The sequence below is a fragment of the Coptis chinensis genome, chromosome 5 (genome assembly GCF_015680905.1).
Source record: "Coptis chinensis isolate HL-2020 chromosome 5, ASM1568090v1, whole genome shotgun sequence".
NCBI lineage: Eukaryota > Viridiplantae > Streptophyta > Magnoliopsida > Ranunculales > Ranunculaceae > Coptis > Coptis chinensis.
Genome location: NC_141460.1, coordinates 49205857 through 49277945, shown reverse-complemented (window position 1 = coordinate 49277945; position 72089 = coordinate 49205857). Strand labels below are relative to the sequence as shown.

At 37.7% G+C, this 72089-nt stretch overlaps 4 protein-coding genes across 5 annotated transcripts; 1 reads left to right on the top strand and 3 right to left on the bottom strand.

Moving 5' to 3' along the window:
- Positions 1-1251: 1251 nt before the first annotated feature.
- Positions 1252-1965, bottom strand: LOC147497767 (uncharacterized). The gene has a single exon (XM_086563006.1). It carries the CDS (start codon positions 1963-1965, stop codon positions 1252-1254), a length of 714 nt encoding a protein of 237 aa, XP_086419132.1.
- Positions 1966-23343: 21378 nt separating this feature from the next.
- LOC147497766 (S-norcoclaurine synthase 2-like) lies at positions 23344-25088 on the bottom strand. The gene is made up of 3 exons (XM_086563005.1): positions 25045-25088; positions 23961-24139; positions 23344-23634 (listed from the first exon to the last, which is right to left on the bottom strand). Exons 1-3 carry the CDS (start codon positions 25086-25088, stop codon positions 23420-23422), a joined length of 438 nt encoding a protein of 145 aa, XP_086419131.1. The 3' UTR covers positions 23344-23419.
- A 32206-nt stretch (positions 25089-57294) lies between these two features.
- LOC147497765 (transcription factor MYB35-like) lies at positions 57295-60898 on the top strand. Its single transcript, XM_086560086.1, has 3 exons — positions 57295-58524; positions 58624-58750; positions 60445-60898. The coding sequence occupies exons 1-3, from the start codon at positions 58392-58394 to the stop codon at positions 60593-60595; spliced, it is 411 nt and encodes a 136-aa protein (XP_086416212.1). The 5' UTR covers positions 57295-58391; the 3' UTR covers positions 60596-60898.
- APPR6 (Tetratricopeptide repeat (TPR)-like superfamily protein) lies at positions 58931-64561 on the bottom strand. 2 transcript variants are annotated; one of them, XM_086560085.1, is made up of 2 exons: positions 62913-64561; positions 58931-59161 (listed from the first exon to the last, which is right to left on the bottom strand). In XM_086560085.1, exon 1 carries the CDS (start codon positions 64465-64467, stop codon positions 63034-63036), a length of 1434 nt encoding a protein of 477 aa, XP_086416211.1. In that variant the 5' UTR covers positions 64468-64561; the 3' UTR covers positions 58931-59161; positions 62913-63033. The 2 variants fall into 2 exon arrangements, with proteins under 2 accessions (XP_086416211.1, XP_086416210.1); XM_086560084.1 differs by lacking the exon at positions 58931-59161 and adding an exon at positions 60895-61454.
- Between the last annotated feature and the right edge of the window lie 7528 nt (positions 64562-72089).

Here is a 72089-nt window from a genome sequence, read left to right as displayed (position 1 = left end):
ATCCTTAAGGTTGCCTCTGGTGAACAAAATCAAATCATCTGCATAGAAGAGATGGGTGATAGGAGGAGAAGCTCTCCTGATCTTAATCCCATGGACTTTCTCATCTATCTCAGCTTTTGCAATCATCCTGGACAGAGCCTCAGACATGATGATAAAAAGATATGGGGAAAGAGGATCCCCTTGTCTAAGGCCTCTTTCAGGGATAATCTTGTTGAGAGGACAAACATTTAGTAAGACTTGGAAGGACACAGAAGATAAGAATTGTTGAATAAGATTTCTCCATCTTTGATTAAAGCCCAGTCTATCAAAAATATTGTCTAAAAATGACTACTCAACCCTATCATAGGCTTTGGCCATATCCATCTTTAAGGCCACCCACCCATGATTCTTAGACTTCATGTTCTTCATGTGGTGAAACAGTTCACAAGCCAAGCCAGTATTATCTCCTGTGTTTCTTCCTTTTATAAAAGCCCCTTGGAAGGGAGAGACAATTTTATTCATGTGACACTTAAGCCTATTGGCTAAAATTTTGGAAATCACCTTATAACAGAAATTGCAAAGGCTAATAGGCCTAAAATTTTCCACAGCCTCAGGATTACTTACTTTGGGGATAAGAGCAATAAAAGTTTCATTAATAGTAGGATTAAGCACCCCCTTAATGAAGAAATCCTTCACAAAGGCAGAGATATTTGTTCCCACTATATCCCAAGTAGTTTTATAGAAACAGCCTTGGAAACCATCTAGCCCAGGGGCCTTCAGGCTGCCCATCTTCCTGACCACTCTCCAAATATCCTCATTTGTAGGAACATCAGTAAGAATATTATTCTCCCTTTCAGTAATACAGGGATGAAACAAGTTGAGAATACTCTCATTATCCTGAGGTTGGTCAGAGCTGAAGAGATTTCTAAAGTATGTATTAATGTTTTCCCCCACTTCAGCTCTCCCCATGCTCCAACCCCCATCCTTCTTTTTAAGTTTATCAATCTTGTTTTTTCTTCTTCTATAAATGGTGGAAAGGTGTAAGAATCTAGTATTTCTCCCTCCATCTTTCAACCAGTGAGTAGTGGATTTTTATTTCCAAAAACTCTTCTCCTTAGCCAACCAATCAAACAGCTCAAATTTAAGCACCTTAGCTCTTTCATAGTTGGTTGAAGAGAAAGGTTTTATCAAAACATCCTCCAACTCCTTTTGCACTTTCTTTATGTTAGTGAAAATATTACCAAAAACTTTCTTATTCCAAATAGTAAGATGTTATTGAGTAACATTTTGCTTAAGAATCACATTCACATCAGGCATATTATGCATAATAGATTTCCAATCAGTATCTATAACAGGCATGCATGTATTATCAGAAAACCACATATTATAGAATCTAAAAGGTTTCTCATGCTCAGTTCTATTATCATCCTTATTATTTAGATTAATCATAATTGACAGATGGTCAGAGGTCGCATTAACAACATTATTAACATGCATGTGAAGAAAAGTTAGGAGCCAGACATCATTTGCCATTGCTCTATCTAACCTTTCAATGATATGATCCTGTGGGGCTCTGTTATTGCTCCAAGTATATTTTGGGCCTTTAAACCCCAGATCAATAAGACCAAGATCATTAATCAGCTCATTAAACTCTAGCATGCTTTTATCAAAAATACTTCTTCCCCCTATTTTTTCATCTAGGGATGTTATAGCATTAAAATCTCTAAACATGCACCAAGGCCCAGGGATCATGAGGGCTACATCCCTAAGCTCCTTCCAAACTTTGTGTCTATTACATGCTAAAGTCACACCATACACAAAAGAGAAGTACCAAGAATCAGTGCAATGGTAATTATTAAGCTTACCTGTCACTTGGTTTCGAGTTGCTGCCAAGATTTCCAGGTCCACTCCCTCCTTCCAGAGAACAGCAAACCCACCACTAAGACCCACAGCTGGGACACTGAAGCAACCACTATACTTAACCATTCTACTAACCCTACTAATCCGATCACTAGCTACCAACCTTAGTTTCTGAGAGACACACTATATCAGGATCATACCTACCTAACATGTCCTTTAGATTTTGAATTGCCGTGGAGAAACTTATTCCCCGGCAATTCCAGACGTGTATCATGGGCTTGGAGGTAGCTATTTGGGGACAGCCATCGTGAACCCTGGGGGAGAAACCAACAGACCCCCACTATTTCCAGAACCACCTTCCAACACATCATTCCCAACCTCCTTAACTTCATCAAGGTTACCTAGTGTATCTGTAGCTAACGTACCTATAGTTCCTTGCAAATCTTGGAAGTGAAGACAACTTACCACTGATGAAGAGTCCAGAGCAAGAGGCTCAGGTTGGCCCATCAACCCTTCAAAATTAGTTTCATATCTAACAAGATCTGTTTGATTCTGCTCTACCACTGGGACCAAAACTAGCTCATATGGGTTTTCCACAGCTAGTGGTACCACCTGTTCATAAGGATCTTCCTCTTCCAAAGGCAAGACATGATCCATCAAGTCTAGAACCACTGATTCACCTGAGTCAGTGGAAAAGTCCTCCATTTCTGCTGAGTCATTTGCAGAAACATCACTAGACATAGCCGGACCAGAAGACCCCCAAGGAAGCTACCGATTCCGCTGATTCACTAGAAACAGGAATGGCATCTACCTCTTCTGGAATTAACAGATGTCCTTCCCCTCTGGCTCTCAAGTCGTCAGCTAGCTATTTTACCCTCTTGGATCTATGTTCAGCCACTATTAGACTCCTTCTCACCCAACCATCTTCATCATTGTTATCCATATCTGTATCTAAAGTCTTCAGCTCACACTATTTCCGCTTTCTATCCAAAATATCCCTAACAACACTATAAGCTCTGCTTAAACCAAGCCCAGATTTAACCAATCTCCTTTTACGGCCTCGAGAAGCCAAAGATTTAAACCCCCTACCTTGTGTAGGTAAACTATGAAATCTATAGACCAGGATAGGTTCATAGAGTGGTGGGATTGAGTTATTTGAGGTAAAGGGGGGCTTAGCGATTGATATGTTATCACTATTACCAGGCGTGATGATATCTGAAAAGAGAGAGAGGTGAAGATATCCAGCCTCATCTTTTCCCAATGAAAGAATATTGGGGTTGGGGTTAGTGTGGATTGGTTCCAACTGCTTCTCTTTAGACCCAACCCCATCTTGTTCTTGTGTTGTTTTACCAACCCTGATATCCTGCTCCAGATCCATATCTGTAGAGTCCATCTTGTCTTCCCAGATGACTAACAAGCCTAGCCCATGAACTTCTGTTTCTGGCCCAGCCGATCTCATTGGGCTTGTACCTTCTCTTGTTTTGTCCAATCCCAACAAATCCACCCCAAAATTCTTTGGTAACCCTGGGTCCACTAAAAACTGACCTCCAACGTTCTTGTCTGACCTGTCTGAGACATCAGATTCAACGGTCATCTCAGCATCTTTTGCTGGAGTGGGGTGGCCCACCACCTGTCCAGGTCCAACGGTATCTGAGTTGTACTTTCTTGCCACCTATTTTTCTCATGGAGGTGTGGCATGGCTACCAGATCCTCCCCAGAGTCCTTGTCCCGGTGCACCCTTGTTCCTCGCCGGAATTTGGTCATACCTTGGCTTTTGTGGTGTACCCGAGAACGTGACAGAGGTAGGATTTAGATAAGTCATCCCATTGAAGAAGATATTCACTCTAAGCAAGAAGGAGAAGTTGTGTTTGATGTCTCGAGGGGATCCTACACACTTAAGAAGATTGATTCGATATTTCTCCTTTTGCTGACAGAAGTAAATATCATGCCCTATTCTCCCACAGAAGTAACAGAAAATATCAAGTTTCTCATACTTGAAAGTGACCGGAAAGATTTCCCCAGATTCAGTGCATAGGTCGATCCCTTTTAGCAATCTTTCTTTTATATCCATGCTAACTCGAACCCTTGCTACCGGCTTTTTGAATTCGGATGAGTAGTTTAGATCTATAGCTTTGACCTTACCCAAGCTTAACCCAATACTCTTAATGTTCTCCTCATTAATCATGTTTTCTAGTAACCCAAAGATTTAGATCCAGAACTTAACCATGTCAAAAGATGGATCTTCCTCCAGACTTATCGGACTCTTCCATTTCTTGGTAGACAGAACGAACCCATGTACCATCCATGGTCCATTTTTTCTCACATGTTCAAATTCCTCTATGTTATCAAAATGTATCTTATAAAGCCCTTTTGCTATCAGTTCCAACCTCGTCTGACTTCGGGTTTGCCAACTCTGGTATAGCTCATCAGCTATCTCTTGGATACTCATTTTCCTTTCTCCATACAATTTGCCCAGTAGCATGTTTTTCCCATCTGTAACTCTCTCTGAGTTCTTGCACCTGATGTCCACCACTTTCTTTTCCTTGGAGCTAAACAAATTCTGCATTTCTGCTTGTAGTTGTTCAATCTTTGTTTGAGTAGAGGAACCTGGTGATTCTCTGATCCTCTCAGCATAACTAAGTTATTGTTTGTCATCTCTTTTTTTTTTCCAGCACGATCCAAGCTAAATTCTCTGTTTCCAACTACCTTAAAGATACGAGGAGACCAAAAAGAGACAGGCTTGACTATATAGCAAGATATCTTTTAATATGGTACAAGGAGAGAAAGGTTTTTTATAAAACAGTGATTATTCTAAGACGGAAGTCACTAGAGCGAGAGAAAGAAAGATAAGACACACGAGATCTACCACAGAAAGCTATGAAGGTTTTTTAATTTGAAATCTATTCAAAATTCAAATTCAAAAACTTGGGGGGAGAAGAGAAGCTGCTTTTGGCCGCAGGAGACTCCAAGAGTAAAAAACTAGACTTAACAATTGAACATTGATCCTTGATCAGTAACGAAACAGATTGAAAGGGTGGTGTGTTTACCCTAAGATTAACTTGGAGACTTTGCTCCATTTTATTTTATTTTTGCTGACGTGGCAAAGAGTAAACGAGACTTTGCTCAATTTTATTGTATTAAGAGAGCTAACAACAACAACAACCAAAGAATTATAAATCCGGCTAGACTTATCATAATTACGATAAAATGATATTGTCCTTGAAAATTGTCTAAATCAACCAAGGCCCATAAATATTTCAACATATTTATTAAGGCAATTGAGGACTCCCAATGTCCGCACTGATAGATATTGAAATGGTCGTAACAACAGGCAAGGAGGGCAAATCGAATGCCACCACAATAACAGAACTCACTTGGGACAATTGAGCTATGACCTCAGGCAAGATCTGCATCACGCAGGTGCTGACTAGCAAAGTCGGTAAAACCTTTGGCTGATGATACCAGAGGTCTGGGGCTCAAACCCCACCAGCATCAAAGAGTTATTGATCTTATTTAAAACAGGTTTACCAATAAAAAAAATTAAAAAAAAAAAGATTTGCATCACGACCTGATGAAACTTGACTTGAATGAAAGGGATCAATACAAAAGACATCTTGAAGACAAATACAAAGATCACCCTCATCATCTAGGCTATTCCCCAGTGCACCGATAAAATTCAAACTACCATCACAAATTTCACAGTCCAGAGCACCAAAGATTTCTAGATCTAAGCAACAACTGGGGGCGAGAAAATGTGACACAAGGTTAAGCAGTTCCACCACTAATCATCAGATGCCAGGCAAATGCAGGAGTAACATATACTGAGCAGCAGATTAAAGATATCATTAAGAAAACAATGAACAATACTGATCTAGCAGAAAAATGCTGGAAAGACTTATCGTAATAGCTAGGTAAGAGGCGGAAAATGATGAAGACTACGAAAGCAACTATACGAATACAATGAACAATGAACAGTTTGAAATGGCTGTAATAGCTAGGCGAGAGGTGGAAAATGATGAAGACTACGAAAGCAACTATAGAAATCGTCTTTTGAGATTTTCAATGGTAATTGAGAAGGAAGCAGCAGATGTTTACACAAAAGAAATATTTGCAAGTTTTCATAAAGAACTTCTTGATGGTTTTTCCTACCGTCAAAAGAAAGTTGAGGAAATTGGTTCAATGTCCACTTTTCATGTGTGGAGGGAAGAGCATGAGCAAGCTTTTCGAACTGTTACATTGGATTCTAGTGATAATTCTGTCAGGTGTAGTTGTTTGTTGTTTGAATTTGCGGGGTACTTGTGTAGACATATCATGAAGATATTTGTAGTTGTGGACATTTTGCACCTTCCACCTAGGTATACTGAAAAGATGGACTAAAGATGCCAAGTCTGGAACAGTTACAAACAAAGATGGAGTTGAAATGGTGGCTGATTGTCATGAGACAGTTACAGTAAGATTTAGCCAACTCTGTCATGAAGCCGTCAATGTAGCAACTAAAAGTGCATCCTCTGTCAAAGTTTACAAGATTACGATAGAGGGATTTTACAAGATTTTAAAAGAAGTTGAAGCTGTGCTAAAAAATATGGAAATTGATAACTGTAAAATGAATAGTTTACCTACGAAATGAACGGCGAATCCACAACGTAAGTAAACTAAACTTATCCTTTTACGTGTCTATTATCAAAGCTTCTACTCTCAATGCGAATTGCACTAAATGGAGTAATTCCACTCCTAGTTCCCTAGCATGGATTGTTTTCTAAGTCTAACTAGTCAACTCTTAAGTCAATGAGAGCTTTTCTGAAAGGTGTTATACTACGATGAAACTAAAATGAGTCTACGTTGAATTTAACTTCTGTACTATGGAAATATGCTTGTTTTTAATCTAGATAAAGGATTAGAGGGGAATTGAATCCACCTCGAATCCAACTTAATAACCTAGTATAGATTCTTGTATCTCGATTCTCCGTTCTTCACGGCAAGAAATTCGAGTTCTAATCCCTAGTGTTCATGGCATTTCTACCGAAAGTACTAACTAGCATGTGAAGTCGTCCACCCATTCTCATGGCGAAACACCGACTTTCTAGAGTGGAATAGATTCTACAACCAATTCTATACTAACCACTAAGTTTTCATCAAGGCTTCATCAAACCCTCTAATGGAGGATTTAGCCTTGATTCATCAAACTAACAATTCCCATTAAATCTAAACTAAACATAATGAAAAGATTCTAACTTTATGCGATTTCACTAAACAATAATCGAAATCTAATTAATAACTATGAAATGATAACAAACAATAATGGAATTTAGATCTATAAATCGAAATGGACAAAATAACTATTTTTATTATCTAATCAATCAAGAACAATAATTTGAGAGTTTAATCTAAAACAAGAATTGAAATGAAATTAAACTTAATTAATCTAATGAAAACTAGATCTAGAATTAAGGTTGAATGGAGGCTAACTAATCTAATTTATTTTCTAACCTAACTATCTACCATTAACAATGAACTAAGCTTTTGTTTTTATACATTCAGATCCAAAATCGTGCATGGGCTTGGAGCCATGTTTTGGGCCGAGAATCGGCCCAAAACCCAATTCTTCAAATCAAAAGGCCTCTTCAGCTGCAGTTGGCTTCAACAGACTTTTCGTCCACTTCTGCTCCTCTGATTGGGTCAAGGCTTAGACCATTGCAAAGCTCTTTCCGAGCCGGTCGTTTTGACATAAGGTATGCCCAATTCGAGGTCTGAGTCCAAAGATACGGCTTTAGGAAGTTCTCACTGACTTTTGCTCCTTTATCTCGCTAAAGTGGTACATTTTCACATAATGGACTTTGAAGCCCGAAATGCATAAAAACAGCGTGTCGGTGTTAACTCTTACTTATTATTCACATAATTGGTCTAACAAAAGATGATTATTAAGGGGGTTAAAACTACAGTTTGGGCTCTTATCAAACCACCCCTAAACAACATTTTGCTTGTCCTCAAGCAAAGATGAGAAATTAGAATAAGTGACCAAAAATGGAGTTCTACCTAATCTCGTTTTACTGAGTCGCGATTGCATTGACCATATGCAACAAGGCCTTAAACCACTAGGAATTCCCTAGTGGACGAGTTATAGCCTCGTGAGAGTTTTCCAGTGAAGGTACTCACAAACTTCATCTACACTACAACGACTAAGAAAATAAAACTATTGTTTCCTTATTCATGCTCAACTATCTATACATCTCACTAGAAATTGAATACAGAATAATCATGTCGAAACCTAAGCTAATATATGCATAATAATCAATCATCTACGAATAAACATATATACAATGAGTAATGCTATGAAATGCTTAGCAGGTCCGTTTCTGAAAACTCGGAATAGCGTCCTTAAGTAGGTCCTCACATAAAAGTCAAGACAAAAATCACTCTCGATTTTTCCTCCTCAAGTTTACTACTCCGGTGTCGCAAGTGGGCACACTTTACCTTAATCTCAATGACAACAAGGAAGCGAGGGTCGATCAAACACATCTGCCACTTACTATCACACTAACCTATTCCTAATTGAGCTAGAGGTCTTTATTAGGTGTTTCACGGGGATTAGGAGATGGTTTAAGAAGGAAGGAAATGGATATTCAAAGGACAAGTCCGAGATAATAGAGTCTTCAGATTATGTAACTTAGAAAACCTTGTTATTTTCTTTTTGCTTCTACACTTTGTTTCCATCCTTAGCCATATTTTTTTTTTCTTTTCCTTGGCTTTTGACTCCTTTTTATTCTATTTTTTGGAGTTTTATTTTATTTCTATTTTTCTTTTCTTTGGATGGAAACTTCTTTTCTTTATTTTTCGAAGCAAGTAACAATTTTTTGTTTACAGGTTTTTCTCTTCTTCTTTCTTCACTTTCATTCTATTCTCGGACTTATTCTAAATTGGGTAGGTTGATTTATTCTTTTTTTTTTTTTTTTTTTTTTGTTTTTTTTGTAACAGGGGTAAAGGAATTGTGGTGTATGGAAGGCTAAAGAAAAGGCTCGAGTGGTGACTAGCGGAAAATAATTCATAGGTTTGAATTTCTGCTATATCGATCCAAAGAGCTTAAATTCTCACTTAGGATATGGTTTAGTGATCAAGCAAGTGGGCGTGTGATTTCTCTATCCGGATTTTACTTCTCCCCTTGTGTCATTTCTCAAATGTTTTCGCTCATATAAGGCTTTAGGCTATATTCTCCACAGGATTTGTAGAATAAGTACTCTAGCCTAGATTTGAGAAACTTACTCACAACAATCATAGATACTCATGTAATAAATTTATAGATAGATGCAAAGATTATTACCTACCTATTAACCTAAGTTTCTAACAATTATTACGATGCAACTCATTGAGACTTCTAGATTGTTAAAAGCATGGAGAAAGAAAACAATACCAATATTCCTAAGTGTATAGCATACTTTTTATTTATATTTTTGAATTTTGAAATTTTAACTAGAAAACAAGTGCATATTATACATATCTATATCCTAACGGATGTCTTAATTACCGTGTTTTCTATGCCCCAAACAAAAAGCATGCTTTGTCCTCAAAGCGTTTAAATAAAGAGGGTAGGAAAAATACCATTGAAACGCGGGAAATTCAGAAACATCACAAAACAATGTTAGAACGCGTGCTAATATAGGAAATAAAAAAGACCTTAACTCTATAAGAGTTCCACCCATTATGGGGTTAACAGAATGAAATTGCTTGGGACATAAGCAGACACTAACAGAAACTAAAACTTACCTCCACTCCCGGACATGCATATTATCTACCCAATAGCATCATGGGTGTTGTATTTTAGCGGGCATGGCAAGTCCAAGAACAATTGCTAGCAAGACCCATAAGCGGTTCCTAGCCTACGTGTGTGATCACCTCGCGAAACCAAGCACCATAAGTAGTGCTTTGGAACAAATCTTTGAAAGACTGTTCTGGTATTATTATAGGAGATGTCATCTCAAAATTACGCTCTGGAATAGCTATGAATGATCTGGAAACTACCCGTAGAAAACAGGAATTTTTCTGGTCCACGGAAGTCAGAGCCATTCATTATAGAAGCGAGTCAGCTCTGAAATTTTAAATTCCAGTGTTTTAAGCGAATCGCTCAACTTGATGCTGGGCGCTCTGGGTCCAGTAGATGATGAGAATGTCGCTTCGGCTTGAAGCGTGGCCTTCTGAGCAAAATTCAGAACAAAATATCTGAGCCCGAAAGTGCACTCTTGTAGAAGCCTTGAAGTTTCGGAGTTACTGAAAATTGAAAAATGAGGCGAAAACGTGGGAGTGAAAGGTGAGTGATGGAAGTTAGGTGTAGTGTGGGTTGTGAGTGTAGAATGAATGAAGTTTATATAAAATCATCTTGGAATAGATAACACCACCCCCAAACAGTTTGGGAAGGTGGGATCAACATTAACTAATCACGCACAATGAAAATAACGACATTATATTAATATTGTCATTCAAACAACATTTCACTACAAAAGTCAAAATTAACTACGGAATGTTAACAACGTAACATCCTATCTACTAAATATATAAAAAACAACATCAAAACAACAAAGAAGGAGAAATCTAGCTACTCTTCAAGGGAGCGAGGTGGGGTAAGAATAGGAATTTAAGTGATCAAGAATGGAAAAACCAAACACCCCACCCCCAAACAAATTTTTGAAAACAGGTTTGTAAAAATTTGTTTTAAAACGGGGTCTTTTAAAGTCAGATTCCCGAGACTTGCTAGATTACTATTTTTATAGCTTTAAACTTTTTTACTTTTTATGAATTAGGTTTAATATAAAGGAAAACAATAAGCAGTAAAGACATAATTCACACCATAGAAAACATGACTCAAAACCGAGAAAACATGCAAGAGTGGAAAACGTGAATTATGTGAAGCGTGGACTTAGGATCCGGTACTTACAGCCACACACTCCATAGGGAGGGCCGGTTACCTGAATGGTGCACTCACCAATATATGGAAATGAAAGGAAATGCACCAAACACAAAAATTGAGTCGTTTATAGTCGGATACTTTCGAGACTTTATCTAAATATATGTATGAATATGCAGTTTATCATATATCAACAACCCGAAATAGTTGTGGATCGTTCCATAAATAAATATCACAGAAAACATATCCAAACACAATCAAGCACCAAGATTTCCCTCGGCCTTGACCTAGTGGAATGAAAGCGAAGTCGAATAGACCTATAACATAACCGAAGCATGCACCTTATGTTTCATCTTTGAGCGAGAGGGTGTCCTAGTGAATAAGTGTGGAAAAGTGAATGGTTGTGGAAGATATGGTGGATTGGGATAAGTTTTAGAGGAGAGCATGGAAAAATGAGGATGTGGGTTTAGCACAAAACTCATTCATGGTGTAGTTAGGGACTGTCTCAAGTCTGAAAAATGAAGGTGTCAAGTGGTTTATCCTTGGGAAGTATTTGTTTTCTAGGTGGATTTAAAAATCATGAAGCCTGCAGGGAGAAACTAAAGGATCGAGTGCAAACTTCGAGGTTCCTTTGAAAAGGTGGAGGGTGGGGAATATTGGTGAGGAAGGTGAATGATTCTCAGCTAGAGCTCTCAAGTCCATATCATCGAAAATCTTGATATGTGCAAGACATTCCTCAATAGTTGGGTCAAAAGGATCAACTGGGATAGAGATGGAAAAATTCATCTTCCGTCATAGTATCAAAGGATGTATGGTTGTTGGCAAGGGGACTCGCTTGAAGTGGTAAAGAAGCGGTGCAAAAGAGTTCGCGGGAATTCTTCTTCTATTTAAAATACTACTACCGAGTCATTGTTAAAGTCGAATTTCGAAGGAAAGGAATTTGTTAATCTGTTTCTCTGGAAACATGTTTTGAAGTAATCTTGAGCTAAGCTCTCGATCATGCTAACCTCTCCATTTGTAGATGAATCGGGATCTGTGTCCTAGTTTTGAAAACATTTACCTCAACGAAAAGATGGCCAAAAGGACAAGGACATCGAACCATCGCGGCGGTTTATAAAAAGCGTTGGCGTGTAAGAAGGGGCGCCCTAAAATGATAGGTACAGAGTCGTTAGTGAGTTACGTGTCTAGGACACGAAGTCGGTTTGGGTAGTAAAAATTTGGACTTTAACTAGCGTTTTCAACCACCCTTAGGATACTTAATAGACCGATCGAAATTGCAATGTCATTTTAGTAGGTTGCATCTCCTCTAGACCTATTTGTTTATACAAATAAAACGGGAGTAAGTTAACACTAGCCCCGTGTCTAGTAGCTTGCGGATCGTCGTGTGAGAATCTCTAAGGTGCATTATGCGATGGGGCGACCGGGGTCCTTGTACTTAACAATTCCATTATTTTTTGGATAAAGTTGGGAACTGTTACGTTAAAAGAGGTATGTTGGTCTTCGCCTAGTAGTGCACAACTCCTTAAGAAACTTAGCATGGTGTGGTAGCTTTTTAATAGCTTGAGAAAGGGAAGGTTTATAGTTAGATTTTGAAAACGTTCCTAATCTCCTCATAATTTGTATCCCTAGTTAACATGGCTAATTTTTGGGGAAGCGGTGTTTTCTCTCTATAATTAGCATATGGATCAACAGGATGTTTAACCTTGGCTTTTTGTTTCTTAGGTTGTGGTTTAAGCTGGTACCTCTACGGTGGTAGGCTCTTCAGTTTCTATTTCGGTATCTAGTTCGATATCCGTTGTAGGGAGCTCTGGTGGGGTAACTATAGGCATAGTTACTTTGTTATCAACCACTCTTCCGGAACGGAGAGTGGTGATGGCATTTAGTTCACCTACGGTTGTAGTTTCCGTACTAGTATTACCGTTTACCTCAAAGGTTTGTTTTTTACCGTTCTAGGGTTGGGTATATCGCTTGGCTTGGAAACACGCCTTTTGGTTGGGCTTTCTCTTGGGCTAACCCATTAACAGTTGTAGAATGTGTTGGTTAGATTGAGCCATGGTTTGGAAAAGTTGTTGGCTCACTTGTATGAAGGTGTCAAGGCGATCCGGTTGTGTGGGTGTAATAGTCACGGGTGGTGTATTTGGAACTATGTCGCGTTGATTATTTATAGGCGGATTGTGATAGTTATTATTTACGAACGATACCTCTATTAGCATTATAATTATTATAACTATATTGACCTTGTGCTTGACCTTGTCGAGTTGTGCTTGGTTGTTATAATTATTATAATTACCACTGACAAATCCTTGTCCCGTGTAGCTTGGTTGTATAAGCGTGTGTGGCCTAACATATTGATTATTGTACCACGGAGGTGTGACTTGTTGGTTATTTCTCCAACCGAAGTTGGGATTTTGTCTCCAAAGGGCGTTAAGTTCACTATTAATTGAACAAGAATGTTCATAGGCTATAGGGGCCGATTAAAGTCGGGATGCTTTCGGGACTCAAAAAAACTACATGGATTTGAATTTACATTCATGAGGGGATAGGCTTTTGTTGTACGAAATGGCCTCAACCTTTTTAGTTAGAGATTCGATTAAATTTTTAAGTTCTAGATCGGGTTTTATCTCAAATATACCGGCGGCCTTAACTGTGGAAGAAGAACTAGCGGAGCGGGAGTAATCGTCACTACCCCCCCAGTTGTTATTTAAGCTTAGTTTGATCCTCTAAAAATTTGTAAGCCCTCATTGGCTCCTTTACTTAGGAAACTACCCCATTCATTATGTCAAGGACTTCTTTATGGTGGTGTAGAAGTCCTTTGAAAAAGCACGAACTAACGTGTCTTTAGCTAAGTTATGGTGTGGACACTCTATAAGCAGATCGGTGAAAGCGATTCCAAGCCTCAGAAAATGATTCATGAGGATTTTGTCGGAAAAAAAAAATGAATCTTGGAAAGCATCTCATCCGTCTTTAGGGGTGGGTAAAAATGTTCCATAAACAGCTGAACAAGTTTGGCCCACGAGTCCACAGAATTAGGCGCTTGGGCGCTTAACCAAGAATATCAGCTAAGGTGAAGGGAAATACCCTCAGTTTAATCTGTTCGTACCAAACGGTAGGATGATGGAATGTTGTAAGGACTTGTTCAATCCTACGATGTGTTGGTAAGGTTTTCATGGTCTAGACCATGGAAAGCGGGTAACAATTAAATATGTTTGGGGAATTGAAAATCCCCGTTAGATTACGCTAGAACGATGCAAGATTTAGGGCTATCGCCAAAGCTTTATAAAAAGTCGAGAGAGAGTCTCTCTTTCTTCAATAATATCGGTGTAGTGTGTGAAATTCTAGATAGAAATTGTTGTATTTATTTCTACGAAAAACAAGCCTGATTATACTAAATTAAAACTCCTCTGGCCGAAAGATCGCGGAGTGGAAGAAAGGAATACGATAAGCGTCCTTGCTTCGCTTATGAATAAGCGTCTTGTTTACGCGTGTTCGATTAATAAATAAGAGATTAGAACACTGAAAAACTTGACAACTTCGAAGTTGAATCAAACCCGGGAAATCCGAATTTCAGCTAAAGGCGAGGCTATCTTGAAGGCGTATCGCTTAAATTCGAGTTCCAAGAAACTTAGCGGGTCGCGCTCTCGAAGCCTCGGGTAGAAAGAAATTACGAAACTTAGCGGGTCGCGGGTTCCTGCGCCGCGCGCCTCAGGTATTTTTCCGAATTTTTCGAATGAAGCGAATAACCACGCATATGAATCAAACAAGGGTGGGTGGGTTTAATGGGACTTAAAATGACTACTTCTACAAAGAAAACAATGCTAAAAGTGCAACTAAGATGGCAGCGGCGCCATTTTGATAAATGTAAAATAAATAGTTTTCCTACGAAATGAACTCTTAATCCACAACGTAAGTAAACTAAACTTATCCTTTTTATTGTCTATTATCAAAGCTTCTACTCTCAATGCGAATTGCACTAAATGGAGTAATGGAGTTCCACTCCTAGTTCCCTAGCATGGATTGTTTTCTAAGTCTAACTAGTCGCTCTTAAGTCAATGAGAGCTTTCTAAAGGGTGTTATACTCACGATGAAACTAAAATGAGTCTACGTTGAATTTAACTACGAATACTATGGAAATATGCTTGTTTTTGAATCTAGATAAAGGATTAGAGGGGAATTGAATCCACCTCGAATCCAACTTAATAACCTAGTATAGATTCTTGTATCTCGATTCTCACGTTCTTACGGCAAGAAATTCGAGTTCTAATCCCTAGTGTTCATGGCATTTCTACCGAGTACTAACTAGCATGTGAAGTCGTCCACCCATTCTCATGGCGAAACACGACTTTCTAGAGTGGAATAGATTCTACAACCAATTCTATACTAACCACTAAGTTTTCATCAAGGCTTCATCAAACCCTCTAATGGAGGATTTAGCCTTGATTCATCAAACTAACAATTCCCATTAAATCTAAACTAAACATAATGAAAAGATTCTAACTTTATGCGATTTCACTAAACAATAATCGAAATCTAATTAATAACTATGAAATGATAACAAACAATAATGGAATTTAGATCTATAAATCGAAATGGACAAAATAACTATTTTTATTATCTAATCAATCAAGAACAATAATTTGAGAGTTTAATCTAAAACAAGAATTGAAATGAAATTAAACTTAATTAATCTAATGAAAACTAGATCTAGAATTAAGGTTGAATGGAGGCTAACTAATCTAATTTATTTTCTAACCTAACTATCTACCATTAACAATGAACTAAGCTTTTGTTTTATACATTCAGATCCAAAAATCGTGCATGGGCTTGGAGCCATGTTTTGGGCCAGAGAATCGGGCCCAAAAACCCAATCTTCGATCAAAAGGCCTCTTCAGCTGCAGTTGGCTTCAACAGACTTTTCGTCCACTTCTGCTCCTCTGATTGGGTCAAGGCTTAGACCATTGCAAAGCTCTTTCCGAGCCGGTCGTTTTGATATAAGGTATGCCCAATTCGAGGTCTGAGTCCAAAGATCACGGCTTTGAAGTTCTGGCGACTTTTGCTCCTTTATCTCGCTAAAGTGGTACATTTTAACATAATGGACTTTGAAGCCCGAAATGCATAAAAACGCGTGATCAGTGTTAACTCTTACTTATTATTCACATAATTGGTCTAACAGTATGATTATTAAGGGGTTAAAACTACAGTTTTGGGCTCTTATCAGAAATCAACCCCACGAAGTAAATTGGAAGTGCACCTATTGAAGATTCTTGCCAAAAGAAATCAGGAATCCGTGTGGGCAGAACGAAACCATTGATTGATCCACCTATCATAAAGCATAAAGGTTGACCTGGAAGAAAAAAATCATGGGTTGACAATATTGGGAAGAAGACAAGCCAAACAAGCAAAAGTTGCTAAGAAAGTCACCAGGTTTAACTTGTAGATTTTCTTATCCGTTGCTATGTTTAGTTAATTTATTATCTTAATACTTAAGTAATTTGTATTGCTGATTTGTGCAGTGATCATGAGTCTCCTTCAGGTTCAAAATCCAATGACATGCCTGTTGGTAAACCTAAAAGGAGAAGGAAAGTTAGTAAGTGATTAAGACTTTGGATCACCCATCCTTTCTTCTCTGTGGCATTTTGTGGTTCATTTATACTAAATTACTGTCAACTTGTTTTAGGCCAAAATGTTAATGATTCTGCTACAACAACAAACAATCAACTTGAGACTTCTATGCAACATATTTGTTCGTCTGGTCCAACAAAAAATATGCATGTTAGTGGCGGTTCCAATGTGAAAATCCATCAATCTGGGCAGGTATGGGGCTAGGAATTTAATTGGGTTATTTTTGTGATGTTTTCTTAAAATTTTATAAACATATCTTTTAAGTGCTTTGTTTGTTTAGGAATTAACATCAACTAATGGTATCATAAACATCGACCTTAATGATCCCGTTGAGGTGATACACTTAAGTACTGCCTTACCAAACTTATTATTTTTACTTGTTTTGTATATATAAGGAATTTTCCACCGTTATACACTTATAATATTACACTCATGACCAATAATATTTGCAGGTTTTATGGACCTGAGTTGGTGAAAACAGACATCGTCCACATACAACATTTTGGCTTTGTGCAGTGGGAAGAACGATAATTGTGTTTATCCTCATCATTTTGTAATTGTGATATATGTAAAAGAAGATAGCAGTGGGAGGTGTTCTAAACATTTATTTGCTAACCTCTGATGTTTTTTGATAACATTGTGATATATGTAAATGATTTATTGTAAGAAGCCAACAAATGGTGTGTATCTGCTTCATAGATATGCCTGAATACAAAAGTTGATTAGCTTCGTTCTTGTTCCCGCCTTCCTTTTGTACAATTAAATTAAAGTCAATGTTATCTATGAATTAAGAGTGCTTACAGATAAAGATTTAACTAGCGAGCAACATATGTACATTGTCGTAAGAACATAATACAGTGTCACAACAACTACATTTGGTCTCATAGAATGTGCCACTTAATGCAACTGGAATTCCGCCACGTACTACCACTACAATATATGTTTGTGTTCCACCACTATTACCATCATTTTCTTGTGTTTTATTACATTCTACCATTTTAATATTCTGTTGAACCTTTAATATCGCTTTTGCTACGTCAACTTCTCTAACTTAGACCCTAGTCTCCTCTATCGACTTCCACCACCACATCCACCATTCCAATTACTTCTACCACCGTGACGTTAGCTTTGCCACCTTGTTTGGCTTTGTGAATTAGGGAGAACAATGGTTGCATTTATTTTTTCCTCATTATTTGTAATTCTAAATGTGTAATAAAATATAATATAGCCGTGAGAAGTGTTTTATAACTCCAACTTTGGTAACTAGGCCATTTTTGAAAGACCCTATTTTGATGACTGCCTTTTGCCCTAAACTCATTGTTTTCTATCAATTGAACTAATCAGTAGTACTTAAAGATACATACTTAACTAGTGAGCAACTCTAGGAGAATAATTATATGCGGGAATAGCTGTACTTGGTAATTTGGGATTAAAATTGGATGTTAGCAAGTATAAATGTGATAAGAACATAATACAATGTTATAAAAAAAAAATCATATGTAACAACACCAGTTTTACTACCATGCGAACATAATACACTGTCGTAAAAAGAAATTATGCATCTGACGAACTCATATGCATAAATTGCCATAATCTAAAATTACATTGTCACATCAACATCTAATGTCGTAGACAGTATCACTCAGTGCAATTGAAATTCCACCATCACTACCCCATTTTACCACTATTTCGACCATTTTTTGTGTTGCACGCACTATCATGATAAATATTTTCCTCACTTATTATACGACTCTCTAGACTTCCATCACCATTTCTCTAACTTTGACCTCGGTCTACTCAACTCCCACCACCACATCCACCATTTCAGTGTCTTTTGCCACCGTTACATTATTATCTATACCTTGTGATCCAATTCTAAAGTGAGCTATTCTACAACACCAATAAAATGTCATCTTTATAATCCTAAAAGAAAATAAGAACGTTAGTCATTTTGTATTATATAAACAATGCTTAAAATTGCTACAGATTTTACCTAAGAAATTAGTATAGTAGATTTAGTGATGAAATACCACCACCACTATTGGTATTTTCTTGTGTTCCACCGCCATTACCATCAATTTCTTGTGTTCCACTATCATACCAAGCTTTTTCTTGAATTCCACCACAATTCTCTTAAAATATGACTCTCACTTTAACTCTTGGACATGATGTAATTATTTTCCTAATATCTATGAAAGCCTCACAATTTCAAGCAAGGATCTCAGTGGATTCAAACTACCATCTTCTTGGAATATATGCATGCAAAAATTGATTTCTAATTCCAAGAGCTCTACCATTTTGAGCTAAAGATCCACTTTGGAGTTATGTTTTTTTCCCAGTAACACACTGTTTTATATACAACAACACCAGTTTTATTGTCGTGAGAACATAACACACTGTCGTAAAAAGGAATTATGCATTTGATGAACTCATACGCTTAAATTGCCACAATAAAAAATAATTACATTGTCGCAACAACATCTAATGTTGTAGACACTGCCACTTGGTGCAATTAAAATTCCACCAACACTACCCTATTTTATGTTGAGAACACTTGCCAAAATTTTCATTACGCCAATGATAAGAAACGAATTTTACCTCGCCAAATGCAATTTAACTGATAAAATAGACAATAACAAGACTAATAATAGCATTATTAATTATGTACTCCAATTTAGAACAATATCACAAATGGAATTTATTTAGAGTACTCATTTATTTATATGATATGGAATAAGAAAATAAACAAAAAAAAATCCAACAAATTATATACCATTTTAATAGTTTCATACTAAGGAAAATTTCGTACCTAGTACAACATCAAAAGCAACCACCAATGAGATTCTTACAACAACGAGATCAATCAACTAAGGAGATTATTACATAGTGGTAGTTACGCAACTAAGAAATTTAATCATACAAAGGAATAAATTACCTCGCAATTGCAATTTAAGTTTTTGAGTATACTAGCTAGTTTGAATTTCAATTACGCCAACCATAAGAATCGAATCGTACAAACCTTGCATTTCGAATTTAGCTTTAAAATTGACAATAACAAGAGCATCGTCATTATCTACCAATAAATAATATATTTACCCTAATTTAAAACAATACACCAAATACAACTAATTGATATGATATGGAATAAGGGAGTAAATACATAAAATATAACCAAATTCAAAACCCAAATTGAATTTTAATAGATTCAATTCATACTAAGAAAAAATAGGTTTAATTGAACATGTGTAATGAATAAAACCCACTCACAATTAGAAATTGCACACCTGGTACAAAGTCTGCAGCAGCCAACCAATTGGATTCTTACAACAACAACATTGATTAAGTAGATTTTTAAACAGCGGGAAAGAAACAACTAAAGGGAGTCAACAAATATTTTTAGAAATGAAAATAATCATAGAGAAAGAGAGAGGAGAGAATCTCAATCTTTCTTCTTTAATTTTTTTTAGGACACTGGTGCATCTTCTTCTTCGTTGATCTTTCTATTTTTGTTCAGAGCATATGTGTTTTTTTTTAAAGTTCGCTCCTCTTGCTTTCTTTCGGTTTTATTAGTTTTTATATTTTAGAGTACTCTTTTTCTTTTTATTATTTCCTTTGTTTTGTTTTGTTTTTATTGTTAAGTATTTATTTAGTCAACAAAGATGACGTAAGGATCTGTGCCTTCTTCTTTTTTGTCAGGAGAGAGATTGGTGGCTCCTACTTGAGTGGATATCTCAAACATATCCAAGGGTGTTGGTTTAGATTGTGTTGTATTACCAACAGATCTGTCTATTGATATCAGGACTCATTAGTTAATTAGATAAGATATGAGATGAGATGAGATGAGATGAGATGTATGAGATATGAGATGACATATATATTATATTTAAATTTAATAGATGAGATGAGATATTTAAATTACGTATGCACCCTTCCTTTAAATTAAATTTACTACATATTATGTTATGGGGAATGTATTATATTTACAGAGGTTCTAGAGTACACCCTCTTTATGGTACGCTGGTACAATAGACTCTTGATTAGAGAATCTGCCATGCAATACACCCTCACCCCCTACCTGATGGAGGGGGCCCATATTGCACAATGCATGTACAATCTGCGCACTCTAGAATTTGGTTTATATTTAAATTTAATAGATGAGATGAGATATTTAAATTACATATGCACCCTTCTTTTAAATTAAATTTACTACATATTATGTTATGGGGAATGTAATATGCAAATATTAGTATGGGTAAAATGGGAAAAAGAAAAATCCAGTTGACCCAATCGTTACTATTGAGTGAGGAGTTCTCTTTACAAAGTAAAGTAAACATAAGGGTTTGCCCACGTGTAAGTGAATATACTCACCTAGTTGCTACATGTAGGCAGCTTTAATGGTGGCTATATGACACTGCCTCTTTTTGTGTGTGTAAATGAGATGATGGGTGATGTAGATAGATGATGATCGTTGAACAAATAGAAGCGTATCAAAACCTAATTATCCTTCAATAAGTAAAGGATGAGTAGGGTATCGTTCCACTTTTAAGTGTATGTTATGTGAATGACAGGACTGGAAAGGGGGTTTGAGGGATTAAAAACTAATATTGTAGAGATTGTAGATTATAATGCTAAACTAAGCTAAACTAACTAAACTGTTAAGAATTTATAAGAGAGGGAATTCAAGATATTAGAATCCACCAATACTTTTGATCTATGACCTTCTGCTTCATGGTTGTTCTTACAAGTAGACTACAATTAGGCAATCGAGCAAGTGTCGATGCCCTCTTGGACGAAACATCGTTAACAATTAACTCTACTTAAGGTTGTTCCTATGTTTATGCTATTAATATCTTCTTTCCTTTTATGTAAGCTCGGGCAGCCATTCAATGTATTACCAAGAGCAACATCAAGGAGTACTTCCTAATAGGGCGGCCATTCAATGAATCACCACTTAAGGCAAACACAAAGAAACTTTCCCTAGGCAGCCACTCCCTGAGCTACCCCTTCTAAGGCAACACAAAGAATACTTCCCTAACTCTAAAGAACTATACTACTAGAAGAAAAGTAAAGAACACTAGCATGATATTAATATTGCAAAACATAAACCCTATTCTATACTTCCATCCCATGGTGTGGGCAATGGAACTAATAACTACAAACATAAAGAACTAACCTGATTGAGAACACCATGAACCGGAAGAATCATTAAACCTTAAGCCCTGGCTTCATCTTCTCCCTGAAGGAGAATATTAGCCTTCCATAAAGAAGGAAGAACAAGAAGAAGAAGAAGAGTGAAGAACATAAGACTAGAAAGACTAATTTATTAAGACTTCGGCTAGTTAAAACCCCGATCTTTTATTATTAATCTCTCTCTGCTCAAGTTAAAGGAGACAAAAATATAAGTGAATTGGCCAATTACATGAGGCACTTAGGTCCTCTATTTATAGGGGTTACAATGAGCTCTAGAAGCATTCCAAACCGTCATTTGTTTCCTAATACAAATAGACTTCTTCCAGAGTCCGACTTCGTCTTCAAAACTGAGAAGGAATTGGCTCTGATTAATCGATTCATGCGTCTGGGCGCATTATTCATCGTCCCAGACTTAATCAATGTGTGCGGGCCGGCTCGATCTATGTGTCCCAGACTCAATCAATGCGTCTGGACGCTCGATACATGCGTCCCAGACGCATAAGCCGATTTTCTCTCTTCTGCTCTATCCTTCTATCCTCTTTTGCGGGCTTTGGTCCAAACAACGAATCCTTTGGCCTTGGGCTTCCAAATAGACTTTAAAATAGGTCCAAGTCGCATCTTTAACAGCTCCAATTCCTTGGCCTTCTCCATGATTGTCCACGGGCCTCTCATGTGATCCTTAATGCTCCGAATTGCTTCGTTTTACCCCATTTTCTCTAATATTCTACAAAACTCTCTTTTTCACCTGTAGAATCTTAAAACACAACTTATAAACACTATTAGTCCACTAAGATGGCTAAACAAGAGGCATAATCGAGGGTTAAATAGCACTTTTTGAGCACTTATCACTATACCAACCTATGTATGTTGTTGGCCCAATTAAACTAGTTGTTTGTTACACCAAAAGAGATAGACCATTGTAATTTTGACCGAACTCACTGATGTATCATGTATACACAAATTGGCTGCAACATGGCTATAATTTTCTCATAATTAAAACAATTCAATTTTATTAAAGGAGCATGGTATTGGCACCCCACTTTATGGGATTGGCACCCTTTTGGCAAAAAGTAAAATAATAATGGTTATTCCTTATATGTCCTTTTACACCCCACATGTCTGATAGTTCTACGGCATCGGGTTGCAGCGAGATTGCATAATTCATGGCATCGGGTTGCCACGAGATCCCATATCCCATGACAGGCAGTTGTTGCGGAACATTTTTTTTGTGTTTTTTGTTTTTTTTTTTTCTTCAAATTTTGCATATTGAACACACACGACATATGGATACCTCATTTTCTTCTTTAAAGCTTCTTTATACACTCCAAGAACAATACCAAAACCATGACAAAAAAATGTACAATCGAGGCGTAATTTTGCTATATCGCGGCAAATATTTTCAAATGATATAAGAAAAAGTTGTGATCAAATTAATGAAAAAAGAGTTTTGATAATTAATACAAGCAAAGACTCCATTTTAGTAAACACAACCATCTCGCGGCAACTAACTTTTTTTACAGTGGCTATTAAAAAAAATTTAAAAGAAAAAAAGACCCACAGCAACCACCTTCCGTGGGATATTGGATCTCGCGGCAACCCGATGTCGTGGATTGTGCAATCTTGCGGCAGCTTCTTGTCGTGAGTGTTTTTTATGTGATTAATGGAGGGGTGCCAGTACCTTTGAATTGGTCAAAGGGGTGTCAATACCGCGACCCTTATTAAAAACCTCCAATATAAGATGGGCTAATACAAAGACAATCAAACAAACCATCAAACAAATACATACGCGACATTAGAAAGTAGTGTGCTTCCATGTCATTTATTTCACAAACAAATAATTATTGATCCCGGATTATTGAGATTCGATGATATGAATCTTTAGGCAGAGCTTGTGTTAGTTCTGTTCGCCCTGACGTAGTTTGCTACTGCTCTAGCCATACCCCAACCAGCAGTGATAAAAGAAGTATTGGACTCGAACCCTTCTTTAACATCGAAGGAAGCTGTGGTTCTTATCACGCATGAATCAGGTCCTTTCGGGGTGATTGTGAAGATATTGGCGTAAGAGTTGAAACCATAAGTATCAGACAAGTATCCTCCAACAATCTAGGCTACTACCTTTACGCCCTCTGTATGATCGATCCTGGTGAACTGCTCATGCCAAGTAAGTGGTCCACGATTTGCTGCAAAATATATACCAGTTTGATTATTAGATGTGACCACAACTACTAGCAACATGATTATATATAGATGCATGCCTTCTCAAAATAATATACTTTCACAAAAAAAATGTAAATAATGTAGAAGAAACCATCTCTAGTAAGTAGTGACAAATAATTTGTCACATCTCACAAACCAGTGCACATACATAAAAATGAGTATATATATATATATATATATAAAGAAAATTGTAGCAGCGTACCAGGCTGAAGCACAATGTCTAAAATTGTGCCCTGAGCTCCATCGCCTTCTAAAACATCAATGCTCTGAAAACGAGTAGGCAACAAGGTAAGAATGAGACGTGGAAGGTCCGGTGAACTATACACAACCCAAATCTCTTCGGCGGGCCAGGGAGGTCGACCTCTAACTCGCTCCACACTTCTGCAAGCATTTTCTTATATGTTAATTGATTAGCACGAAAACAAAAGTAGCTAGTGTATGTATGATGAAGTTTCAAAACTTGATTGATGAATGTTTCCCGACTCCTTGCCCTTTTATAGATGCATTTCACGCACCTTTTATTTTTTTCCTTATTTAATTTCTTCGATCAATATTGGGTGTTGGCTGGGTGCATAGACTATTTGTAAAGGTTAGATTTGGATTAACCTTACTTACAAATGTAGGCAATCAGGGAGAGATTGGATTGATGGCTTGGATTTAACCGAGTTCGTGTGGACGAACTGCCTACGTATCAAGTTCTCTCTACTGGAGGGAGACTTGAATCGGGTCAGACGTAATTCCTCCTCTTCTTTATATAGGTGAGGGTGCTTGCGCCTCCTCCTCTCCCGCGTCCAGTCAATTTCTGGACTTGATGGCATTTAAAGAACCATAAAGGCGTCCTGTGATGATGTAATGGTGTACACACCTGCAGCTCCAGTCTTTAAGGTAACAACCAAGCCATACGTTACTAGCCGTTGGGGTGTTGGCTAATGTGAGTGTTCTGGACACTTAACATTCTGGACGTGGACATTCTGGGAGAAGAGCGTTCATGGCACTGATGAGATCGCTTAACCTACATGAATTGATCATCAGCGACCTAGACGTGTGGATGTGTGATTGTCCTGGTGTGCTGGACAAGTGTCTAATATTCACTGGGAGTATATATTACTCCCTCACACAGCCCCTCCTCAGTAGGTCGTTTGGTATTGGATAACGATCTGGTGCGAGATTTAAGTTGGCACGTGGGACGGTTGATTTGAAAGGTTGCAACTGAACTGCCTCATTTTGTGGGGAAATGTGGCATGCTAGGGTTAAATAAAATGATTACGCTTCTTTGGGAAACAAACCGGTGGCTTGTGATATACGCCTGGAGAACTGAAGAGTTCCTCATTTGCATCCCTTGAGTTCGAGAGGCTAAGGTTAGTTTCTGCCATTTTTGCTTTGTGTTTTTCTTTCTTTTGCTTCTTGTTTTCCGTTAGGTCGTGAGGCTTAGCTGTAGTTATTTGTTGTTGTTAATTTATATAAGAAGAGGAAGTATGTCTGATTCAGATGATTCTCGATCTGAGGAGATTTAAGAGGTGTCATTAAGTGAGGAAGTGGAAGAGGTTGGTTATGATTCTATGGTCGTCGTGGCGAGCAACTCTGGTGATAGGGTTTCATCATCCTCTAGTGGTTTATCACCTAAGGTAGTAGATAAGCGAGCTCTGAGAACCTTTGGAGATTTGAAACGAGCATATGATATTCTTGTAAGCGACCTGAAAATACACGAATTGGGAGAGGACGCTAACGTCTTTAGTAATGCATTCGTCCCCCGGGATTATGAGGTAGTTATCTGTGAGGGGCAATTGAGAGTGGGGATGAGTTACTGTTGTTTAAGTTGATGTGTGAGTTTTTAAATTTATGTGAGAAAGTGCCCTGCCAGCTTGTTAGAAACACATGGCGTTTTCTTAGAGTCTTCGACCTTTTGAATGAAAATGGTGAGTACCACATTGAGGTCGCTGATGTTGCTGAGCATTTTGCTGTGAAGCGATCTAGAGCTAACAACTTTAGCTTACAGACTTTGACTAAGTCAAGCATTCTGGATGGGGTTAGTAATGAACCCTAGGAGAATAGGTCGTTGTTGTTACTTGGGAATTATTGTGCTTCTGGGTTTAGTGTCCACACTAGGGTTTGTAATTTTTCTGGTACGTACTAGCTAGGTTGTTCGTTGTATCAAGCCTATGTGTTGTATATTGAGAAGTATGTTCTATAGTAAAATGACCTTTAAACTGTTTATGTTACATAGGTCGCTATTACCAAAAGGACTGAGTGTGCTGTGATCGAGAAGTTTGCTTGTCTTACTTATGCTGAAAAGCGGAAGAAGCTGCCTAAAGTAGCGAGCTACTTTGTTGAAAGGGGAGGACGAGGGATCAGAGCAAAGAGAAAGCAACAGAAGAAGAGGTCAAGAGGTCAGGACGTAGTTAGATTGTCGAGTGAGTCAAGCATGGAGCATGAAGATAATGGTATTATCAGTAGGGAGGCTAGGAGCAGGAGCCGCTCTGGGCAGGTGAGAACTGGAGGAGGTGCTGGTGGAAGTGGGTTGGTAAGGCGACCGGAAGGGGATCGGTATGAGGCTATCCCAAGGGGGAGAGGGCAGGAGAGCTCCCCCTTCGAAGTAGATAACATCTCTTTCACTCCTCGTGAACAGAAGAGTGTAGTGAAGAGGAAGGCTGAGGAGCCTGACACGAGAGCCATGAAGGTTGCTAAAGCGGCTAAGCACATTCTTGGGAGCAGTTCTGGTGCTGCTAGTGCTGAACAAACTGGTGGAAAAATAGTTCGGGTTCCGAGGTCGAGGACCCAGGTCGATTTCAGCGTTCTTGGGGATGCTGAAATTGGGTCTACTACCAGTGCAGGGGGCACTCCTGGTGGTAAAGGAAAGGAGAAGGCAGCTGCGAAGAGGTTGGGAAGGGTCTTCTTGGAACTTAACGGGTAAGGACGATCTGGAGCATAACCTGGTGAATGTGAACAAGGGGACGGGGAAAAAGCAGCTCGTTAAAAGAACGGACTGTAGTTATAAGTCTGCCTCTATATCAGATTGCTTGCTAGAAGGGATGACGCTAGATAGTGATAGGAAATACCTGGATTCTAAGGATCTACCAAAGAATCTGAGGGTGATGGACTTGGCTCACTGTTTGGTAAGTGCTAAACTTGTACTGGTTTGATTGATTGTGCTCTTTTTGTCTGTACTTGGTTTGATTTGGGTGTTTAATCATGTGTAACGGAGTGCAGCTTATAGCTGGCTATCAAAAACTAAAGACGGCGGCTCAAATTGCATAGATAGAAAAAAGCGAGCTAGAAAGGTTGAAGGACGAGCTCGCAAGTGTTTGGGCTATGCAGCAGTCTGAGTAGAAAGAGCTAAATGCTGTGAAAGCACAACTCGTTACCGTGAGTCTAGAGAAGACGGTGGCAGTTAATGAGTTGAGCGACTTGAAGGGGAAGATGGCCACTGTGAGCGACTTTGCCCAGAAGTGCAAGGGGGTTGCGTTACAGGCGAAGGAGGCGTATGATGCTATGTGTCTTGAATTGGAAGAGCTAGAGTGTAAGTATGAGCAACTCAAAGAAGAGCATGAGCATGGGGCCCTGGGTACAACTGAGCTTGGCGTACCTGAAGATGTAAGTACTGCTCCGTCTACCAATGGCATCCCAGATGAGCGTACTGAAGAGCGTGCCGACCTACCAGACTCGATAGATGTCGTTCCTCCTGTTGGTGCTAACCTTGAATCTATAACTGTTGTTGCCTTGGACCCACTTCAAATTGAAACTCTAGAAAATATCTTGTAATCTTTGTCTTCCTTTGAGAGTTGTGAGGTTTCTTGTTTTGATCGAATGGGTAGTTTTTGAAAGTTGTGATACAATAGAGCTGGTTTCCTGGGCTTGCTTGGGCAATTCGCTTTAATATGGTTATGGCATAGGCCAGATATATTAAGAGTTGATAACCTAGGGCAGCCTAGACAGTTCACCTTTATTATCTGCTTTAATTTTGGTATTTTTTCGAACTGATTTCCCAAAATGTTCTGAGCAGTTCGGTATGATTTTTCTACCGTCCTAATCGAGTTGGTTTTTTGGGATGTCCCGGCAGCTTGGTTAGTATATGAACTGGTTTTTTAGTCTGTTCAGGCAGTTTGTAATTTACATTTATAAAATGCATGCGTACTTGCTTTCTTTCTTTTCCTTTTATCTTGAATTCCATTTCCTGCCATTTTGATATCCACATTTGGTTTGAACTTAGAAGTGTATGTTTTGCAAATCAGTAAGATTGTGGCTCTAGAGAGTTTTTGGGCTTGAGTGATCGAGTTCTTGCATAATTCTTAGAGTAGGAGTGAATGTTTTACTCCAGTGAGCATTTTAGCTTATGTAAGCGTATTGGTTGCTCTAGAGAGTGTTCTGCACTAAGTTGGTCCTAGAATTGTAGGTCCTCAACTGGTGAGAAGTGTCGGAGCTAAGAAGCCCTTGAGCTCGAGTGAGCGTTTTAGCTTGAGTAAGCATGTTGCTCTTAGAGAGCGTTCTGCATTGAGTTGATCCTAGAAGTGTAGGTCTAAACTAGTGAGAAGTATTAAGGTTGTGTAACCTTTGAGCTCGAGTGAGCGTTTTGTCATAGAGAACGTTTTAGCTCAAGAGAGCGTCTTAGTTCAAGTAAGTGTGTTACTCTTAGAGAGCAAAATGTGCGTCTGTTTGTTAACATTGAGAGACTGATGTGCATCGATGCAAACAAAAACTATGTGTATAGTGTTAAGAGTAAGAACTCATGCAAATGGAATCTTTTATTGATAAAATTTCTTTAACAAGAAAGTATTCCAAGGACGTGGTAATGTCTGGTCGTCTTGTGTTTTGATCCAATATGCTCCATTGCCAATGACTCGTTCCACGATGTAAGGGCCTTCCCATGTTAGAGCCAATTTTGAGTCATCCTTAGTCTTTTTCAGGACTAGGTCGCCTGTTTGAAAGCTTAGAGGATTTACTCGCTTGTTGTATGACTTCCTCAGGGTTTGGTAATCGATAAGAGACCACTCGAATGGCTGCTAGGTCACGACATTCTTTAAGTAGGTCGACTTCTCGAGCGAGAATGGAGTCGTTTTGGCCAGATTCAACGATCTCAGAGCAAGTCATTGTGATTGTCAGCTCGGAAGGAATGACAGCCTCAGTACCGTAGCATAGTGAGAACGGTGATTCTCCTGTACTAGAGCGAGTTATCGTTCTGTAAGCCTATAGAATGTTTTCTAGCTGCATTAGCCATTGACTTTTGTTCTTTTCAATCTGTTTCTTCAAGTTCTCCAGAATTGCCTTGTTACTGGCCTCTGCTTGACAATTGCTTTGAGCATACTGGGGGTGGAGAACGCGTGAACGATTTTCCACTTAGCCAAAAATTCCTTAACTATTTTTCCCTTGAACTGGGAGCCGTTGTCTATTACCAATGTGTGGGGTAGGCCAAATCTGGTAATGATGTTAGTCCAGATGAAGTTTCTGACATTATATTCTTTGACATGAACTAAGGGGATCGTTTCCACCCATTTGGTGAAGTAATCTGTTGTAGCTAGGACGAACTAGAATCCGGTGTTTTTCTGTGGGATGAATAGACCCATGATGTCCAAACCCCACATGTGAAATGGCCAAGGGCTGGCAATGTTGATGAGTTCTCGAGCTGGCTGGATGATATTATGGCCAAATGTTTGGCACTTAATGCATTTTCAATGCATTTTCTTGGCATCGATCCGCTTCTTGGCATCGATCTTTGCGAAAATCATCCAAAGAGCGACCTCTATTGGTTCCCGGCTTATGGATCTCTCGGAAAATCATCCGGGGCTTCCTCCGGATGGGGTCCTCCGCCAGACTTTCTGAAAAGTTTACCATTTACTAGGCAGTAACGACCTGACTGGTACCGAACCTGTCTGGCCTTGGCGCCATTTGTTGGTGCTTTGCCTAGCTGGATATAATCTATGATAGGTTGCATCCATGTTTGACTCATCTGAGTGTCAAAGAGCGGGCATAAGTCGCTAATTTCTAGGACGTGCTTATTTTGGTAAGCAGGTCTATCGATTACTTCAATAAGTAGTTTCCTAGGGTCACAGTTTGGTGTTTGGATCGCGAGGTACGCCAAGCTGTCAGCATGGCAATTCTCTTCCCATAGAAAATGGTGTATGGTGACTTTCTTGAAAGAATGCAGTATTTGATTTACAACTTGAAGTTATTTAGAAAGGTTACTTTCATTGGTGATACACTCATTGGCGACCTGGCGAACGACCAGTTGTGAATCGCTGAAGACCTTGAGCTCCTGAACTTTGAGTTCTAACGCCATACGGAGCCCCATGATCAGGGCTTCGTACTCAGCTTCGTTGTTGGAGGTCTTGAAATCAATGCGAACTAATTTTAACACCATAGTGCCATCTGGTGACACTAGGACTACACTGACTCTACTGCCACCTGGATTGCTAGCTCCATCCATGAAGAGTGACCATACCAATGCGTCATGTTGTTTAGAGGTCGGGGTGTCGACCTCTGGCTCCCAGTTCAGGTTGTCAACTGGGAAGTCATCTGCTAAGAAATCTGCAACGACTTGACCCTTCAGAGATGTTCTCGGGGTGAACTCAATGTGGTGTTCACCTAGTTCTTTTGCCCATATTGCCATGCGAGTTGTCTTGTTGTCTTTAAGAAGGATCTTCTTTAGTGGGAGGTCGTTGAGCACTTTTATTAAATGTGCTTGGAAGTATGGCCTGAACTTTCTTGCTAAATAAAGTAATGCAAGTATTGCCTTTTCAATGTGGGAGTAGTTTTTCTCAGTTGGCAATAATGTCTTGCTTGTGAAGTGGATCGGTTTTTCTGTGTTTTGTTCCTCTTTGAAGAGAACTGAACTGATAGCGAAGTCAAATACGGCTAAGTATAGCCCCAGTGTTTCACCATCGACTGGTTTTGCCAGCACGGGTGGTGTTGACAGGTAGTCATTGAGAGTAGAGAACACTTGGTGGCATTGCTCGTTCCATGAGAACTGTTCCACCTTTCTTGAGAATATGTAGGAAAGGTCGGCATTTGTCTGACGCTCTCAATATAAATCGGTTTAGAGCTGCCACCATTCTTGATAGTTTCTGTATCCGCTTCTTTTTTTTTAGATCGCGCATGTCCAAGAACGCTCGAATCTGATCTGGGTTAGCTTCTACCCCACGCTGTCTGGAGAACACTTGTGCGAGATGGTCTAAGTGATCTCCAACTTTCTTGCTTTTGACGACCATGTCGTCTATGTAGACTTCCATGGTGTCTCCTATCATGTCTTGGAACATATCGATGACAAGTCGTTGGTAGGTCGCTTCAACATTCTTGAGGCCGAACGAGAGAACGTTGTAATAGTAAATTCCTTTCTCTGTTATGAATGAGGTTTTCTCTTGGTCTTCTTCTGCCAGTGAGATTTGGTTGTAGCCACTATAAGCATCCATGAACGAAAGGAGTTCGTGGCCAGATGTCTGGTCCACAAGTCAATCAATTCTTGGTAAGGGGAAACTATCCTTAGGGGTTTCTTGATTAAGATTGGTGAAGTCTATGCAAAGGTGAACTATGCCATTTTTTTTTAGGACTGCTACAATGTTAGCAATCCATTCAGGGTACTCAACTTTCCTAATGAAACCAACTTTTTTGAGGTTGTCGATCTCATCATTTATGGCTTTTTGGAATCTAAAGGATAGTTTCCTAGGTCACTGGCGAACTGGTTTGGCATTTGGATTCACATTTAGTTTATGACATGCAATATTAGGATCAATTCTAGGGACATCGATGTACGACCAAACAAAAACATCTTTATTCAATGATAAAAAGCTTACAAGTTATGCCTTGAGAGTAGGATCAAGGTTAGCTCCTATATAAACGAACTTATGGTTGTTCTCAGTTCCTAGGTTGAACTTTTTCCTTCAATTCGGGCTGAGTAGCTGCCTCAATAGGCTAAGCAACCTCTGGGGTCTGGCCTCTTGTGGTGTTTCCCTTTCCTGTATTGTCAGGGCGACCTCTGGGGTCTTGGCTTCTAATATGACTCCTTTGCCAGTTCGGTAGGTGTGGGCTTAGCAAAGGTTTTGACTTTAGTAATGAAGTCTTCAGCCAGCTTGGTTTTGGCAATCTCTTCCTTGTTTTTGAGTGAATCCCCAGCGGGCTTATTAACTGAGATGATCTGATTACAATTGTGAGCAATGAGCTGGTTGCTTCTGAGCTCCATCATGTCTCTGGGGCCAGGAAAACGTAACACCTGATAGAGTGTTGATGGCACTGCTTGCATCTTGTGGATCCAACGGCGTCCTAATATAGCAGTATAGGACAAGATGACATCCAGAATGCTAAAGCGTGTGTTGATGCTAACTTTATCTTCACGTGACCCGACTGAGATAGGTAGAATGATGTCTCCAATTGAGTCAGCTCGAGATCCGTTGAAGCCATAGAGGGGGGCTATTGGATCAATCATCACTGACCTAGGCAAGTTCATTTCTTTGAGGGTCTGATAGAACAGAATGTGACAAGAACTGCCTGAGTCAATCATGACGCGCTTGACTGTCCAGTCGCTGATTTTGACATGAACGACTAAGGCATCATTGTGTGGGAGGCAAACCTTGTAGAGGTCGGCCTTAGTGAAGGTTATGTCTCCTGAGCTGCGGCCAGCTGTTCGTGTAACGGTGGCCGCTTGGGAAGAGAACTAGTATACTTCTTGGAGAGTGCCAACTTTTCTCCTCTTCTCCCTAGAGGACGTGACAGAATCATCTTGGAAGGTGATCATGTTGATCGTCCTATTATTATCTTTGTTAGATGAGTGCTGGCGGCTCATGGCAAAATCGCTCCCTTGAGTGTCCTCGAGCTTGAGAGCGTTCTCTGATGTCGTTGCGTGGTGGAGTTTGGCTTCACTCTCTGCGAGCCATGAGCTTGTGGCGCAAGTCACCATCAACAATATCAATGTAATGTCTAATATGCCCTACCTCAATGAGGTCTTAGAGGTAATGCTTGAGCCCCCGCATTCATTGGTCTCATGGCACTTTACTTTATGAAAAGCGCAGTACGGCTTTCCTGGTGTGTCTTCTGGCCGTTTTACCTTAGGTCGGTAATAGGCTGGTATTTTTATTTTCTTCAGTATGTAGCTTGGAGATCTTGTAAGCACAACGAACTCACGTTTCGTGTGTCCTGGTACCAAACTTCTGTCCTTGTGGTTTGGGTTGCTTCTTTGAGGATGGGGCAGCGTTTGAGATTGCTGCGAATTCCTCTTGCTCGCCTTCATGGTCTAGTGATTCCTGTAACTTGATATACTTGTACACGCGAGTGTACAGGTCTTCCAATTTTTTAGGACGCTCCTTCATTAGCGACCTATATAGCCAGGTATGTTTTTGGATAGCCTTGGTAAATGCCAAGGTGGCGAAAGACTCCTTGAGGTCACTGTCCATGGACAACAACTCAGTCTTGAATCATCCTAAGAAGGAGCGAATTGACTCATCGCTCTTCTGGGACAGCAGGAAGAGTGAGTCGAGGTCGGCTTTCTTACATCTATTGTGAACATAATGGCTAGCGAACTTATCAATTAGCTTCTCAAAGCTATCAATGGAGTTCGGTTCCAGTGAGTAGAACCAGTCGAGAGCTCTGTCTTTCAAGCTTGTAGGAAACAAGCGGCATTGCAAGTGGTCAAACTCCTATGCACTATAGAATACGAGGCTTTGAATGTAGCTAGTTATGTGCTGACCAGGGCACGTGCTGCCATCATACATTGCGAATCGTGGTTGGATGAAATCTTGGGGGGAAGGTTTGCTGAGTACATCTGTAGTGAAGGGGGATGCTCGATACGTTTTCAGCATCTTCTGGCCGATCTGAGTGGCGTCCTTCTTCATAGTACTTTGATCAATCCTCTGGGAGAGGTTGTTGATCTATTGATTGACCTCATTGATGCTGTCTTCTGCAGTGGCACCATTTGGGTTATGTAACGCCCGTATTTTTAAAATACGTTTTTATCTATTTAATTAATTAATTTAATTATTTATTTTCAAAATTCGTCGGATTGGACTCGGGATACGTGGGCCTGGTTTTTGGGCCCGAGTCTGGGTTGGGCTTGGGTTTCAGACTCAAATATATAAACACATTGTTCTAGAGAATAGGGTTCAGAGAAAAATAAAATAATGAAAATGGAGGGCAAAATTGTTTGTTTTTGGAGGGTGGAACCCGGCGACTTCGGATTAGGAGGATTAAATTGAGTTCTAATCTGAGTAAGTAGAGTTTATCTTTCACCACTACTAAAATTATAATTTTTGTTTGTTTAGATTACGAATTTACTGTCCAAGCTATATAAGTTTTTCTTGTTCTACCAGTTCGTTCTGTTCGATGTCGATATATTCTGTCGGCTGTCCATATAAACTGTTATTGTGAACAGTTTATTTTTCTTATTTTTTTTTCTCGTATATAGAGACAGTTTACTCCAAAACCATGTTCTGTGCGTTTTTCATGTTCTGCTCGTCTCTTCGAAAATTATTCTTATGGTTAGTGTTTAGTTTTGTTAGATTATAGGACTATCCAAAGACTCGTAGGTGGTTATTAATGGAGGCGCGAGCCCCAAACCTCCTCCTCTGGCCTATAAATGTTAGAATGGTAATACTTTGGATACCGTGGGTGGTGTTGGGTTTTGTATGTTTTGAACTCTGCGATTTGGTATGGTGGGTTGGGAGTTTGATGAATGGTGGTAGTGGGGTGATGGTGGACCGGAGATTGGGTGTTGTGTGAAGCTTTGAACCTGTGTTAATGGCGGTCGAGATCTGATTTTGGGGAGTGATATCGACAGTCCATAAAAGTGTGTGGTGTTCATTAAAGGTTGTTGATTTTCGATGAGGAATGAAACTGATGTGATGAGGAAGTGAGGGGTGGTGGCCGCTTAATTCGGTGGTCTTTGGAGGTGAGAAATCGAGATTTGAGGGTAGCAAAAAGATGGGGTTTTTCGGGTTGTAAAACCGAGTTGGTTTGGTTTGGGTTAGAGTCCCGTGAGTGGTGGTGGGTGGCCGGAAGCGGTGGAGAAGAGTCTGCCGTGGTGGGAGGTGGAGAAGAAGAAGACACGTAGGTCGGGTTGGGCTTGGGCCTTGGTTGTTGTTGGGCCCGATTTTAGGTTGTTTTGGTTTGGGCCGGATTCTAGTTTCAGTTATTGGGCCTTAGCTTGTTTTGTTTGGATGGGCCGGATTCTTTTTTTAGTTGGTTTGGTCCATTTTCTTTTAAGTCTTTGGGCCAGAACTTAGATTTTTTTTGTTGACCAGTTTAATTTAAAGTTTTTGGGCCGGTTTCAGTTTAATTTTTGGACCGAACTACTTAACTGTTTTGGGCCAGTTTCTAATATTGTTTGGAGCCAGTCCATAGGACTTAATATAGATTCCAATTGGGTCAGGTAGAATAAATGAGTTGGTTTTAGACTTTCGGGTTCTAAGGTTTGAGCTTGGCTAGTTGGGTCCGAACCATTACCTTGGTCATGAGCCCATGAACCATGCACATTGCCCTTAGCCATAAACCATGGCTATGACCCTGAACCTGTCGAACATGGAAACGACAGTTTGACTTTGACCATGACAGTTTGACTTTGACCGTTGACTGTGGAACGTTGACTTTTTCCAGTTTTTATCATATTTAAGAATATGGACAAATATAATAATAAAATATTGTCGAAGATTATATAACATTGTTTGTCATTATCTAATTAAGATTTGACGTGAGTAGTGTGTAAAGCATATATATATTGGGCTTTGATTATGGACTGTGGACTGTTTAATTGTGCTGCATTTTATGTTGTAAATTGTATAAATTTGGTGGTCATTATCTAATTAAGATTTGACGTTGATATTGTAATATTATATAATATGTTGGGATATATATATAATGCAATATGTTTGGGAGAAATAAATGTATAAACACTCCATTAGTATATATGTGAGATGCTACTATGAGGTAGTAGTATTGGTGAATATTTGCCCACGGGAGTGTGGCGTAGTGCAATAATATATTGGCACGTGAAAGAATGAAAGTGGTTATGAGATATATTGAGATACTTGTAAATATTGTGGCTGAGTGCAATAAGGTAATTGACCTGCACGTGATATAGTGGAATTTTATTATGAGTCATTAATGTATGACACTTGAATAAATTACGTAACGAAAATCCTAGAACCTGACTACCACAACTCATGTGATTGGCCCTTCTGGCATTTCAGTTAATCTGAATGGCCTTCGGACGTAAGTAATGTGATTGGCCCTTCTGGCGTTTCAGTTAATCTGAATGGCCTTCGGGCGTAAGTAATGTGATTGGCCCTCCTGGCGTTTCAGTAAAGCTGAATGGCCCTCTTGGCGTAGCCGAATAGTGGCTTGATTATTTCGTTCGCAAAATAGAACGATGACGCGCGATATTTTATGCCGAATAGTGGCAGTACTTACATAGATTTGGCTTCCGTGTGAGGATTTACACCGGTCGCGGCATCCCGCTCAGGGTGGTTACGCACGGAGTGGCTCATTATGTAAGGGAGGCATGTGGATGTACATGTTCGGCGTTGGGTAGCGATTGTGGTAGCCAGGGAAACTAGGTAAGACATAGATACGACGTGATTTTAGGGACACACAAAGAAAGTCTAAACTAATATAATTATGATAATATGTTGGTAAATAATATATCTCTAGATAGATGATTGTATATGTTTGGGTGGTTAGTAGTTTAGTTATAACCTAAAGGCCCTGGAGTGGAGGAACTAAATGCCTTATTTATGATGCGCGATAGTTTGTTGTGTGGTTAGTGGGAAGTTAAAGCTTCTCGATGGAGGAACTACCTGCCCTAGATTATTGTACTTAAGGATGTTGTATTAGTCGTTGAAAGTTAAAGCCTCGGTGGAGGAACTAACTGTCATTATGGATTGTGGTATATATATGTATATTATATATTGTATTTTAGGACTACTCACACCAGCATTGTTTATAATGTCAACCGATTTGCATGTTTGCTTATCGGGTGTGTTCATTCAATGAACATAGTTGATAAGTTTTGACAGTTTAGTGTTGAAGAAGGTTGGGTCACGCTTGCTTGTGGTTTCGCGTTAGCATTGCATTTCGTGGATGTATTTTGTTTTCCCTTTAAGGTGATATAGATTTTCAGTCTAGACAATGTATTTGTACTTTCATTTGTAATTTTAAATAAGGAGTTATTGAAAAGAGATTTGTAACCTAATCTTATTGGTAAATTTTTGTAATGAAGAGGACATTTGTTTAATTGAAATTTTATTGGTTTTAATTATCCGCATATTTAAAAACTGTTTATGGGTTTTGGAAGTTGAGAGTCGTCACACCTCGGAGATCGAAGAGTCGGAACAAATAATGTTTTTTCCGTGCAATCGAAATTCGGGTGTGACAAAGTTATCGGCGATCTGATCTTTTAATGCAGCGTTTTCCTGCCGAAGCAAGGTGATGCTGTCGTTCATCGTGCCCATCTAGGTGACTAGGTTCTTCACTTGATCTTGGAGGCTTTCCATGCTTCGTGGGCTTGAGCTTTTGTTTGAAGGTTTTGTGAACTCAAGAAATTGAGCTACAGACGGTGTCAATGTAAAGGTTAGATTTAGATTAACCTTACAAACGTAGGCAATCAGGGAGAGATGGGATTGATAGTTTGGATTTGATCGAATTCGTGTGGACGAACTGCCTACGTATCAAGTTTTCTCTACTTAAGGGAGACTTGAATTAGGTCAGACGTAGTTCCTCCTCTTCTTTATATAGGTGAGGATGCTTACACGTCCTCCTCTCTCGTATCCAGTCAAGTTCTGGACTTGATGGCATTTAAGGAGCCATAAAGGCTACCTATGGTGAAGTATTAGCGTGCGCACCTGCAGCTCCGGTCTTTAAAGTGACAGCTAGGCCATACATTACTAGCCGTTGGGGTGCTGGCTAATGTGAGCATTCTGGACATGGACGTTCTGGGAGAAGAGCATTCAGGGCGCTGATGAGGTCGCTAAACCTGCATGAACTAATCATTAGCGACCTAGACATGTGGATGAGTGTGATTGTCCTGGTGTGCTAGACATGTGTCTAATATTCACTTGGAGTGTATATTACTCACACTATTGATTGAACACACATGTACATAAAATAATCAAACCACATGCAGTCAATAATACAAATGCCCTTTAAGTTCTGTAAGCCCTTTAAGTTATGTAAGTTTAATTGGATTAGTAGGAAGTACAATGGAGAGGCACATGCTCTAGCACAATGGGCAATCCATAACCAGGATGTGTGTTTTTTGTCGCAACATTTACTAGACTGTAGTATGGTTCCTCTGATGTTCTAATATATATATAAGGCATGTTTCTAGCGAAAAATAAAAGTCAATAATACAAACGCCTTTATGATTGATCATATAGTATCATAAGAAACACGCATGAAAAACATGCTTATCTTAGATATAGTATAGTATGGGTATATTTAGATAATTTGAAAAAAAAAATATGGTTAGTTGTTGAATGATACCAAGTCATAACATACTGTAATATTCGGTGAAGTGGCAATAGGTTAACTTATAATAAGAGTAATACTCGTCACACCCCGATTGTATCTCTCCACACCCCGTGCAAGAAACTGTCTCCACACCCCGTTTTAAGTTGGAAACACACCCCATTGTGACGGGGTGTGTTAACTGTTCACGCACAATTTTTGGTTTCTACTCAAAACTTGGTTTTCTCGTCAAACTCAAATAACTAAAATATAAGTAGCATAATATATATATATATAGCACAATGGGCAATCCATAACCAGGATGTGTGTTTTTTGTCGCAACATTTACTAGACTGTAGTATGGTTCCTCTGATGTTCTAATATATATATAAGGCATGTTTCTAGCGAAAAATAAAAGTCAATAATACAAACGCCTTTATGATTGATCATATAGTATCATAAGAAACACGCATGAAAAACATGCTTATCTTAGATATAGTATAGTATAGGTATATTTGGATAATTTGAAAAAAAAAAAAAAAAAAAATATGGTTAGTTGTTGAATGATACCAAGTCATAACATACTGTAATATTCGGTGAAGTGGCAATAGGTTAACTTATAATAAGAGTAATACTCGTCACACCCCGATTGTATCTCTCCACACCCCGTGCAAGAAACTGTCTCCACACCCCGTTTTAAGTTGGAAACACACCCCATTGTGACGGGGTGTGTTAACTGTTCACGCACAATTTTTGGTTTCTACTCAAAACTTGGTTTTCTCGTCAAACTCAAATAACTAAAATATAAGTAGCATAATATATATATATATATAGCACAATGGGCAATCCATAACCAGGATGTGTGTTTTTTGTCGCAACATTTACTAGATCAGTAGTATGGTTCCTCGATGTTCTAATATATATATAAGGCATGTTTCTAGCTTAAAAATAAAAGTCAATAATACAAACGCCTTTATGATTGATCATATAGTATCATAAGAAACACGCATGAAAAACATGCTTATCTTAGATATAGTATAGTATAGGTATATTTGGATAATTTGAAAAAAAAAAAAAAAATATGGTTAGTTGTTGAATGATACCAAGTCATAACATACTGTAATATTCGGTGAAGTGGCAATAGGTTAACTTATAATAAGAGTAATACTCGTCACACCCCGATTGTATCTCTCCACACCCCGTGCAAGAAACTGTCTCCACACCCCGTTTTAAGTTGGAAACACACCCCATTGTGTGTTAATTGTTCACGCACAATTTTCGGTTTCTACTCAAAACTTGGTTTTCTCGTCAAACTCAAATAACTAAAATATAAGTGGCATAAATATGCCACTTCTGATTACATACTTTTGGCAAACCTTTTGAAACTCTGAAGACATCTTCCTCTGTTCGGTGACATTGAGCCGAACAGAAACATTGATGCGTATGCCACAAACAGTGTCATACTTCATGCCATTCTGAGTTGCATACTTTTGCCCATACTATCGGGTGCTTCATGACGAGGGGCAACCCTAACACATACTTCCATAGCAATTGAAGTTTGGGAGAGAACTACTACAAAGGTTGGTCAAAACAAAGTATTATTTCTACTAAATGACCCTACTTATATATTCTACCATTTACAGAGCACTTAACAAAACCTTGTTTTCATAAAATGTCAAAGCGACTTCAAACAACCATGCAAAAACTCATGACAGCTTACAATTTGGCAATAAACAATAACAATATCAAACAACAATAAAATGTCTAAATTCGTAGTCTTGCAATTTCTGACAGTATACATACACAAAATAGATATTAAAGCCAAAAATTTTGTTAGTACAAGGATAGTTACAAAAAGTCTAAATCCATAATATTTTTTGGAACCCTTTTATAACACTTCACAATCCTTGGTCCCATTATAGTTGCCCAATCCCAAGCTTCTGTCCATGCAAATAACTCCTATCCTGGAGCAAGTGGCGAAATAGGACTATCATCTTCAAGCACGAGTTTCACAAAATGTGTGCCTCCTCCAATGTGGCCTATTGTCCCTATCTGAACACGCGTTGGATCAGGAACAGTCCACAAAGGAAAATATGACATACATTCTTTCTCTCCAATGACGACAATGACACACTGAAAAGTATTAGCAGCTAAAAATCCCATCATTAAAGTTCAAACCATTCATTGGGGTTCATCGTATATGGAACTGTACACTGTAGATTTGTCTTGATTACTTCTTTTCGTTCTTCTCTACCCATCATTAAAGTATAATCTGCCTCATGGGAAATCAACTTTGTCAACATAAGAGCCCTCACAGTAATCCATGCATCATCTCCATTAGATCCTAAGCATCGTGCAATCGCGCTAAATCCATAATGTCCATTCGGTTCAACATCTTGCCAATCCACAATGAAGTCTCGTATCAATGGATTTAAGTCTCGTAACCCATCAGCCCAATTAGTCCCAATTTCGGGTTAATCTACAAATACTTGAATGTTCCTCTTGGTCTTCTTTTGCATGCAAGTACCAACTTCTTGGCTTTACTATTCTTGCTTTCTTGAATTGCAATTTGTTCCTCAACTATTTGTGCATACTCGAAAGCTGAAGGCTCTCTCTTTGTGTCACTTTTACCTTTACAAGTCTTCACACCAATTTTTATTCCAGGTGGCCTACCCCTCACATTAGTGTTAACCCGAGGCTCTCGCATGAAAGTTGCCTTTGGATCACCTAGTTCTACACACTTTTTCAGCATCAAAACCTTTTGTTCATCTGAGAACGACTGAAACTTCTTCTGAATTTGTGCAAGCTCGGGCTAAATATCAAAAGACCAATTAGGAAGATCAATCGGAGGGCTACTAAGTTGTCTCTACCTAGGGTGTATCAAATATAAGGGGATGCTTCCCCTACCAATTAGAACAATTTCACATAACTCATGCGCACAAGGAAGCCCATACATACTCTTGTATACACAACGACAACAAATTTCATCATCCATTCTCAACTCTAATGTGACCTTATTAGCTCTTTTGCTATCAAATCAAATGCATCTCTAGAAATGTACCCTCTAAGTTGCACATATGTGTTTTGTTTGTAACAATGATCCCAGAGATTCAAGCTCATATTAAAAGAACTTTCAATTTCTGTCACTTGGTTTGTCAGGAGATTATTAATCAAATTAAAGTTTTGGCAGAAGTTACCATTGCTAAAACCCAAATGCCTCTTCAAAGAGGAATGCATACTTTCAACTCGGTTACTGATCGAAGTACCAAAATGCATATGGAGATCTATCCAAGCCGAGACAAACCTTTCTTTGTACTTCGAAATCCACTGGTCTTCTATGTATTCCACCACATCATAATGATCTCTGTACTCAAGTTTAAAACAACATAGGTGTTCCAAGTACTCAACTTCAATACGAGCTGTTATCACTGTTTCGAACATAAACATAAATTGTTCTCAACAAATTTCTCAAATGTTTTTTTGGCCTTTGTCTCAATGTTCCTCCTTATGTGAACTCGACACAAGAAGTGTGTAGCTTCAGGAAACACTACAGCTATCGCATTCATAAGTGCCAACTCACAATCAGTCATAATTATCTTTACAGAAATAGCTTTGTAGTCCAAAATATCACGCAACCTCTTCAAAACCCAAATGTAATAATCTTCTTTCTCACTCTCCAAATACCCAAAAGCAACACAGAATGTCTTCATCGTGGATGTGAACCCAACAACTTCAAACAATGGCATCTTGAACACATTCGTCTTGTACGTGCAATCCATGACAATGACCTCGGGAAAACACTTTGCCAAATGAACTGATTGGGGATGTGCAAACAACAAATCTCTACATTCAACTGTTACTGGATTATACCTATGAAACTCTGTGTAACCAAATTCATTTAAATTTATTAGAAATTCTAGCATTTGGTTTCTTCCACTTAACCGAACCAACTGATTCTTGTGACGATAATTATATAAAGTACTTTTATTTGACAAATTATTGTCATCTCTCTGTTTCAAGAGGGGTAAAATTTCATGCAAGTTAACACCACTCAAAGACAAATCTTGAACAATCAATTTATCTTCACCTTTTAACCTTCTGACAAATGCACGACCTATAAGATGCTCCCCCATAGTATGATTATGAGTTCCACACATAACACTCACTATCCATCCACCTTCATTTCATAATTCCCCTTTCAACACAAATGGACAGCTACATTTCTTCGAACTGGATTTCCTATATTCTTTCGTTTTTTTTGTTCAATATTTTCGACTTTACAGATGGTCTAAATTTTCCACTCCTTTCGCAACTCAAGAAAACTCTAAGTTTTTGCCCAAGTCCCGAATTATCATATCTTAATATCACAACCACAACTCCAACAGTCATACCAACTGTCAAACACCATTAGATCAACGAGTGACAATCTTTGAAGACCTGCGTAAACCCTTGATCTTAGATATTATTGGCGAAAAATTGTTTTTTGCTAAGTTATTGATAAAATAAATAAATAAAAATACAAGCTTTCAAATTATTACATCAATTGTTGTAAATGATTCGGTCATATCGGGATAGCTAATTTCAACATTGTTATGGAGTTCATCATCGGAACAATAATTGGATTGCAGTAGTATTAAAGATGATTCCATGTCACTTGGAGAACCTTAAAAGTTATCATTTTGATTTTGGCGGGAGAATTTATCTTGAATGTTGCTTCCACCACTTGAGCTCATTCTCAAAGTGAAAATCTAATGGGAATAACAATAATTCTGTAAGAGACTCAAGACTAACCTAAGATAACAAGAGAGGGAGGAGGAGAAATTTCAGAGAGCAGGAGTGGTAGGAGTGTTGGTGGAGTTGTAAGTACGGTGAAGAGCAAAGAGTGAAGAGTTGGACATCTGAATTACAATGGGGTGTGGAGAGAGTTATTTAAGGGTATAATGGTCATATTAACAAATAATAGAGTGTGGAGAGAGCACTAGTTTTTTTTTGAAAAAAATTTGTCATGTGTAGAGAGACTATCGGGGTGTGACGAGTATTACTCTATAATAAAGGAGTTTATATACTATATATATAGCTTGAAACCAAGTTTACATCTAAAGACTCTAATTGACCCACCCTACTTTTTAATGGTTTTTATTCATGTCTTGCTTTTCTCATTGACTGGCATCTTGTAATGGTGTACTGAAAATGTGGATTTGCCATTTATATATGTGGGATGGTATGGTCGAATGGTACATAACGAGTTTTCTTTAAGGCCCTAGCTCATTCTTATCACGAGGATGAGTCTTCCATATGCTCTTTGACGGTCTGTTTTGTTCTGTGTAGATAGATTTTTCCATAATGCAGCAGCTTGAGGATCAAGTATTAGAAGCAGTAGAATATTGCTAAGCCAGCTATAAACTCATTGTTTAGACCACCATTCAATGAATGCCTACTTCCTTGTGGGTAATCAACCTTAATGAAACATTTGATTGAAGGAATCAAACATCAGTACAACACTACAACTATCCAAGAAACATTCATATGAATTTAGTGTATACTTAAATATTGTGCACAGATTCTTTACGAAAAGAATAAGAATTCAGCTTGAATTCTAATTTATTGATGGTGATATGGTGCGCAGACTGATGAAAAATATTGATGGTGCGCAGACTGATGGTAGTGTTGGAGTTATCCCTCACATGAGGATGAGAAAGAAGTTTTGTTTGTGTGAAGAGGTCTGAGCGCGCGCGTGCTCAAATTGGTCTAAACCCAAACATACGCCACCTTAATCTTTAGAAAACGAAAACGGGCACTTGAGGGCTGCTTCGACATTGGCATTGGCCCCGAGCACGCCCGTTCCCATGTCTAATTTCGCAGTTTCTATTTTGCTACAGTAACCGCGAGATTGTGGATTATTATATAAACAGAAACAAGGTTTTGGAAAACCTAAGAAACACAAATTGAAACCTAATTTTGAGAGCAATCAAGATTGAAAGAAAACCTTTACAGAGAGAAAAGCTTGTAAAGAGAGGAGTGATCTAGTAAGGTGGAGAGACGTAAGAGAAGTGATTGTAATCTTCTTTCCCACGTTATAAAAAGATTAGCTCTTGTGGAAGTAGGCATTATTGGCCGAACCACGGTACATCTTTGTGTTATAGTATGCTTTGTATTTTCTTTGCATTATTATATGTTGTTAATAGTTGTTTAGAGAGTTGGGCATGCTAGGTTGGTTGTAGTTGATATTTATAATTTGTCTGGAATAGTAGTTGGTTCAACTACAAGTTATCTGTGTAGTGGGGATTGATTGGTATTAGTATTCCCCAACAAGTGGTATCAGAACCAGGTTGGATTAACCTAGGTTGTTATCCAAATCTTGCTCAGAAGGTGTTTGTCGAAATTCCTGAAAGAAGGTTTGAGTTAAAATAACTTGTAGAGATGGATCATTCTGTGAACACTCACATGACTAGTTTGAATAGAGCTAACTACACCATTTGGAAAGCCAAGATGGAAGACTTGCTATATTGCAAGGACTTCGCACAACCCATTGAAAATGGAGGAGAATTACCGGAAGCGATTCCTTTGGCTGAGTGGAGCAAGTTTGACAGAAAAGCAATAAGGTACATTAGACAGTGGATTGACGACAGTGTCTTCCACCATGTATCCCAAGAGACTACTGCTTTTGGCTTGTGGAAGAAACTCGAAAACCTCTATAAGAAGAAGTCAGCTGGAAACAAAGTGATGCTCATTAAGAAGTTTGCCAACATGAAGTACAAAGAAGGTTCTTCAATGTTTGAGCATCTTAATGAAGTACAGAATACCATTAATCAGTTGCATTTGATGAAGATTGATATGGGAGACAAAGTTGAAGCTTTGTTCCTATTAAACTCTCTACCCGACAATTGGGAGACGTTAGTAGTTTCTCTTAACGGAGCCGCTAAGAATGGAGATGGCTACCAGGGCATTGTTGAATGAGGAGACAAGAAGGGTTCAAGAAGCAGCTCCTCTCACTCAGAGATACTTGTCATAGAGAAGCGGGGGAAAGGTAAAAGCAGAAAACCATCTCATTCTAGAAGTGATGACAGAAGTAAATCTATGGGTGAAGCTAGAATTCTTAAGACAGAGAGGCAATATTACTATTGTGCCACCAAGGGTCACTTCAGGTATGAGTACAGAACATTGAAGAGGGATAAGATGAATAACTGTGTACATGAAGGCATGGTAAAGAGGAACGGAAACACAGGCAGAGATATCACCGCACTAGTAGATGATGATCTAGTGGGAATTATGTCAAATTGTGGTGTGTGCTATCTTAGTACCTCATGCCAGGATACAGAGTGGGTGATAGATACAAGAGCATCCTATCACATCACACCGAATAGGAGATTCTTCACTACCTACAGCTGTGGTGAATTTGGTGAAGTAAATATGGGTAACACTGGAGTCTCAAAGATTATAGGCATTGGTGATGTTCATATAGAAACCAATGTCGGCTACACCTTAACACTCAAGGATGTAGGACATGTCCCTGACATTCGACTAAGCCTAATTTCCGCTGGGAAGTTAGATGATGGCTTTTTAAACTCGTTTGGTAACAGGGTATGGAAACTGAGCAGAGGTTCCATTGTAGCAGCCAAAGGAAAGAAAACTTGCTCTTTTTACAAGACACAGGCTAGTTTGTGTAAAGCAGAAGTAAATGCGGAAAAAGAAGAAGCTTCCTCCAAACTATGACATAAGAGACTATGTCATATGGGAAAAAAAAAGACATTAAAATTCTTGCCAAGCAAAAGGCCTTGCTAAACATCAAAGGTACGCATTTAAATAGATGCACTCACTGTTTGGTAGGAAAGCAACACAGGGTGTCTTTCCAAAGGTTCCCGCCTCACAGAAAGGACAATGCCCTTGAGCTAATTCACACTGACTTATGTGATCCTATGAAAGTAAAGTCCCATGGGGGAGTTTTGTACTTCTTGACTTTCATTGATGATGCATCAAGAAAGATATGGGCATATAATCTGAAAACCAAAGATGAAGTACTTGGCGTGTTCAAGATTTTCCATAGCATGGTGGAAAGAGATACAGGGAAACCTTTGAAGTGTATTCGCTCAGATAATGGGGATGAGTACATTGCGCCATTTGAAGAGTATTGCCAGAGTCATGGGATTCGTCATGAGCAGACTGTTCCCAAGACACCATAACAAAATGGTATAGCCAAGAAGATGAATCGTACCATTGTAGAGAGGATGAGATGCATGTTGTCTCACTCTAAGTTACCTAGAAGTTATTGGGTAGAAGCAATGCATACCGCCGTGCATGTGATCAACCTATCGCCTACAAAGCCTCTAAATAGTGATTATCCAGAGAGAGTATGGTCAGGCAGAGATGTTGATTATGGATACTTGAGGGTATTTGGGTGCAGGGCATTTGTTCATATTCCTAAAGATAAGAGATCCAAGCTTGATGACAAAGCCAAGCAGTACATTTTTCTGGGTTATGGGGATGAAAAGTTTGGCTACAAACTCTATGATCTAATTAACAAGAAGGTAATCCAAAATCGAGATGTTGTGTTCTTTGAAGACTAAACCATAGCAGATTTTGAGGATGGTGAGAAGCTAGAAGCTTTCACTAATGATCTTGGTGATTCATAATCATAAGTTCCTATTGTGGAACGTGCATAAGGCATTGAGAATGCAGAGAACCATGGGTTTGAAGCTCATGATGATAATCCTATTGCTTATGATGGGATAGAACCTATTGATATAGAAGATGCAAATGAAGTGCATGAACCACCACCTGAGCAAGCAGAAGTGCATCCTCTTGAGCCACAAGAAGATGGGGTAAAGAGATCTGATAGAGAGAGACAAACTTCAAATAGGTATCCACCTCATACATATGTTTTACTATCTGATGGTGGAGAACCTATGTACTATCAAGAGGCTCTTGAAGGTACAAACAAAGAGAAGTGGTTGAAGGTCATGCATGATGAGATGGATTTTTTGCATAAGAACCACACTTATGACTTAGTTGAGAATCCGAAATGAATAAAAGTTCTCAAAAATAAGTGGATCTACAAAGTCAAGCATGAGGAGAATAATCCACACCCAAGGCACAAAGCTCGCCTTGTTGTGAAGGGATTCGGTCAAAGAAAAGGTATTGACTTTGATGAAATTTTCTCTCCTGTAACTAAGATGACTTCTATCATGGTGGTATTGGGTCTGACCGCAAGTATGAACCTAGAGATTGAGCAACTAGATGTCAAGACAGCTTTTCTTCATGGAGACCTTGAAAAAGATGTCTACATGGACCAGCCAGAGGGGTTTTAGGTCAAAGGCAAGGAGCACCTAGTATGCAAGCTGATAAAAAGTTTGTATGGGTTGAAACAAACACAGAGATAGTGGTACATAAAGTTTGATTCCTTTATGGTGAAACAAGAATACAAGAAGTCTGCTTCCGATCATTGTGTGTTTGTTCAGAAATTTCCAGACGGGGATTTCATAGTGCTCTTGTTGTATGTGGATGATATGTCGATAGTTGGCCCAAACATTAACAAGATATCCAAGCTGAAGAAAGACTTGAGTAAGTCCTTTGAGATGAAGGATTTGGGTCAAGCAAAGCAGATACTTGGGATGTGGATCACTCGTGACAGAAAGAGTGGGAAGTTGTGGCTTTCTCAAGAAAGCTACATTGAAGAGGTGTTGAAGAGATTCAACATAGATCAAGCAAAGTCAGTCAGTTGTCCGCTTGGTGGCCAGTTCCGTATGACCAAAGAGATGTGTCCAAAGGGTGAGCATGAGCAGAGTTAGATGGAAAAGATTCTTTATGCATCCGCAGTGGGCAGCTTAATGTATGCAATGGTGTGTACAAGACCGGATATTGCTTTCACCATTGGTGTTGTAAGCCGATTTCTGTCAAATCCGGGTAAGGAGTATTGGGAAGGTGTTAAGTGGATATTGAGATATCTCAATGACACTTCCAAAGCGTGTTTGTGTTTTGGTGAAAGTAAGCCCTTACTTGAAGGCTACACTGATGCAGACATGGTGGGTGATGTTGACTCTATGAAGTCCACCTCCGATTATCTATTTACTTTTGCAGGGGAAGCAGTTTCTTGGCAATCTAAGTTGCAAAAGTGTGTTGCCCTCTCTACTACAGAAGCCGAGTATATTGCAGCCACTGAGTGTTTCAAAGAGATGTTATAGATGAAAAGGTTCTTCGATGAACTAGGGCTAAAGCAGAAACAGCCATCCATTTGAGCAAGAATCCGAGTTTTCATTCTAGATTCAAGCACATACATGTGCATTATCATTGGATTAGAGAAGTATTCAAAGACAAGCATTTGTGCATTGAGAAGATCCATACCGACAAGAATGGGTCGGATATGATAACCAAAGTCTTACCAAAAAGTAAGTTTGATGTTTGTTGTGCTACTGCCGGAATGGTAGCAGACTTCTTCTGTTGATTTGGAAATTGTATGGAGGTATCCCCCCTCACTGTTTGGGAGGGGGAGATTGTTGGAGTTATCCCTCACATGAGGATGAGAAAGAAGTTTTGTTTACGTGAAAGAGAGGTCCGAGCGGCCGCCGGATTGGTCTAAACCTGCGCATCCATTCTTGGTACTAGAAAACGAAACAAGCACTTGAGGACGCACGCGCTCGACATTGGCCTTGCCGAGAGAGCGCCCACGCCCATGTCTAATTTCGTAGTTTCTATTTTGCTACAGTAACCGCGAGATTGCGGTGAGGTTTTGGAAAACCTAAGAAACACAAATTGAAACCCAATTTTGAGAGCAATCAAGATTGAGATAAAACCTTTGCAGAGAGAAAAGCATGTAAAGAGAGTAGTGATCTAGTAAGGTGGAGAGACTTGAGAGGAGTGATTGTAATATTCCTTCCCACGTTATAAAAGAATTAGCTCTTGTGGAAATAGGCATTATTGGCCAAACCACGGTATATCTTTGTGTTGTAGTATGTTATATATATATATATATATATATATATATATATATATATATATATATATATATATATATATATATTTTGCATTATTATATGTTGTTAATAGTTATTTAGAGAGTTAGGCATGTTAGGTTGGTTGTAGTGGATATTTAGAATTTGTCTAGAGTAGTAATTGTATAACAACCCTATTTTTCATTCCCATTTTTATTAAATATATATAAAATTAAATAATAATAAAAAGAAAAGATAGAGATAGAGATAAAGATAGAATAATAAAAACGTGGGAAGTGGGATTAGTAGTTGCTGGAAATAAGGGATGGGGGTTTCGGGTGTTTTGGTTTTACCAAACACTCGTTCTTGTTTTTGGGGAGAGTTTTTTTAAAAGAAAAAGAAAAAAATAAAAAGAGAAGGGACGTGCTCTAAAAGAGAGAGAGAGTTCTAGGTTTAAAAACAAAGAGAAAAGAAAATGGAAGAAGAAGAGATATTGGCGGCTTCGGTGCAGCATCACTTTCCGATTTTCTTTACCAGACTCTAACTAATGTTTTTGCAATCTCGGGTGAGTAACCTAAACTCTAAACAGTATTATTTTTATCTTGATATTGATTAAAATATATTTTATTAACAAATTGGTTCTTTGATACGAAACAAGAATGTTAGTTAGTTGAATCGCCATAAAGGGCATGCGTTACTAATGAACTTCTGTCACCAAGTTTTTGTTTTTATATATTTGATTTGTTGGGTAAAATACATATTAGTTGTTAACAGTTAGTCAATCATAGACTTGAAGTTTTGATGCGTAAGGATTTAGAAGTATTTCTTATCTACTTAGATTTTGTGGACTTTAGTAAATCTTGTTAGTAAATTAAAGACTATGTATGAGTTAGAAATTTAACTTACATACTACTATTTCGATGGTGTTATTGTTAAGAAGGTGATATATATTGGCACCAAGGCTTTTGTTTTATGTGTAGGTATGTTTGTATGGCTAGGCATGTGTAGTGATACCTGTTGGTTTTTGTTTGACTTGGTCTGACTTTATATGTCAGAATTTGGGCGGGCTTTTATGTTCAGAATGAAGTTATAAGCTTAAGCTTAAGGTTTAATAGCTTTAAGCATTTTTCGGTCATTAATGATATTTGATATATTGGTAGCTTCAAGACTTTTCTGAGACTGATGATATTAGATACTTGGTACTGTTTGATTTACTTGATAGCTACAGGTGGAATAATATACTATTCAAATAATGAAAGGTGAGCATAAATGGACTGTCATAATATAGATTCTACAAAAGTATAAAACAGTTATAAAATACAAGAAAAAGTGTGTCCGTATAGATCCAAGGAATTGATTACATGTGAGTATAGTTTTATTTTTGGTCTGACATGCAGGGGCGGATGTAAAGGTTGGCTGACAGGGGCTGTAGCCCCCCAAACTTCTCCCAAAAAAAAAATAGTAGTAGGAATACTAGCCGTCTAGCCATAGGCCCACAAGTGACAAACACACACAATTCCAGTTTGACCGTCCTGTTTGTTTGCTGTTCCCACTTCCCAACTTTCTATTAGCAAAAACAAAGAAAAAAAAGAAATCACAGCTCATAATAGAGGCCCACCGCCCATCACTATCTGTCTATTCCAGTTTCTCACAATTTACAATCAGAGATTCTCCAAAAAGTAAAACCGAACAAAAGAAACCGAAAGGTCAACCAAAAAAAAAAAACTGAAAAGTTCGTTACTTTGTGTCTTATCGTAGACGGTACTATTCACAAAAGAAAATTTTGTTCTATATTATTATCTTCTTCCAAATAATTCAGCCTAATCTATTTATCATTTTATTTCATATTCGCTATTCATTAGCTAAGGACTAAGGTAAATTGTTTTGTATTATGCCTATATTTTTTTTTTATTTAGTTATTGTTTTTCAATTTTCAAATACTAATGTGTTCTCTATTTGACTTATTGCCTTGTTAACTTATAGTTTATATTGGAGTATTAGATTGTCATTTAATTTTTTCTTCTTTTTAATTAGTTGAATATTATTGTAGTTATTATTGTGATATTTTTTTTTTTTTTTAGTATAGAGCAAACTATTGATTATGAAATTATTATGATTTATCTTAGGTAAGAATGTCCGAACATCAAGCTCGTAAGAAAAATGAAAACCATGTTTTCCTTCTTTAAACCCAAAGATGTCACCCCGAAAAAATGATGTAACTTCTACATCATCTAGTCTTGATATTTCAAGACTTGATAGAGATGGCCAACCTCCTTCACAAGTTCAAGTTGTTGAAATTGAGCAAGTTGAACCTTCTCCTCAAGCCCAAAGAGTTAGTGTTGAAGAAGTTGACTCCACATCTTTATTTGAACGTGATCCGGTAAACGTGCTCAATATATAATTACCCGGTTAATCAACAAGATGATGTTCGACGAGCTTTTCTTGGAAAGGGCGTTGGTTACTTGAACTCAGTGAGAAAGAGTATCCATCCACCATATTCGAAAGCAAACTCGCGGTTCAACTCCTCTTGGTTCACACTATTTCCTTGGCTAGAGTACTCACTCCATACACGGATAGAGCTTATTGTTTTCCATGTTTTATATTTGAAACAAATCACCCGGGCGTCCCGCATTCAGTTGAAGGTTTTAAATGTTGGAAGAAGATTAATAATGGAAAGAAGTGTTCCTTTTTGCAACATGAAGGAAGTCCATGCTCACCTCATAGGTTTAGCTTGTGAAAATTTCATGAATCCTTCTCGACATATAGATAATATGTTAAATACATTATCTAAAGAAGAGGTTGTTAAGAACCGTTTGCTAGTCAAAGCTATTCTTCAGTAGTATTCAATTTCTTGCACTACAAGGGATTTCTTTTAGAGGCCATGACGAGTCCAAAAGTCAAAAAATGGTGGAAATTTCAAAGGGAGTGTTGGGATTTGCAGCGATGTTGAATGACAAGGTTGCAGAATTATTAAAAGATGCTCAGAAATGCCACATATACCTCACATTCAATTCAAAAGACACTTTTGCATATCTATGCCGATAAAATGAGAGAGAAATTTGTGAGGAAATTGGTGATGCAAAATTTTGTGTCCTTGTTGATGAAGCACAAGATAATTCAAACAAGGAGCAAATGGCGATTGTCCTAAGATTTGTTGATAGAGGTGGTTTTGTTAGAGAGTATTTTCTTGGTATTGTTAGTGTTAAAGACACTTGTGCTTTAACTTTGAAAGAAACTATATGCAATATCCTTGCTCGCCATAATTTGCATATTATAAATATGAGAGGTCAAGGTTATGATGGTGCTAGCAATATCGTGGTCAATGGAATGGATTACGTGGCATTGTTTCAAGGAGTGTCCATATGCATATTATGTGCATTGCTTTGCACATCGTCTACAACTTGCTCTAGTTCGCGCTTCTAAAGATGTTTCGATGTTTGGTTATTTTTTTCCAAGTTGGCTTCTATTGTTAATCTTCATGTTTAGCCCAAAATGTAACAGGAGTTGGAAGATACTCGGAAAAATGAAATTGATATGCCGGTAGCTAGTGGTGAACTTGTTCTTTGGAAAAGGAGCTAATCAAGTTTCTACTTTGCAACGAAAGGAGATACTAGATGGAGTTCTCATTTTGCTTTTTGGTTTGTAGTCCGAAAGAGATGTTTGATTCAATTTGTATAGTTCTTGAAAGCGTCATGAAGAACGGGTCAAGCAACTCTTCGTGGAGAAGCTAAAGGTGCTATTCTTGCAATGAAAAGTTTTGAGTTTGTCTTTCTTTTTCATTTATTGCATAAGACTATGGGAATTACTAATGTCTTGTGTAAAGCCACTGCAAGAAAAGTCCCAAGACATTTTAAATGCTATCGGCTTAGTCTCCAAGAAAAAGCACTTCTTCAAGAATTAAGAGGATCTTCTTGGGGCGCTTTCCTTAGTGATGTGATTTTGTTTTGCAAAAACATGACATTGATATGCTGATATGGGTGCTTTCGACACATGGCGGTACAGTCGTTCTTGCCAGCCAGAAAAGATTACATTACGGTTGAGCACCACTACCGTCGAAGTTATTTAATGTCAGTAATAGATTACCGGTTGGTGGAATTAAATAACAGATTTCCGTAAGAAACAATAGAGCTTTTTATCTTAGTTACGCTTTGGATCCCAAAGATGCTTTTAAGTCCTTCAAATTGATGACATTTGCAAACTTCGCGAAAAGTTTTATTGTGGAGACTTCAATAAACAAGAGATACATCTTTTGAGAAGTCAACTGCAACATTACAAACTTGATGTGCTCAAGCATCCTCTTTTTGAAAGTTGTCTACCATCTCCGAATTATGTCAAAGACTAGTTGAAACAAGAAAGATCAATATCTATTATTTGATTGATAGATTGATTCGCCTTGTCTTGACACTTCCTGTTTCCACGGCAACTTCTGGAATCGAGCATTCTCTACTATGAAATTGCTCAAAACACGACTTTCAGAACAAGATGGGGATGAATTTCTTGCGGATTGCATGACTATTTACATTGAACGGGAATTTGCTAAAGAAGTTGATTTGGATGTAATAATAGATGTATTTGATAAGAATCCACGCAGTCAAAACTTCACTAGTGTGATGCTAATGTGCTATGTTATTCTTGCACATTTCTTTGTTATATTTGTCTAGGTCTATAGTGAAAACACTATTTTGTCCATTTTGGGTAAGGTAATAAAAGCGATAATTCTTTTGTTTATCAATGCTAGTTTATTGGTATTGGTTCCTAAAAAAATCTTTAAAGGTTAACTCCATGGCAGCCCCCCCTTATCTAAAATCCTAGATCCTCCCCTGCTGACATGGATTCTCTCTACACTCTGGTATATATGGGTTTGCTTGTATTGTCGTTGGTGGTCTGTAGGGCATTGATTATTTGGAAGCCCTTAATATATATTTGAATCTTTGATTCTTATGAGTATGTAAAAGTTCAGTATGGCTATAACTGATGTGAAAACATTATTGAAGGTAAGAATAGATTTGCTGAAATTTTAAGAAAAGTTAGCGCTGGTCTGATTTCGAGCTCAATTTTGATTTAATTATAGTTTGAATTAGAATTTTAAGAAAACATAAAAATATAAGGTCTGGAAGTCTGCTTTCCAACCCAATCGACCTCGTTGCATTCCGAGGTTTGTGGATATGGTTACGGTGTTCGGAAGTTAGCACGTCAGAATTTTCTGACTGCAGAAATCCGGATCTGTGCCTGTTTTCGAACCACGTTTTCATATAGTTAGGTTCGGATTCAAAACCTCGCCAAAACATGAAAGAGTGAGTTTTCTGAGTCTTCTTTCCAACCCAATTGGCCTCGACGCATTCCGAGGTCTGTGGAGATAGATATAAGGTATAGAAGTTTGGTTGACAGAAAACCGTGCGTCAGAAATCAGTTTCTACGCACTGTGTTCAAGTCCAGTTTTAAAATAGTTAGGGTGAGAGTCAGAATTTTTATAAAACATAAAAAAGTAAGATTTGGAAGTCTGCTTTCTATTCCAATTGGCCTCATCGCATTCCGAGACCCGTGGAATTAATTATGATGTTTGGAAGTTTGACTGGCAGAAAACAGTGCGTCAGAAATCAGTTTCTGTGCACTGTGTTCGAGCTTAGCTATCAAACATTTAGAATGAGATTGGGTATTTTTGTAAAACATAAGAAAGTAAGTTCTATGTGTTATCTTTTCAACGCAAAAAGCCTCGATGCATTTGGACACCTGTGGAAAACGTTGTGTCATTCAGAAAATAGTCCGTCAGAAATCTAGTTTGCTGAAAATTAGGATTTTACCGCTTTTCAACTTAAGTTTTCTTCTAGATAGGTTGAGGTTGGGACTTCGAGTTCTACATGAAAAAGTATGTCTACATACCCTAGTTTCTAAATAATTAAGTTACATGTCCTTTGGATGAATGTAGAAAAAAAACTATAGCATTGACTATGTGGTTGGTAAGAACTACGAAGGCTTGATTCCAATCTTAAAAGATTTGGATACGTGCAGCTTTGAGCAAAAAAGTGCAGCCACTACACTATATCTATAATATATATATATATTAGTTTATGTGATAACTATGTGATTTGTGTTAGAAATTACTGTTGTTTTGAGACTACATAAATATATATGTGTGAGATAGAAGTTGTATATGAATATAGACTTTAGTATATGTGGATATGTTTTGGACATTTGTGTGTGTGGACTTGAATTTGGACTAATGAACTATTTGTTTACGATATTGTATATATGAGTGTGGTTATGTAAATTGTAATTGTTTGATTATAAGTCTATTTACATTTAATAATATTTAAGTGTTTGATTTGCCTTGTCGCTTAAAATGACTCTCTGTATGTGTGGTCTATTTTGACACGAGTAATGTTAGTATAATTATAAGTGATAATAATGTTTTAATGTGTCGCCCACATCTTTAGAACTCTCCACGCCTCAGGATTTGGTAATGAAAAGAAATGTTTATGACTTGTGATGTCATGTGATAGATGGGTATTCATTGAATGTGCCATGAATGACCCGGGTATTCATTGAATGTGCCATGAATGACCCAATCGTTTGGACTGCCCTAGAGAGGAACTAAGGTATTTCGCCTTGCGGGTTGGTCGTATTCCTTGAATGTACGGGAATGTAGGTTTGGGTATTCCTTGAATGTGGCGGGAATGACTCAGGGCATTTATTGAATGTGCCATGAATGGCCCGTTAGTGTTATGATGGGTATTCCTTGAATGTGGCGGGAATGACCCAAGGTATTCATTGAATGTGCCATGAATGACCTGATATTTTGTTATGCCCAAAAGAGGCTTTGTGATTATGTGTATGGAAAGCCCGAGATGGCTTGACTCACAAGTTTCGAGTTTACAAGATGAAAGTATGTTTCTGGAGGCGATATCCCGCTTGGGGCGGTATGTCTTGTAGTGGGTACTTTCGGTGTGAGTGAAAGGCGACGGATATGTGTGATTTGGCAAATGTGTGTAGTGCAAATCGTGGAGTAGGAACTAAAAGGTTGGGCTGTGTCTTTGAATAAAGGAGTCAACAAGATAATTAATAAGCAAAGTAAAAATATTGATTTTACGTGTGATGGAGTTATTGCATATGATGTCTATGATTTCTTATGAGAAATGTTTACGTGGTTTGTATGAGTTGATACTCACAAGGGATGAATGTACTCCTTGGTTGTGACTTTTCCTCGTTCTCATAAGTAGACGAGTGATACTAAAGTAAAAATATATGAATTGTGTGATGTTATGGATATGAAGTGTGACGGTGAATAATACTAATAAATGATTGTGAGTTCTATGTGACTGTGAATTGACTATAACTTGATATATTATTACGAAACTATTAATGACTTGTGATAGTCTGAGATCTATGATTATGCACGCAGAAACTTTATAACGTAATGATGTCATATGAATGACTACCCTTGATATAGGTATTATGATAAGTGGTATTCCCCGAATATGCGAGACGAACCAGGTCATATCAATTAGACTTAAATGTCTTAAATGAGGTTTGGTTATGAATGAAATTTTGACTGGTTGAGATAAATCATTTTATTGTGATGTCTAACTCTGTTTTGCAGGAGGGTAGGATCTATTAATCTTTTCTGCAGTGACGTAAATATCCTACCCTAAGACGACATGTTGGCTTAAAGGTAAGGTATACCAAACACATATTTAATTAGGTTGTCATATGTGCATTTAATAAATGGAATGTAAGTGGTATTGTATTGTGAGTTATTTTGGAAAGTTGGAATGACGAGTACTGTTATATGAGATTCTTGGAATTTGTATGTTGGGGGTGAAATCTTACTTGGGAAGAAACTACACGCCGTTTTTGGAAAACGGAACTATATTGTCTTCCAAGTTGAAATTGTTTGAAATGTTACATTTATTCATTTAAAAGATTATTATATATTTTGTTGTTAGTCTACTCATACCAAAGAAATTTCAATTTGTCAATCATGTTTGCTTTGTTTTGCAACGTGGGTGTGTTCTTGGGAACATAGATGGTGGAGTGCAGTGGATAAGGAGACGTGATTTGGAGTTGCTCTTGGAGTCTTCTCAAAAGGTTTAAGATTTTCTGAAGAGTGGGTTAGTTTCTTTATAGTTTAATAATGTAATTTAAGGATTTTTTTCCTTTTCGTTTCTTTTTTATTTCAGTTTTTTTGTATATATCGTGTTTGATAACAGGGTTTTGGGTTTTGTTTCACCCCGGGTTTCCAGATAATTAAATATAATTGTTTTAAATATTGTCTGGAAATTTGGGGTGTGATAAATTGGTTCAAATACAAATTATCTGTGTAGTGGGGATCGATTGGTATCAGTATTCCCCAACAGGTAGCATCCTTTTTTTCTTAAACCCTATATATTTCCTGATACAGTAGCTAAATAGCTAATTGAGCTAAAACTATAATTTAAGATTTTTGAAAAAGTAATTAACAGACAATGTTTTCCCATGAATGAGACATAACAACACGGTAAAAAACTTAGATATTAAAGCCATATTTTCATAATGTGTTCAACCTTCAGAATTTCGTAGGCAGAGGATGACCGAATTTACCCGATCTTTCTTCTAAAACATACTCAAGCATCATATCACTTTACAAAGAAATTTTAAAATTCTAAAAAATTATTAAATAAGTTGCCTGTTTTGACTGGATTATCTAACCAAGGAATGGGTTCATTCGCATTGAAAGTTGATTTGCATAAGCATTTCACACGAATGCACGTCACTTCTGTCTTGTCGCTCTTTCTGTGAGACTTGCCGCAAATGATCGAACCCATACAGGTTTCCTAACTAAACTATTTTACAAAGATTAGTTTTTAGCTCATGAAGAACTTGTTAATCAGATTTTTAATATTCCCATGCTAAAAGAACTTGTTTCTTTCACATGAGGCACCATTTTAGTCTATAATACAAATCAAATTAAGTACTTTGAATGCTTAGATAACCAAATAATTCACCCAAAATGAACCTGACTACTTTTGCAGCCAAGCATTTGAGGTGTGGGAAGAGTGGGAGAGAGAAGCATTTCTATCATGATATTCCATCTCAAACCGTTTTAGAGATCGAAGATGCATGACATTATCATGCAAATATAGTTAAATGGAAATGAACACATGCTTTTCTTGCCTCCACACTTGTTAAAATGTTTAAGCCCATCTCCCTCCTGTCATTCATTGCTCAAGATGATCAAGTATTTGGAATAAACATACATCATCGATCTTCACAATCTACTGTTCTTATTTTCAGTATCTGTTAAATCTTTGAGGGATATGGGGAGACTACCTTGTTGTGATAAATCAAATGTGAAGAGAGGTCTATGGACTGCAGAGGAGGATGCGAAAATACTTGCGTATGTTTCAGAGAATGGACTTGGTTACTGGACTTCTGTTCCGAAGAAAGCTGGTTAGAAAATTTCTTGATATAGTTAGGAACTTACAATGTTTCTTACAAGATTTGAGTGTGTAGATAACCATAACATTTTAATGTTGGACACTTGGACAGGACTTAGAAGATCTGGGAAAAGTTGTCGGCTTAGGTATACTAATTATCTGAGGCCTGATCTCAAGCACGACAACTTTACACCTCAAGAAGAGCTAATTATCAACCTTCATGCTTCCATAGGTAGCAGGTGAGTTAAGTTTCTGACTAACTTATTCATTGACTTTAGTCATATCCGACATAATTCGTTAATTGAGAACTTATACAGTACGGTGGATAATGAAGGTACGAAAGAATAATGGCGACACACATTATTATTTTTCAAGTTTTTTTTAGTAGTATAGGTTTTTCTGGTTTCAAATGTGTGTTATTTTTCTCTTTTTATTTTGTTTTAGTCATCGATCTTTAGATCATTTTTCTTTTCCAAGAACAAGTCTTGAGCAGAGATCGATTTTCTTCTGAAGATTAATCTTGGAAGTTGTTTCTTATTTTGTAGTAAAAGGATTACTTGGTTTTCCTTTCTGCTTATTATCCAAGAAAAGCTGGTTCCATGCTTTCAATTCCTCCTTGTATAAGTTGCTTACTGTCTATGATATTTACCCTGAGTAGAAATGATAACAGAGTGATTAAAAAGAAGAAATGATAACATAGTGATTAGCCATACCCTAAAACGAAGATAGTTGTAGGATAAGCTCGATCTAACATAGAAATGCGAATTTGAGGGCACTATGGTAATATGGTTCCATAAACCTCCAATTTTATGCCATATCTGACTTGATAAATAGAAATGCGAAATCACGTCATGTAAGTCCATTCTGAAACCCTAAACCCGCCCAAAACCGAAAAAAAAACACCGAACCCCTGCCCGAGCCCGACAAAACCCGAACCCGAACCCGATAAACATAGAAAAACCCGGACCGAAATAATTTGGCAAACCCGTCATTAAAAAGCCCAAACCATATCCGGAGTCACCCAAAACCCAGCTTATATAGTAAAATGCCCACAACAACCCGAAACTGTTCCCAATATATTTTCATTTATTATCTATTTATGGTTCCACAAACTTTTTAATTTTGCTCATTTCTATTTATTTTGGTCCAAAATTACCTTTGACCGCACTTCTTTACTACTTTTCCAGGAACAACTCCCCAAGAACAAGAAACCCGTTAATGCTCATGATGAAGAGATCTAAGTTTGGGTCCAATTCAAATGCCAAAATCTGTTACTCCCAAAAGCCAAACTCCCAAAAGCCATCAATCTTATTGTCAAATCAACAGAATTCAACCAAAAGAAGTCGAAACTCCCAAAAACCATCAATCTTATTGAAGTTATTGTCTTTGGAATTAAAAGCTTTGCTTGGTTCCTCTTCTTTTGCTTTTCAAAAATCGCAATCCCGAATCTTTGATGGTGTTTTGGCACTGATGTTAAAGTTAAAACGGTCAAATCCATTTGAGTTTGGGGTTTAATATTCTTTTATTTCATATATTTCCCATAGTCCATTTAGGGTAGGGTTTTCACATGTATCCAACAAATATCCAACCCGAACCCGACCGCTGGGCCCAGGTAACCCGATACCCGTTCAAAACCCGAAAAATCGGGTTCGGGCCGGGTCGGGTACCCGTTTGGACATCCCTACATGTAAGTCACAAGTACACATGGAACTGTAATTGTTATATTTTATGTTACTAATATAATCCAAGGCCAGGATTTAATGTCTGGGGTCCAAGAGTATATGCAAACCCAGTTGGGGGTTCTTTATAGTATAGTCATTTTTCTAACAAATTACTAACACATTATGTGACTTTTACAAATCTTTGGGGTGCGACCGCGCTCACAATCACCCCCTAGATCCATCTATGCTCATATATGATTTATGTGGTGCAGGTGGTCCTTAATATCACTAGTGCTGCCTGGAAGAACTGATAATGATGTAAAGAAGCATTGGAACGCCCAGGTGAAGAAAAAGCTATGTGGAATGGGCATATACCCAGTTACGCACAGACCCATCTCCCAAATCCTCAGCTCGCAGATATAGATGGAACCAGGGACTTTTAACTCGAATGAAAAGACATAGATGGAACACAGGTGTTGTGAGCGAATCAGTCATTAATACAAAGGCCATTGCTTATGACTGATCATAGAATATCTTAAGAAACATGCATTAAAAGATGATCATCTAAGATACACCATGGGTATATTTTGATAATTTGAAAAAAAAAATACCATATGGTTGTCTGAATGATACCAAGTCATACCAAGTCATAGCAAACTGTAATATTCAGTGCAGTTAAATTTTTTTAAAAAAAATAGCTTACCAAAAAAAAAATTATTCGGTGCAGTGGCAATAGGTTAGCTTATTACAAAGGAGTTAAGGAGTTTATACTATATTGAACCAGCTTGAAACAAGGTTTACATCGAAAGACTATAATTGACCCACCCCACTTTTTAATGGTTTTTCATTCATGTCTTCCTTGACTGGCATCCTGTAATGGTATACTTAAAATGTGGATTGCCACATATGTGGGATGGTATGGTAGAATGGTACATAACGAGCTTTCTTTGACAATATATATTTACCAACTGAAACTTGAATACTACTATCATAGAGAGGGATGATGTCGTGGTACCTTGCACCATTGATAGTGAAGGATATAAAAGATGTAGAGTTTTACAATTTAGTAGCGCATAGCAGTTGCAGGGTTCCAATTGATATCGTCTCGATGCCATCATTTGGTAGTACATCATTCCATTTGATAGTGGTTTCTTCGCCATAGACTATGATTAACTCACCCCAAAACACTAAAACTGACATACATAACCCAGATATGAATTGCAAGACGTACTTTGTAATATAAAGTACCGTGCAGCGACACAGGGTCAAGAATTCAACAGATCTGGGACATAAAGAACAGAAATTGCGTAAAAAATTGTTAGAGAAATTCTCAGCAGATGCATGTCACACGCACATCTATGGAAAATCAACGACTAAGCTAGTCTCGTTTATCTGAAAATGAACAAAGCTAAGAGAGTGTTCAGGTCCTCTAGCATATGAAAATTAAAGTATTAAACAACTGAACAGACAAGTTCACACAAAACACTACTGCAGACTACTCTATCAGCTACTTTCTACTAGAAACTTTATTAAAAAGACTGCACAGTGCTTTTGTGTAATGTTAAACTTGGGTCTGTCACCAAGATTTTCAAGCACATAACTGAACAGATTTGATCTCAAAATTGGCCAGCCAAGTACCCTAATCGTACTCAACAATTTAGCTCTTCATACAAACCCCCCTCCCCCTTTTTTTCTGATAGTTACAACTTTTGTTCCCTGATTGCCCTTAAATCCCCTTTTTTTCCCATGAAGGTGGGAATTGAACCCATGAACTTGGACACAACCTCCCAATTCATGACCAGTACGCCACTGGAGACCTTACCCTGACAGATTAATTTGCCCTTAACAGATGGTTCTCCGAAACCAAACTCATCTTGTATTGGCTGTGCAACTCGTGTTATCAGGGAAGCTATAGGCAATGTCCTAAATGCGTACAATTCTGGGTCACAAGCAAACCCATACTGTTTGAAGTGCTACCAGAAGCAAAAGACCCTGGTTGCAGAAAAACTGGCAGTAAGGAGTATTCACACTCAGACGGCCCTTTTACAGATTTCAAGAACAGTTAACGGCAACTTAGAACCTTCACAGACAGTAAAAATTGACAGAGCACATCAAAACTCTCATCAGCACCTTTCAGACCATGTCAGTCAAACACACGAAAGTAAACAAGGGAATAGACTCATTAAGTAATGTTTGGTCAAGGTCAGACAAATATTGTGTGTTTTCTATATTATAAATGGGATTGATATAACCTTAGGAGTTAGGACTGATGCCTCTGGCATGATGAACAACGATATGCACCTGTGGACGGGGTCTGGCTAAGCCCACACTTGCTGTTTCTCGCAAACAAAAAAGTGTGACTATGTCTGGTCCTTTGGTGTAAGCGATGGAAGGAGTTTAAGGAGATACCATTCGGGTCATTTGCTTTTTCTTGGGAGGATATCATCCGAGATGTCTAATCATTGTTGTATTTCTGCTTTTCCTTGTTGTTGTCTTTTATTTTACAGTTCTTAGTAGGATATCTCATCCTATATTGTAATTATCTTTTATATAGTTTATATATATATTGATCGTTTACCTCTTCAAAAAAAAAAGTGCGACTGTGTGTTTGGTAATTCTAATTGGTGGAAATATAAGAGCACACTCAATAGATATTAAAAAGCATTTTAAGACAATAAGACATGTATATAGAATTGTCAAACAAACAGACATGCAATGAGTTTGAATAGTAACGGCTAACCTGCAAAAGCTCTGTATGATGTTTGATAGTATGTTGTACTTGGTTGTTTAACCTCAACGGCCCAGCAACATAGAGTTCACAATCAGAGACTTGAACACTGAAGATGCATGGGTAATTTTTTTCAATCACATAATGGCTCCTTGACCAGAAGATTCATTTTCTCAATAAGAAATTCGAGCACATCTTCTCTTTTCTCCTTTATAAGGAGCTGTCGCAACCTCCCAAATGTTGAACCTGATGGCTGAATCCCCTTCTCTAACATCTCCTCAACGAGGACGCAAGCCTTGGTAACCTCCCCTTTAGCACACAACCCATTGATAAGAACCGAAAAGGTGTGCATGCTAGGAACAAATCGCTTCAAGCTCATGTATTTCCAGACTTTCAAGGCCATCTCCAACTTATCAATTTCACAAAACATCTTTATCATCATCGTATAGGTATCCACATCTGGTTCACAGATCTTAATCATACGGCGAAAAACCGTAAAAGCCTCATCCGTGTCTCCACGACTTATCAAGCTATTTAAAATCACATTACAAGTTCTTGAATTAGAAGGAATCCCCTTCTTATCCATCTCATCCAGAACCCGGTAAACATTCTTAAACCTACTCACCTTACAGAACGCACCAATCAAAGCATTATAAACCACTACATCAGCAACAATTCCATTCTTCTCCATCTCCAAAAACGCATCAATCGCGTCTTCTATCCGGTTATCTATCCCATAAGTATGAATCAAAACACTATAAATAAAAGAAGTAGGCCTACAACCATTACCATCCATTTCCCTAACAACATTAATAGCCTCATCGACTCTTCCCGTTTTACACAAAACATCAACCATAATTCCATAAGTAACAATATCCGGATCACAACCATTACCAATCATTTCTCTAAAAATCTCCCTCGCTTTCGGTAAATTTGGAGATTTCCCCCAACCTTCTAACAAAATACTATAAGTTTTCGAATCCGGAACAAATCTATCCTTCATACTATCAAAAATCTCTTGAGCTTTCCTAACATTTTTGGACTTACAAAACGCGCTCAACAAACTATTAAAAGCAGCTAAATTCTGTTGAACCCCATATTTCTCCATGACATTAAAAGTATAAATAGCTTCATCTACTCTCTGTGCTCTAGCATACTTTCTCATAATAACACAAAACGTTTCGACATTCAAAACCCCTTTACTTCTCATACTACTAACAACATCCCACATTAACTTATACTGCCTAATCTTTGCTAACGAACCGATAATCGTGTGATAAGATATAACACTGTGTGTATAATTCCTTTGTTTTCCTACCCATTCAAAAAATCTATAGGACTGCATACCTGCATTCTCAAACTTTCTTAGAATCTCTTCAACTAACTCTGTTGAAACTCTAATTCCAGATTCATTTAAAATTGACTCTAGGGATAGTTTGGGACTAGACATCATGATTTTGCTTAGTTTTTTATATGCGTCTGGAAATTGTTTTAAGGTTTTGGTTGAATAAGTTCTTGTTAATAATATTATTATTACTGATGTTGTAGTAAGTTTGCTGGTCAACATGGTTTTAAGGTCTGAGATGATGGAAATTTTTTATGGTTTTAATAAGCGAAGAGGGAAATGAGTCTGTGAGACTGTGACTCTGCTTTTCAATTATAGGGAAATGGGTTCGGTTTGACCCGATTAAATAGTACTACTGAGAGGAGTGATAAAATGGCCGGGCCCTCAAACCATAAAAGCCCTTGTGATTGAGGATTAAGGACCGGGTTGAGTAGGGTGATGCATGAAAACTCGAGCTCTTAACCCGCCCCTCGATTCTCATTTTTTAGGACCAAATGAGGGCCGGGTCGGGCCCGATCAAATTATACTTTACTAGTTTACTTAATTTTTTTGGTGTTTTATTATTTTTATCATACTTTGATTATGTATATCAATTTTAACTAAGTATACAAAACTAATTCTTATGTCTTTAGAAAAAAAAAAAAAAAAAAAAAGATGGTGGAAGAGATGATACTCTTAAAATATCTACATTTTTCATACTTAACTATATTGTTAGGTTGGATTTGCTTTTATGTATGACTTATATATCTATTCTTCAATCAATTACAAAAAACACATATGTTATGTTCCTATTGAAAAATAATTTAGTGATTTTTTTTTATACAACGAACTTAGATAAATACATAAATGTAATGTAAAATAACAATAAAACGTATAAGGGCAAAGTGAGGGGTCGAGCTCATGTTTCATAACATAGGCCCTAGCCCGCCCCTTATAGGCATGAGGGCTGGGCCGACCTGCCCCTCAAATATGAGAGGGTCAACTTTTGAGGGCTTGAACATGCAATTTTGAGGCCCAGGTCGGGGCGGGTTGAGGGCCAAATTATCACCCCCTATACTTACCCACTTGAATTGTGATAGCTAGCGTACTATATCTTTTATCGTGATTGACCCACAAGCATATGAGGGGCAGACTAGTGGCTTAAACATAAGCCCCGACCCTTATGAGCCCTCACCAGTACGACAATACATTATTCTAACTTAATTAATTAAGTTTTTTTTTTTTTTTGTAACTTAATTAACTAAGTTGTATTAAATTTTGTTCGCTACAATTAGTATTCAACTAGAAACCCGCTTTGGCGGTGTAGACCGACGTTAGATTCGAGTTAATTAACACAGGAGGAAGATAAAAATACGATAACAATGACGGCTAGGACAATATTTAGTGAATAAATGAAAGTTTGTGAACTTGTTCAAGTTTAATGTTTAATAAGATGATTGATTTGCGACGGGAATAAAAATGAATCTCCAAAACAACAAGAATAAGAAGATGCATAAATTGAAAGATTGCAAAGAGAATATTAGGAACAAAAAATCTATTTAGACTCCCTTAATAACTCCATAGGGACTCCATGTCTCCATATCTTATGTGGTATCCAAATTATATTTCGATCTCTTTCCAAAAATCAAAAAACAAAAATAGAAACAAATAAACAACTAATAATTTACTCAATTAAATAACTAAAACCCAAAATAGTAATAAATAAACAACAAAAAATTTAATTATATTTCCACAAAAAAAAAAAAAAAAACAAGTCCCAAAAAAAAAGTTAGGTTCCCCAAAACATTCACCTTCCTCATTCTCAATCCTCTCTCTATTTTTTCTTCTCACAAAATTTCATTTTTTATCACTTTACTTTAGTTTATATTAATTATAGAATGGTTCTCTATCTATTGACTTGAATAAATGGTTCATATGTATGGTTGTATGTATAAATGTCAAAAAATATGATGTTTTGCTTCGCACTTGGGCGCCCAATTCAATTTTTTTTTTGGTGTTAAGGTTTATTCTTTCTTTATTTTATTTCTTTAATTTATTAGTTTGATTTGTTTATGGAAATATAGGTGAGTTTCTTTTATTTATTTGTTAATATTTTTTGTATTAGCTATTTAATTAGGTAAGTTATTTATAATTAATTTGTTTCTATGTTTGCTTTTTTGAATTTTGGAAAGGTAGAATAATATTTGATGTCAATTAGGAAATGGAGTCCCAAGGGAGTTATAGAGGGAGTCTGAGTAGAAATACTCTATTAGGAAAATCATTTTAGATATAAAAGGAAATATGACATTACTTTACATAAAAATTTTAAGAAGAGAAATATATTACTAATGGGGCTTAAATCAAATACACTATCTACCCTGGTTATTTGTTTTCACACTGCTATGAGGTTGAGATCAATTCATGAAATCAATGAGGATGTGGATAATGTTAAAGCGACGGTGCAACAAATCCTGGAGCGTTTTAGGGATCTAAACGAGGAATTCGTTTGCAGTCAATAATACATATTTATTAGTTCATTGTGTGTGTGTGTGTGTGTGTGTGTGTTTTTTTTTTTTTTTCAAGGTACTGAGCTTCTCTATTAAGCTGGTTTTAATGTTGGTGGTTTTGTAACAATTTAATTTTGTCAAGCAAGCAACCATGCATCATTAGATGTCACCAAACTCGTGAGAGAATGTTGTGCAATCTCACAATTCATATTATGCTAATTTTGTTTTTATGGAGTTTTGCGAGTGTGAGATTTTGAGACATGAGATGAATATTGATATTATTTCAACTGTGAGATTGATATCGTGCATGCCCCATTTTGTTATTGTTATTGTTGTTGTTGTTTTGTTATTTTGATATCGTGAGTTCGTTATTACGCTTGTTAACAATATATGTCACTTCAACAACTTATATAAAAGTCATCACTAGTTTTAGTGTTTTCTAGACAGATAGCATGACCTCATAAATTTAGAGGCAATAAACAAACTTTTTAGTCACTTATAACCCTAACACTTTTTTTTACAAACTTGTTCACCCTCTAATAAATGTACAAGGCTATGTTTGATAGGAATTGTGGCAAAATCAAATTTTGTCACCATTTGCCGATGGCAAATTTCTCATGGCTAATAAAGTGGGCAAATGCAAATAATTCATGGCAAATATGGATTTGCCATTGTTTGACTGCTCCATGGCAAATGGCATTTACCATTGCAACCACTTGTCACCGTTTGATTGTCAAAAATTTGTCGCAGCAAATTATTTTTAACATTTTTTCCACAATTTCAACCAAAATTAAAATTTCAAAATTAAACCCTTTTATATAAAATTTCCTTTTCAATTTCCTGAACCGCCCAAAGATCATACTATCACCTAGCCTTTGCATACATGCATGGGAGACTAAATGGAGAGAATTTATGGTGGGTTTCTTTACTAAACAGAGGCTTTATTTCACTCATGTTAAAAATGTTCTTCAAACCATATAATTTCACAAGAATCTCACATAAATCATTTCATAGGAATTTGGTGTTTGGTCCGATTTGAAATCTTTCATCAACATTCAACAAGTAAAGTTTGCAGACCATTTTCATGTACAAGGGATTAACAATTAACACGTACGTAGATGAATATATGGCCGCTGTACTTTGCAGTTACTCAGTAAGATTTGGTTTAGTTGTCTGGTTTGCAGTGATTTAAAAGTTGAAGTTAAACTCATGTGTACTTGAGATTTCAATTGCTCAAAAAAGCACGAAAGTTTGACAAGATCTCAGACTCTCAGCACATGCTTTAGGTGAAAGTGAAGAGCTTCCATTATCATTGGAGGCATACTGTTAAATCATTCACACCAAATTGAGATTGTTCTTGCTTACTGCTATTTGGCTACCATATTACACAAAACGTAGGAATAAACAATTGAACATAGACACAAAAACTTCTAAACAAAATAGGGCACTTCTGCAAAATGTCATGAGCATCCAAAAAACTTCCAGCCTTCTCAAAATCAAAAAAACCACTTCAAACCTTTACAAAATGTAGGAGTTGCTAACAACGCCACCAAAAACTCTGTGAAAATCATTGTGCAATCTATTTCTTTGAGTACTTTCATCATGTACCTGTAACCTGGTGATAGAAATGGTCCAAATTTGATTGACAAAACATAACCAATATCAAATAAATAGCTGACAGAGAAAAACAATAACAAGAGCTGTGATGCATTGATGCTGCTTTTCAAATATCCAATAGGTTGTTTCTGTAAATAGCAATGACATGCTTCAATTAAAATGCAAAAACAAAGCCAATCTCAGCAGTTAGGAGTTCTCAAAGCCTTCAAAATTCCATTAGATAATTAAAACCGAAACAAAACTTTTCATTACATTATAATTTTCATCTAAAATTTCCAATAACAAGGTAGTTATGTCAGAATCATGTATTATGTACAACACTATAATGCTTATACTTCACGACAAACCAACGGTTCCATTCTTGATCAAATACTTTAGCAGTCCAAAGGCATTGTCTCTGGGGCAGTACAAAGCCACAAACTGACACATAAACTAATAATATTCAAGGACTAATCAAAATACATAAAAGTGTCTTAACACCAGACAAGTGAAGCTACTTCAGTTATGCCACCAAAATATCAAAATATATTAGTCGTGCTACCAAAATATGGAAGGTTATCCTTACTGACTATGGAAGGTTCCAAAAGCCACACCCTCCGAAGATCTTCATCATCATAACCCATAAATATTTCACCCAAGTTTCTGTTGTTTCCAAGAAGATTCATCCCACACTTAAAATCTTCTTTTGACAACTTGAGACCTTTCAAGGTACCATGCACTAGTTACATCATGGATGGAGGTCGCTTCATGTTCTCAGCCATTTCTTTAGCAGCCTGAGCAAGGTGTTTAAATGACTCAACTACCGCTTCCTCATTTACATCTATGCATGGTTTCTTTTTCTTTTGGCCTGTGGAATTTTGGCGCATTGGTTCTCCTTCAACATGCGTTCCTGGGGCAGACGTTCCTGGGGTTGGGGGAGCATCTCCATCCGTGTCTACAGTGTCACTCACATCAACTGAGTTATCCTCTGTTTCATCTATAAATGTAATACACGACATAATTAAAACCATTGGAATATCATCATATCAAATACAACATAAAAATCTCAAGGTAAAAAACATATACCATCCAAAGATACAGTCTCGGGTCCATTAGGATTAAAGTTTCCACCTCTGTTTGCACTATCCTTCCCATATATGAAGTCCAGCTTCTCATAATGTTGAAGCCACTTTGTCCTGTAACTCGATGCTGCTGGATGGGCCTACAATGTAGTCAACAAATAAGATAAAAACTTCTTCTGGATGTTCCAAGCCTTTGCTATCTATTTCTAAGATAATATAATTAAATCACTAAAACTATCATAAATCATAGCAGCATGCTTCTAGGTTGAGATAACTTACTTGAATGTACCTCTCCTATACATCGTCATCAGCAATGATGTACTTGCTTTGATGGTTAAAAGAGAAGCCACTCTACCTGATCAACTCTACAACAACAACATAGGCAAGTCTCAAGGTTCTCAAACTAGAGCGCACGTTAGACCCTATCACCTTTTGTATTCCAAAATTGGTTACTGTATTTGCAATTTGATCCAGAGTCTCCTTATAATTGGAAACATTATAATTTTGAGAAACCCCTCCCTATACTAGAAATAATATCATATAAAGTTCCAAAAGAATGTTGTCCATTCCATCATTCCAAGGATTCGGTGCTTTCCTTGAGAACTTCCCACATCAATAACTGGAATTGGTGGAGGGCGTGATGCGGCCTTTCTTTTTGCTTTATGTTCTTGTATGGGTCTTTCAGAGTCCATATTCTAAAACGGGATGCAACATTACATGAGAAAGTAGAAAACATATATACATAATGTAACATATTTCATAAGCAAGATTAATAGAAACAACCAATGAGAACAACAATCTTTCATTCTCTCCATAAATATAACCAAGTTTGATACAATAAACTCATGAGAGCAACAAATCCTTCATTTCAAACATCAAAATAAGCAAGTTTAATACAACCAACCCACCAAAATAACAAAACAAAACAACAAACTGGAACAATAGTGCACAACAATAACTAGACTTGTTCATTTCTACGTTCCCACATATCCTCCATGAACTCATCTCTCCATCTTGTCCAACTCACATTTGGAGTAAGGGTTATCCCCACATCAACGCCTGCTTCTCCATTAGCTTCTTCTATATCAACTTCATCTTCCTCTAGCATATCATCTATATCATCCCGTAAAAAATTCTGCAAACCACAACATGCACATATTATTTTTGCATGCGTCTCAACATCATGGTATGGCATAGCCCTAAGATAAGCAAATCTTTTCTTCAACACACCAATGGTTCTTTCAACAACATTACGCAAAGATGAATGTCGGAAGTTGTACATTTCTTTTGCAGTTTGGGGCCCATTATCTTGGTCATTAAGATGATACCTCACAAAGCGATATGGTGTAAGGAATTGGGGAACTAGCGGGAATCCAGTATCGACAAGGTAATACTTAATTACCTATGTGGAAAGAATAATTAGATGATATTAAAATTATATAAGTCATAAACTATTGGGCTTGGAATGCACGGAAACATACCGTGTGGTACAATTAATTTATGTCCTGGTCGACTGACTGCACATCTCAACAAATGACCATCATGGGCAGAACCTTCCCATCCAGCAAGTACGTACGTGAATTTCATGTCAAACGTACAAGCCACTAAAACATTCTGAGTAACCTGACCCTTTCGATTGTGATACCTAACTTGATCGCACCCACATCATCCTAAATAAGAAATATATCATTAGTAAGAGGGCTAACTAGTATAATTAATTTGCATATACATAAAACCCCACCAACCTGGAAGAAATGGTGCCACCCTTTTGGTTCTCCACCACAATTGCCAGGAGAATTTTCAGTGGTAGCCAGTCTAACTACATCTCTATGTAGCCTAAGCAACACGATTAAGACGAGATAAAAGTATCGGTTAACTATTTTAGTAGATCTAAAGAATTGAAGTTCAAAATTTTGATTCCGTTGATCTTGCCCAACTATGTGTAGGAATATTGCTACTTGTTCCTCAACCATAACAGACCGACTATCAACCAAACCATATGCTCGCAATCAAGTGCTCAAAAGTTCAAATGTTGATCTCCTCATCCTTAACTGGTTGTGACATATACGGTCGCTTTGCCTAAATATTCTCATGAAGACAATGTTTCTTTGAGCATCCCAATTTACACTAGGGGTCCTAGGGATAAATCTTCTTTTTCTTTGCCAATTTCTTCTATACCATTGATACCACATCATGGCTTGCATGATCATTATGATCATGGTAACCACAGCTAACCTACGCTCTCTCTCTCGGTTGACATTCTACAAAAGCTTATGCAACAATAATCGAATCAGCATAAAATAACATTGAGAGAAAATAATAAACAAACACAAACATAGCCTAAAAAAAAAAAAATGAGAACACAATCAATTATATGACCGAATCAATTAAACTATATCAAATATTTCACTTGTATCACATTAATGATAACACAAAATACTATGTTGTCCCCATTAATAGTATGTTACTCATAACACTCGAGACATACTGATAGCAACACCAAATAATCAAGAAAGTGCCACTTGTATATACTCTCTACAAAAAAAAAAAAAAAAAAAAAAAAAAAAAAAAAAAAGGCAGGCATTAACACTATAGTACATATACTCATGGTTTTGATAAATTCCATACATGAATTTCGCTAGCTTGTGTTTGCAAACAACAATTTACGCAATAAAATCCA

Coding starts and splice junctions, on each gene's coding strand:
- LOC147497767 (XM_086563006.1), bottom strand. CDS start 1,965: ATGGTTAAGTATAGTGGTTGCTTCAGTGTCCCAGCTGTGGGTCTTAGT.
- LOC147497766 (XM_086563005.1), bottom strand. CDS start 25,088: ATGAGGAACTCTTCAGTTCTCCAGGCGTATATCACAAGCCACCG. Junction 24,140..25,044: donor GCGTATATCACAAGCCACCG/GTTTGTTTCCCA, acceptor AAATGCTTGCAG/AAGTGTGGAGCGAGTTAGAG. Junction 23,635..23,960: donor AGACATTGTGCTTCAGCCTG/GTACGCTGCTAC, acceptor AGATTGTTGGAG/GATACTTGTCTGATACTTAT.
- LOC147497765 (XM_086560086.1), top strand. CDS start 58,392: ATGGGGAGACTACCTTGTTGTGATAAATCAAATGTGAAGAGAGGTCTA. Junction 58,525..58,623: donor TTCTGTTCCGAAGAAAGCTG/GTTAGAAAATTT, acceptor ACACTTGGACAG/GACTTAGAAGATCTGGGAAA. Junction 58,751..60,444: donor CATGCTTCCATAGGTAGCAG/GTGAGTTAAGTT, acceptor TATGTGGTGCAG/GTGGTCCTTAATATCACTAG.
- APPR6 (XM_086560085.1), bottom strand. CDS start 64,467: ATGTTGACCAGCAAACTTACTACAACATCAGTAATAATAATATTATTA.